We start from the raw sequence: 72,089 nt of genomic DNA, 5'->3' as shown, positions 1-72,089 counted from the left end.
TCAGATTATTCATGTTAAAAATCATCAAAAGTAAAAATATCATATTTACTCTTGGAAAAAAAAAAAACAACAAAACAAAACACAATAGAATCAAAGAAGAATACGAGTAAAAGAAAAATAACAGTAAGAAATTCATTCCAATAGTACAGCCTCCTACTCTAAATTCTAGTAGAGAAATCTGGAGCTGTAATTAAACTGACGACATTAGAAACCTCTAAATACCCTAGAGATGACCCACATAGATAGCCTGTACCCTCAACCTCCATGTGTACCTGCGTGAACGTGCTTCTGTCCTTTAAGTATGTGGCTGGAAAAAATTCTCCTCTCATTTTATTAGGTCTTTAAGACCTTCATCTTATTGAAAAGCATTTTAACTGCCTTTGATGTTTGATCACATAGAAAATTGAGCCTGTTGGTAGAACAATTGTATCCTCAGTGATGCAGATCACTGTTTTCCAGATGGACAATTGAAAAGATTCAGTCTTTAAAAACTCACTATTTAAGAAATGGTTGGTTGTGTCATATTTGTTTTTGTTGTTTATTGCGTCTCCCTCAAAAAAAAAAAAAAAGTGCAGTGTTGGTGTTTAGAACTTTGCATTTATTTGTAATATCAGAAACCTACAATTCTGACTGCCAAAAAAATCAGCTTCAGAGTTCAGAAGCCAACTCTAGGACAATCTACAGCAAAACTCAGGCACAATTTCATGTCAGGCACATGCCAAATCACACATATTGCCTGCACATTAATTGATCGTTACAGAAAACCCCTAACTACCAGTGGAAAGAAGCAATGTGACAAACCCAGACACTGTTACAGCTCCAAAGAATTCTCTGGAGCACTGACAGCTTTACCAGATGCCTATCTGTCCTCGTATTTTACAACTTGGCAAAAGAAAAAGTGCCTTTTATCATCAATTTTCAGGAGCAATAAAACACAACCCACCAAATAAAGCCAAAGTAAAAAATTCCTACTCAATTGAAACAATCTCATCTGCAGCAAAAAGTTCCTTCTATAAGGAAAATTATTTCATCAAAATTAGTACGTTAATGGTTTTGTCCTGGGAATTGAATTTTCACCAGTGCTAAAAATACTTTCACTTAAGATTTCAGGCCAAATACTTCTGTCTAGGTTTATTCAACTCAAAAAGTTCATTTCTTTTAGTAGACTCCTTCCATCTCCCATGGAATACATGCTAAACAACTCAGTTTACATTATGAAATTTAATTGTATTCTTGAAACAAAGAAACAGGTATTTCTAAAAAATGCTGGGAACAGATAAAGCAGTCAACAATCTTATCTGTTAATGACATATTGAGGGATGATGCAGTCTATCATAAACGTGAGGACTCCAGAATAGAAATGTAGAACTTTTCGCAAGAAGATTTCTTGATACTTTCAGTTTGCAGCACTACTTGTATGGTAGCCCAACTTTTTATCAAGATATTTAGAAAAAAGAATCAGCTCTCACAAGACATGTATTATTTGACCACTATTACTGCTTCTTTTTGGACTTCAAAGACATTTAACCTTCAACCCTACCGTTGGCACTTACCTTTCATGAGACATCTGTGTAACAGCTGATGTGTTAAATCACAGCTGTATCTGGAAAGTCACAGCCATAAACCATCTGAAAAAAGAGCTTCTCTATAAAATGCATATTTGAAATATGACAAGGTTACTGTCCTGATGCCAACAAGGAATCTCAGTGTCTTTGTACGTGAAAATAAGTATTTAAAACTTTAGAGAGAGTGAGAGAGATGGTGTTTTTTCTTCCACTGTATAGCTTCAAAGTAAACCTTTGCAGTCTAATAGTTCAAGGGTGTTATTTAAGCAATTTCTCTCATTTGAACAAAAAGAAGTGCTCTAACTCAACCCCTGTTTTTGCTACAAGAATATGATGTTTCATTTTAACTTAATAAAAGAAACGGTTCTCATGGGGTACAGAATTTATACACATGCTGCCTAAGGTACCATTTAAAGACAGAACTGAGAGAGATATGTTGCAGGGAGTTATTAGTGAGTCTAATAACACTATAAAGTATAGCACTGTAACTACCATAGTGACATTACCTATTTATTTAACAGGAGCATCAACAATTTTTTTTGCCCTTGTATCATTGTGTTATAGTCTACTTTCTGTCATTCGTTTATCTCATTTCCCACATAAAAATTGTTACTAGTCCATTTTGGTCTTCTTCCCAGTTTCAACATCCTGTCTTGATCACTGCTTGGGCCATCGACAGTAGCAATATTTTATATGAAAATGAAGCTCTCTTTCCTGCTTGTTCCAAGTGAGTTTCTTTTCCTTCACACTGATTTCAATTAATTTGGAAGAAAACACACTCATATGTTATCAGGAAACTCAGATTTTCCTGTTCATTTCAAGCTGACTTGTAAATTCCACCTCTTAGGAGCTTTGTTTTTGTTAATTCTTTAGTTTTCACTGAACATGCCATTTTTTGTCCTTAGTAGCATGCAGAGAGTGAAAGGAGGGAAACCCAGCAGCTGAAATGTATCAGGAAAAGAAAATCATTAGAATTCTGCCATTCTGAACACCAGTTTTATTGACACAAGTGACGAGAAGAGAACTGCATTATAAAATTGATACTATTTTTAAGAATTTTTTTTAAGGCAGGGAAAGAGTGAAACCCATATAAAGTCTTTCAGCAAATTTTTGAAATTTACAGAATGCAAATTTACACATACACACAGCTTCTCCAAAGTTTTACTGTCTTACCAGTACAACTGTAGGTTATCCTTGCTCAGACTACTTGCTTAGAGCAAATTTTCCCCATTAGCTGCTGCAGTTTTACTGGTATTGACTGAACTCTACTGCTATTAGAAAGATGGAGAGCAAGGAATTCTGACAGTAACAACTCTAAGAAAGTCTCATCTGTCTCCTGTAAGGACACACACCTCTTGCTGTGCAACAGTAATTCTAGGAAGCATGTTCTCCCAGTTCTTCCAGTCTTCTGTAAACATTGCTAACTTCTTCCCTAGGTGTTCACACAGTAGCAGTTGAGAACTTTCCTTCACTTGCAAAATCTAATATTTCAAAATCTTGCTAATTTATTTCTTTTCATCCTCTTTAAAATTGATCTTTGCTCTGTCTTTGCTTTGCAATGAGAAGTCAGAGGACAGAAGACATGGTTATTCAGCATGAAGAGCAGCTCTATCAAAGTCTCAACCTCAAAAGATGCACTTCCAGGGCCGCCCTACTGGAGGGGCTTGGCCCGTGCTTGGCATTTCCTTGCGGTTTCTTTCTGTACCCTTTCTGTTTCTCTATGAGATCCAACAATAACCAACACAGACATAAAAGAACAAGTTGGATGAATATAGGCCCTCTTCTCTTAATGCTGGAGGTATCAGTGTATTCAATGTGAATGTTGAGAGCAATAGGAAACTTTGGTTCTGTGGAAAAACAGTCATCCTTGCCCTTATTTAAGGAGAAAAGCAATTACGTTGTTGCCAAAAATCTTATAAGGCAGCAGATGGAGGGTTTGACTAAGTCCACAAAGCTGATTACTAAAGAGGAGCTCGTACTTTGCCCGCTGCTGAAGTTGTGGTAGATATGTCATAACATGTTTCAGCAGAGCATACAGTTTTTCCCCAGACTTAGTGCTCCTTGGAGCTGCTAGTTTTCCTTGTTGATTTCCATTCTTCCAGGAACTTCAGGACTTTATCAAGACCATGGCTTTAATTAAGCCTAAGAAAAACAAGAAAACTCATTCTCTGTTTCTTTCATTTTTACCCATTTCCTCCTGTTTCCCTTTCCATACAACCCTGTGCAGAATTCTTGAGAAGAGAGGCTAAACCTAGCCTTCCCAACACCTTTATTTTCACGTGACAGTTGGAGCAGTGCCCTCACTTCACCCTGGTTGGGGTTGGCAGAGCTGACACAAGATTTTGAGCGCCAAGCCCCACAGGTGCATTCCCATCTGCTCTGCTCGTGCCACCCCCGCTGAGATCCAGCATGCAAATTCCAGCCCCAGTTCAGCCCCTACAACTATACAGCTGCCCTTTTTAATAAGTATCTTACTTTCTGTGTGATATTAGGCACCATCCTTCAGTTTGATTTTATCCTATAATGCTTTTCTAGTGATTCAGGAGACTAACCCACACTATTACACCACCGCAGCAGAGGCTGATTTTCCTCCTATTGAAGTCAATAGCAGAATTCTTGCAATAAAGAGAGAAACTGACTGCAGATGAACATTAACCATATCCTTTCAACATTTTTCTCTGCCTAATGGAGTATATTAAAGCTTCTCTGCATAACTTCTGAATAATACTGTATGCAATTTCATTATTAAAGTTTCACTTAATTTAATACTGCTTTGAGGTTTCTAGTTAAAAATAAAATATGATTAATGCTTACAAAAGAGAATGAGAAATCTGAGTGTTAAGAATTCTGATAATGGCTACAGTTTCTGGGTAAATTGCTTTGGTAATTTTCATAGTAAAACACGCTAATGTTACCATTGCTTTTTGCAGTTGCCTACCCTAACAGTCACTGCTCTTCCCTATGATTCTTTTTAAAATTAATTAGTGTGGCATTTGGCTGCTTACTATAACACACTGAAAAAACAGTGGTTTCCCCTGAAGGTCATTAGTGGCTGCATACAACTGAAAGAATATTAACACCCAGTCGTAGGCGTTTATCCTGCCTGCATCATGAATGAATTTCAGTCTCAGAGCAAGGAGAATTCCCAGATGTCCCTCTGGTTGTCTGCTGAACATGAGTTTTGAAGAGAAGAAAGCTCATACAGGCTAGGAGGATGGGGGACAACTGCACTGTTCTCCAGGCCCAGTCTGAACAGGGCATCAGGATGCCAAATATTTAATGACACTGAGCATTTTGATTCCCAAAAGTGGTTCTAAAAATCGAATAGTGCTTTGAATAAAAATCCATAAAATTGGATAAAAGACAGTGCTTTTAGATAAAAATCTAACACTGCTTTGGACTAGATGTTTGGATAGGAGCAGAACAAAATCTAGGACTGTGTTTCAAAAAAATGAGTTTTAAAAATTCTTGATCTTGACCCATGCAGGTTCATATCCTGTCTTCCCAGTCCAGCCAGTGAAAGCCTATTAGGATAATCAAGGATTCATTAGAGAAAGAAATGTGAACAAATGGAGTAAAGAAAGGCTGAAGCTGAAGCTTTCCTATGCCCTTCAAGCCCTACTTTTTCATTCTGTGGATTTAGCTGGAACCTTTTTCACTTAAGTTGTACATGCTTTCAAAGTCTATCTACCTATTAACATGTGGTAAAACATAATACAGCAATTAAGCACAGTAGACATATTATTATAAAAATGGAAAAAATAACCATTAATCCAACAGAAGTGCCTTGGCTACATACCAAGCTACCCAGTCCATCTTCTTTATTAATTATTATTAATTGTTATTGTTATTTTAGGAGATCTATAATACCTTACCCAGTGGTAATATCTGTGTAGGACTTGAATGTAATGAGGTGATTTGGAATTCACAAAGAGAGGTCACCCTACAATTCAGGATGTAGATAAGCACATTTTTCAATGAGTTGTGTTAATTCACATTTGGCCAAGACATTAAAAGTAATTATAGCATTAAGCTGTTACGGGTTAAAAAGAGGATCTTTTAAGATAAATAAATGGGCATGAAAATAAATGCTTTTTAAAAACTGAAATTTATGTCACCGATGATCTCCAACAAAAATACTGAATTCCAAATGCTGGGGAAATTTGAATCTGCCTTCTAATCTAAACCTCACAGATAAATTTTACCTAAGACTTATTAACTAGAGAGAACTGAATAAATGTGGTCTTTCCCCTAAGAATTATGTGATACCAGCCCCTGTCCCAGAAAATACTCACCTTTGGGCATAATAAGTAGTTCTATTGAAATCAATAGAAATTACCATAAAAGTAAAATATTAACTTAAGAATGTGTTTAGATCTTGTGAATAATTTGGACCATATTTTTTACTTGAAACCTATCTTGAAAATTAACAAGCTATAATGATCTAGAGGAGGAAGTAAATCACAAAAAAATAAGAGAGTCAGCAAATAACTCACATTTCTTGCTGCAGCTGCAGGTTAACCAACCAAATCTAAACCAGTTATTGCCCTTTGACAACAGTGAAATCCAGGGTAAGATCTTAGTCATGGCTAGCAGAGCCAGAGGTACTACTATTGTACTTTACTCAATCTGTGTACCCTTCATTTATAGTCACATATAACTTGGCATAAAAGATTCTCCTTTTAAAGTCATGCATAAAAATTTAAATATTATTATTGACTAAAGAAGTATCAATAAGATTCCCAAATAATAGTGATGAGGTACCGAAAGCAAAACCTATAGATAAACAAACAGAACATGCATGACTAGATTTGTTTCCCAGCCTACATCCACTCCACTTGCGAAGACTTGTCATCCTTTCTGTAAATGTGGGGACAAAAAAAGGCACAGCTCATGGATACTGTATCTATCTCCTACCCACTCAACATATGCTTTCCTTTTATTTTTCAGCTATATCTGTCTCCTGAAATAGGTATTTTCCTCAAGAAAAAAAATTTCTTTCTTTAAAATAAGGAGGAAATGATAGATGGAAATGAAAGTTTTGAGGAGAGCTCCTACTGCTACTCATTAAATATTTTGGTTGGCACAGAACAGTTAATGAATACAAATTGTTCTCATTTTCAAATAATGTGGAGAAAGAGATATTTTGTTTCTTGATTAAGTATCAAACAATCATAATAAAACTTTTTGGAAAAACCAGACTTGCTTATAATTTGCAACCCTATGACTTGAGCCTTATCAGTGCAAGACTGGCCTTCTAAAAAAACCCCTAAACTGTGATAGAGAAAATTACAAAATCTTATACATTTCTCAAAGGCATGGAGCTATTTGTTAAAAAAAGTTAGCATCAATCATGGAGACATTGCTGCAGCCAGCTGCAAGCAGAGTTTCCAGAAAGGAGATAAATTCTGAGCAAAGAGGGCTGTGAAACCAACTACATACCACCTCCTCAAAGCTGAAAAGTTATGCTGCAAGGGGTTGCAGGATGCAGAAGTACTACTGAGAGTGGAAAGCAAGGACTGGAATCATTACCCATCCTTACTGTTTTAAGAAATCGCACCTTCCAGTAGGGAACAGAGCTAGTTCTAGAGCTCTGTCTGTTAAACATAATTTCTTTAATGATTGGTTCTATATAAACAATAATTTTCTATCCAAGTCAGGGGAAAAAAGGTACCTTGAGTAGTTTAACCTTGCTCTGAATATTTCTAACGGCCTGTAATCAAAATTCTCAGTTCAATAAAAAGATAAGTACATTATTCTTTGGCATCTTGATCTGAATTTAAGTGAAGAACACCAATATCATTTGAATAGTTGCTGACAGAGAAAAACATTGCCTTCCAATTATAAGGTTCAATACACAAAGAAGGGAAATAAAACCAAAGATATTTAAATAAGTTTACTTTCAGGCAAGCCTGCTCTTTCCCGGGGTCCTTCAATTTCCATCTCAGATGCATAAGTTATCTTACTTTTTCAGGAGGTCTCCCTGTCCTGATCTTGAGGCCTGCATCGTATCAGAAAGAAAATTTCAGACTTTTTCAATTCTGTGTAAATTGGGTTTGAACTATTGCAGTGGAACAAATGAGAAGTTATTCATTACTCTACTAACCCCACAACCCCATTTTAGAGAAACTAAATGCACAACAAGCCTGTTTTATGTGTCAGACTGGAAGCTTCTCAAAACTCTGACATAAGTATGTGGATTTTTACGAGTAATAAAAGGGACATGATACGAGACTTTGGTTCTTGGAATCTGTGTCATTTCAGCACAGAATATCTTTAGAACTACAGTCCTAATATTTTCTGCAAACACCTTCGGGGCATTGTTGGAACATCTGGGTATTAAATAGGAGTTTAAAATATGAACTGAATGAACTAGTCAAGTACTAACTATGCAATTTTGCTCTCTTTCTGTGCCAGAGCTCAAACTTGGGATGTAGACAGAAACTCATAAAAGCCTTTAGAGCAAATCCCAGTTTGCTGCCCACTGAACAGCACCCATGGGAAACATTCCTATCAGCTATAAAAACATCTACCAGTGATAAAATAGGCTTTACTGAAGCAATCTGAAGACAAAAAGGGATTTAGGTGTATTTGATTGAGCACTGAATGAAGGGAAAACCAGTTCTGAAGAGCAGTTCTCAGCTGACATGTAAAATAGGTACAGGACACAAATCTTACAAACATTTTCAAAAAAAATATGGGTTTAGAAATCCTAAAGCAGTAGCTTTCATATAACATATATGGCTATATTTCAGTAGTCATCTCTAGTAACCACTTTCATTTCTTTTCTTACCCTACTGCATAACATGACTGGTGAAAGGCTTCTTCCCATTAACTGGAACAGAATATACCTCTCTCAGTAGCTGATGTGCTCCAGCAGAATGTGAATCAGCCTTCACCTCTCTCACTTCAGTTTGCCTTTCCCTACTCATGAGTACAAACAGCTCATCCACTCTCAGAAACATCTGTTCATCCTCTAATGAGGAAAGAGGCAACAATCTCATTTTCTAGGTACACTTCTATTAAAAAATTGGTCTGTTCTCCAACCCACACACTTGCAGTAATTCAAACTACTAATCCTTTTCTTCCAGTTAGGATCTCCATTATCTTCTGGATTACCTTGCTTGCAAAGCTTCCCTACTGTACATCTCTGAAAACCAATATGATATTTTGAGTTGAGAAAGTTGAAAAAAGCAAGGATTCTCCTTGGAAATAAACTCTTCTCTTGCTTTTGGGTTGCTACCTGGAAATCTGAAAGCCTCTTGATACCAGAACTACCTTCTCCCCTTTCTTCCTTTTTAATATTATTGTCTCTCTTTTAATTATTGTGGCACCAGGAGACCCCAAATGCAATCAGTGACTCATTCTGCCAGTCTCTGTGAAGACATATGGTATGAGACAGTCCTTGCCCTGAAGAGCTTACAGTTTAAATAGGCAAGACAATAATGAGACACATTAGCATTGTTATCACCATCTCCCAGGTGGGAAATCGAGTCACAAAGATGGAGAGCAACACTCTCAAAATCACATGTCTACACTGTACAGTGAAGCATGGTTCAGTCCTTTTGGAGTTAACAAACATTAAACTGATAAATTGACACAGTGGAAAGAAACACTGATGTGCCAGTTTGTGTGCAGAAGCCCTACAGACCAGAAATGCCCCATTTTGGACAAGATGATGAGCTAGGAAAGAAGGCATTGCATTAGCACATTTCCAGTATGACCAAGTCAAATGTCCACAACACACTTTCTTTTCCATTCAGTCTGGGCAATCCAGGATGCACTGAAAAGGTGAAACGCAGGTAATGCAGAAGTATAAATTATTCAAGACTCAATCAAGCAGATTTCTTTAAAAGCCACCTACTGTTCCATATGGTGTTGCTTGTTCCCAGGATGGAAAGTGGACCTTGTTTACAGAGTTGTCTTCTCAGCAATCCTGTTGATCTGGACTCCAAAGCATGGGCAGAAAATCCCCATGTTTTCATAGTAAAGATCTGAAAGTGAAGCCAAATGGTATATTGTGCATCAGTTTGCTAATATCAGTTTGGGAAACCTGTTATGAATATCTTACATGTTTGAAAAATAATATGGTAAAGAGTAAGACAATTGCATACAGTTTTATTTCCTTTGAGGAAGAATATGTTTCTGAAATTACCTTGTTTATTACACCAGATATGAGAGATTTTTCCTGTCTCTTTGAAGTGATATTACATGCGGTGAGCTCATTGAATGAATAACATTCGGTGCTATTTATCAGTTGAAAGGTTACTGGATACTGAGCTGTGCTCTTTTGCTAGTCTATTATCCACTTTTTCTTTCATCTCATTAATGGAATATTAAATTTTGCTTCTTTTATCAGAAGGTTAATGATCCTGAGTTTTGTAAAATTTGTATATTTTTTCCAAAATCTAGTGGAAAAAAAATTCCATAGTGCTTTCTTGTACCTGATTCTTTTTTTGCTGATAGTCTCAGGAATTTTATTGGAGTAGTCCTCCATTATAATTTTGAAGTACAAAGTCATTTTCATAATACTACTAAGAGCTATGAAATAAATTCCTCTCCCCTCTCTGCCACCAAAAGTAAAAAAAAAAAAAAAAAAAGTTGACAGAAAAAGCAACCAAGAAACCAGCATGGACTGTTGTGAAAAATGCATTTATTGAATCACTTTTGGTCTACTTATTTTTGGCTGCATATTATATCCTTTTCTTGTTTTAAAAATACTTCAATACACTGTAGAGCATGCAGATAGTAATCTGCAATTATCTTCTATTATCAGACAAGTAGTTTGGAGGTACTACAGTAGTACTTGACATTGTTATTTATCTTGATCTTCTCTCTCAACTTTTTGATGAGAAAATATTGCATACCAAGCTGGTTCAGATAACTCAATACTTCTACCCTAATTATTTACTTCACAAACACGCATGCAGAGCTTTCACATATTAATAATCTATTACATAAAGAAAAGTACTGCACAACAAGTCTTCAAAAGGAAAGTGCAATCTATTTACCATCCTTTTGTGTTACTATTTTTGGTAGCATCTCCTGATTGTATAAAATGAATGGTAATTTGATTTTTTTTCCCAAGTAAAATCATACCACCTGTACTTCCTCATCTATAAAGTTAGGGGTTTATTTCCACAATTCTAAGGAGTATCACTGTGTAACATAAAGTCCATTTTATGTATCAATTGGCTACTTAGCACAGTGACTACATGTTAGCTCATTAATGAATCCCAAAAAGTAATCTGTGGGGGATCAAGAATGATATCCCATTTTCCAGATGGGAAGATCAAGGGGGAAAAATATAACTTCTAAACATAACAAAAATCAATCTAAAAGATTCCCATTTTGTTCTAAGCTTGACTGTATCTATTGATGTAGATCATCTGCAGACTGCAAGGAACAGTTACCATCTCCTGAGTTCTCTTACCACATACACTGGATTATCTATTCTAAGGTAATGTAGGAATGTGCAAGGGGACATAGGTGCTCTGAATCAATTAGAATTAGCCTTAAAAGACATGATATTCACACTAATCATTTATGATAAAGCCTTCTCTCAAATAAGAAGTTTCCCCATGCCCTCTTATATAGACTTTTACATTAATCAGCTACTCACATCATCTCTAGAATAATTTGCATAACTATCTAATATTTAAGGAGGTGTATGATGGCCTCTAGTGGTGCATAGCAGCATGAAAATGATGAACTGTTGCTCCAGTTCCTCAGAGTTTTAAAGACAGCATGGAAGGAAAACAAACGTACATTCAAATTGAATCTTCTGAGTTAGAGGAACAGCAAAATACAGCACACAGCAAAGAATGCGAATGTTTCATTACTTTTTGCTTGGTAAGAAGGAAAAACTTCCTGAAGCCAACATGATTACATTAGAATAATATAAAAAATATTCCAAATCCTTACTATTTTACATTTTTTTTCTCTCTCACAGGCTTTTAATCGTTCTGCATAGCTAAGCTTTGGCCTGCTGGTACTGTCACTCACTAACTCTTTGGGAATACTGAGTGAGAGAATACATCTGATTTTCCATAGAGAAGGTGTTTATAGAGTAGATATTCTTAAACCTGGATTAGTCCTTCATGTTAAAAGTACTTTCATCATTGTGTTTATGAAATATTTTTAAAAAGATAGTACTTGATAGGTCAATTCCTGACCAAAAAAACACCAAAATAAAATTTTACCATACCAATTTGACCTTATTCTAACAAATGGCACCTTGTAAGAAGGCTCACCCACAGGTGATGAGATTTACTATCATACTGCAAAGTACAGACATGTACATTCTTTAACAGGTTAAATATGAAACAGCTACCTCTCTATGCATGTTCTATTCAATCTTTTTACTTTGATATTTTTATTTCTGCATGGCTTCTTGATTTTGTCTTCCCAAATGTTTAGTAAAAATATCAACACTTATAGTTTGAAGTTTTAGGCTGTAATTCCATCTTGAGGTTTCATGTATTTTTGGAATTAAAGTTATGAGAATTCATAGATACTAATTTCTTTCTAAGCAGCAAGTCGCAATTACCTGTGAAGTTTCTATATCTTGCTTTTAAATGTTTGCTAACCAGAAATACACTTGTAAACATTTCTGTTTAACAGAATTTGAAAGCCAAAGCTACTGATCTCAGTCAGCGGCCTCTGCAGCTCTGCTTCAAGCAAATTTTCAGAAACTAAATCCTAAGACAGATAATTGCTGTAGCTCATTCCTAAGGAAAATGCAGAGATCAAAGGATATAGTAAGACCATTCAAGGGAGCTTCTGAATACGTCTTTCCCTCTGTTATATTAACATTTTGCAGCAGCATTCTTATCCGTCCTAGGCTATCTGCAGATCGAGTCCATACATACTGTGGACAGAAGGTTAGGGCAGAGAAGGATGTCACAATGATTATTTTTTTTCCTTATTCTGAAAGTAATTTCACAACTATTGTCAGAGAGATGGAAGCCTGTAACGTCACAGAAACGTCTCCTGTAATTTCTGCATTTTTGCAAGGAAGGTTGTTCAGTGCAATCATGGTTCTTTTCACAGAGTTTTGAAATCTCGGCGATGTAAATGTTGTGAGATTCCTGTGAACTGCTTAGACTGACAGCAAGCAAAACTTTTTCACATCAGAACAGAAGACTATAGCAAAGGAAATGCCTAATCAAATGGTAGGTAACTGATTAGGCCTTTACTGTCCATTAGTTTCCTCTAAGTGCAAAAGGTAAAATTTGAATGATTTTCTTAAATACTTCTGATAAATTTTCAAGTATATGTGGTTTTTCAGCTGTACATTTTCCCTGGCTGTTTCTCAGGGTCTCATGAATTTTCAGTATCTTAGTACCTCTTTAGCTACATTGAGCTCTTTCTGTTACACAGCCCTCCCCTAAGCACTGTATCCCCAGTCTCAGGGTTAGCAAACCACAATTCCCTGACCCAAAGTGATTCTCCTAGATGAAAACCATGATCCTTTCACAGGGGGATTTTCTCTCTCACACTCTTTCCTCCTCTGCCTCACAGGCCCCTGCTCCCAGCATCTCATCTCTACTCTCCTGCTCTCCCTCTCTAGGATCTGGATGCCCAAGACAGTGTGAAATATTAACTAGCTAATGATTTTTATTTCCCTTGCCGTAGATCAGAGGAGGTACTAAGAAAACCACCGCTATGAAGCAGAATGCAGAGAGAGCTGTCATCTCAGGAGCTGCCTGTGCAGCAGTGATGTTAATGTACAATGCTATATCTTAATAGCCATCTCAATTGGCTATTAAAATGCAGCACTGCACATTAAAATCACTACCCCACTGCTGCAGGAACACTTACCAAACATGCAGTCTCTGAAAATTACCTTTTGGCTCAATGGAATGCTGCCATGCCAAATGAACTGTCTCAGCTCCTCTAATTTTCTGCTAAAGAAATAAAACTCTTAATTTTTAATTTTAAATACACATGATTAGGCTGAATGGCACATTCAGCCAATACAACACACAGATAACACAGGTGAACTGCATGCAGTATCTCAGAATTCAACAGCAGAAATACTCTGATTCTCCTCAAGAAAACTGTGCTAACTTCCAGAGGAGTTATTATCCTCAATTTCTTTAAAGAATGCCTTTTAAAATAATCTGCTTTCAGGTACTGAAGAGGGGAGAAGAGGAAAATGTAGCTCATAGGAATTTGTTTCTGGAAACTTACAGGTTATAAGCAAGTGAATTCTGAAAAGGCTGGATAACAGAGATGATGAAGGCTACAGGATGAATGTGGGGGCAAAAGACATGAATGGAGTACAGTCAAAAAGAGGAACTGGTGAGGCTGGTAGGCTGTATAATACAGGGGGAGGATGAGGCTTAAAAAAGATTTGATTCCTTTGATCCAGGCAGATGGTTTGTGGGACAACTTTGTCTCAACTTCTGAGTGCATAGATTCAGGTGAGAATAAGGAAAACCACAGAGGCAGAGGTAAAAGACAGAATGATGTAATGAGCTCATGTTGCCCTCCCTGAGTCATAGTAGAAAGATGATAAAAAGTCAAGACAAGACAAAAAGATCTCTAAAATATAGGAAAAAATATGTTTCAATTGCATAAGCTTCAAAAGGTAGACAGGGTCTCTGTGTTTCAAATACCTACCATACTGCATTATCTGATTTGAAAAGTAGAAATATATCTGTTTGATAGGCTAGAGCATCTTCTCTTTAGCTACACACAGCTACTACACATCTTGTGCTACACAGTACATACCAGACATGTCTGACCTGGTTTGAAAGGTAGAACTAGTCAGGCACAACCATATGAAGCCAAGTTTCTTCAAAGAAAAGTTGATGCATAAACATTAGGTTTCAAATACAATGGATATCACCAGCTTTGCTTAACCTTTTACCTGAATTCCTGGTGTACCAGCCCAAGGGCCAGAGAAAACTGCACCTTTTAGCTGAAGTCAGACTTCATTCATTAGTCTGCATCAGAGCCAGGGACTCCTGAAGCTGCAGGGCAATAGCCCCAGGGAGTCTGCCAGCAGGGCTGTCCTGAATCTTGAGTCCTTGAAGGAAACGGGCAGCTAGCCCAATGGAGTTGACAGTGTTGGCAGTTTCATTACTGGTATCATCTGGGATGCTGACAGGAACATCAGTTTCAACAAAAAATCTAAAGGGACAGAAAGTTCTTATTTGTCAGAGAATTGAGATGTGTGATTTCTCAGATTTCGTCTGAAACCAGCACTCCTTGGTCCTCAAAATCCACAGATGTGCAACCTAGAAACTACAGTTTTGACAGTTCTACTGCAAAATTGATCCTTATTTTCCTTTTTAAGTCTTTTTATAAGAACATAAAACTGATGAAGCTGTAAAAAAAAGAAAACCCAAAAAAACCCTACCCAAACAAAAACATATTCTGAGCTACAAAGAGATAGGATGGTGGTTTATATAATTTCTTGCTCAAATTTGCAAATTTGAGTTCAGTAAAATTTGGAAAGTGTTATATAATAACTCTTGAAATCAAAAAAGCAAAAACACTGCTCTGCAGCAGAGATCACTCTCCTCTTTTTAGTCTGACATTCTACATCAGTCTCCAAAAACAGACTAACAGATCACACTAAAGAGTGACATTTGAGCCTACACAAGAGTGTGGGAGCAAGTGAAGAGTAAGCAGCTCACTATGTTCAAATGGCAGAAAAATATTTGGTCACCAAAAGAAAAAGCAAAAACCAAAACCAAAAACCTTTGGTCCTTTGGGATTTTGAACTTCACAGAACGGTAGAGGTTTGATGGGATGTCTGGATGTTGTCTGGTCTAAATCCCCTGATCAAGCAGGACCACCTACTGCTGGTTGTCAACAACCTTTCTCTGAGAGGTACTATTTGTTCCTATAACTTGGTTATCCTTTTCAATCTCAGTTCAAAAAAGGCAATTACTTCTGAATTTAAGCTCAGGGGGGAAAAATAAAATACTACTTTAAATAGTTTAATAGAAGCTGGGCTGGATTCCACATTGCCCAGCACTAAAGCCTGCATGACTTCAGGAAAGGGTGACAATTACCATGTGTAACAGTGCCCAGCTGTCAAATGAGAGATCAAATGAGCATCTGCCTTAAAAATAAAATAAGTCTTATCTAAAAAACAGAGTCTCTGCAAAAAAAAAACAACACTGTGCTGCATCATGTCCTCCCCTCCACCTTCCCCTTCTCCCCTCCTTCCAATTGTACTGTAAATAATCTGAGCCACCGCTTTATGCAACACCAATAGTAAGCACCAGGAAGATACTGCACTGGTGACCTTGGATTTTCCAGCCCATTACTCCTGACTGGTCTCTGCAAGACTGCTACATTGCCACCTGCCACATAACACCTCCTCCAATGTCGAGAGGAAGTCAAACTCTGTTCGCGCTTCCCCCGGTCCTGCCCGCGCTGTGTCACCGAGCTTTTGCTGTTGATCTGCGAACAGAGGGTGATCCTGGGCTGTCAGTGGGCTAAGGATCCTTCCTCCCTCCCATGCCTGCCTTTGTCACTTATCTGATAAGAGGTGCAGAGGAAGAGAAAGGAATAGGAGTGGAAACATTTCCATTTTCAGCCTGGCTAAAGGAGTATTTCAAAGCAAGGGATGCTGCGAGCTTTATAAAGTAATCAAAAGCCCCGTACATATTATGATTTTAATAATTTCTTTTTAAAGAAACATTGATACTTCCAAGGCATAAAGATGCATATGCAGTCTGATTATGTCCAGAAAAAAAGGGTCAAAACAATGTTTTCGACACTTGTAGTAATTTTTACATGAGGACCATATTTGAAGTAATTAGCATAGTTGTTTCCCTTTTTATTTCTACAAAAGCTGATGACGGACTATCCAGAGACCCTAAAGAAAATTGCCTCAGGGGAAGACAAAAGCTGTCAACATCAAGCTGCAAAGATCTCTTTGAGGAAGAAAACAAATTCCCAGTAAGAGAATTGATATGCCTGCTGATGAGCTGTTCAAATATGAAACACAGACACTGGGAGGGAGCCTGCTGCAGACACATCCATAGAAGAAACAGAACATTTGGCAAAAGATTTGGCACAGGAAAAAATGAAAACTGAAAGCAAGCATAAGGATGTGATGGAACTAAGAAATGCTGGCATGCCATACAGAGGAGAAGAGCTGAAGGAAAAGCAAATATGCCTAGCAAGCTAAATACAAAAACATGTGCTTGCTGGCAACACCAGCAAGTAGTGATGCTACTTGATTCGAGTGTTAAGGAAGCATTTTATGTCACACAGAAAAATGTCCTAGACGTGTTGATATTACTGTATTTTTATTGAACTAATACAACAGCAACAGTAAGAAAGGTTTAACAGCCTACCTCAGAGAGTTAAAAAAGGATTTTCTGTTTCCAAAGTTTTTCAATTCCTCAAAAAAAAATCCCACAAAAACATTTCCCACAGGTATTTTTAATTTTTTTCATCTAAATGCCTCCATTATCTGTTAGATGGTAAAACATAAATCACTTGACCAATTCAGGCTTTTTTCTCCTTTTGGTTGAAATTCTTGTCTGAAGATGACATTTCATGAGAGCTTCATTATTTGAGGTATTTGAAAGTAACATGATGAACTATACATGCTCTTAAGATCATAATTGTAACCTGTCACCACCTGGTGGCATCTTTGGCGGAGTCCCTGAGTATTCTTATTTGTTCAGGGAGACTTTGTCATCATATTTATTCCCATGTCCTAATGAAGAAAGATAATCTTGGAATCCTTCAGAAGAGTGTCCTTGAGGAGCCAATCATCTAAGAAAGGAGAAAGTTTCAGTTTCTCTTTTGGAATCTTAAGTTTTCTCTACATTCACATGGTCCACTGAAAAATGGGGAATCAGCAGAATCCTCAAATAGAAACTTCTATTTGAATGTAGACATCCAGCATGTACTTAAAAAAAAAATAAAAATACACCTCCTCTACTTCTACAAACATTAGGGAAGCCACATTTAAAAAAAAAACAAAACAAAACAAAACAAAAAACAACCAACAAAAAAACCCAAATCAACTGCAACTCACATAAGCGATTAATGAAAGCAACCAGGTGCAAAAATACTTAATCTATGTAATTTGATCCCTTTTAGCTGTTTTATAAAATAAGTCAGGCAGAGCTAAGATAATAATTCCACTACAGACAATAAGGCAGTCATAAAACAGGGCAGGTAAAGCTATGACAATAATGAAATGATCTAAGTAAAGCCTATTATCTTCATTAATTTTCACTCACTTTCCACCACAGTGGGAAGATATTAACATGCTAATATCTTCTATCCTATTCAAAAGGAAATGCATCCCTTGAGTAAATAAGCTAAATTATCAATTTCTTTTTATTAGGATTTATTAATAATAATAATAATAATAATAATAATAATAATAATAATAATAATAATAATAATGAATTAAATGTGTGCACAAAGTTCCTGGTTGAAGCCTTCAGATGCAAAATGTGACTAATTGCTGTTTAAGAGAGTATGCCTGTCTTTAGAAACTCCAAAGTAAGCACCTTGAAAAAGCCAGATGGTTTTATAAAATACATCAGTAAAAAAGCTTGACTCATTTTACTAAACTTGTCTTACTATAAACCTTTAGATATCCTTTCAATTTTTGTAGTAAAACATGTCATACATGTAGAATTGTCACTACCAGTTTATTCTGTTAAACAAACTGAATAATAACTGTTGTACCTAAAGGTACAAGAAATGACTCATGGTTATGCTAAGAAATGTTGTCAAACAGTTGTGACTGGGGCTCGAAAACCAGTTTCTAAAATTAAATAGTCAGAAGTCATGCTCCTTCTGTGGAAGCTCCAATACCCTCATCTGAGAATACAACATGAGGAACTTGATTGAAGCTATTCATTTCAGGTTTCAAAACATGAATTAATGAATAAATAAATGGAAAATTTCAGGAGTTAATAAGCACAAATCAAAGACCTAAATCAATGTCCTTTTATACACAGTTAGATTAAAAGTGTTGCATACATGGGATTTTAGTGTTCACAGAGGAAAATTATTTCTTTCGGTAAGATTCCTTGGGCCTTGTAAACCTCTTGTTACATTTATGCTTGAGAAAATCTACAGTTTTCTAAATACATGCAAAGCTACAGACAAGCATTTAGTTTTGCAGGCTTTTTTTTTTTCACCTGCTTTTAAAATTGTTATTTTAAAAGAAACAAAGTTCTCAGGTTGTTATGAAAATATTTAGAATCCCAATCTCTTTCATCCTTGTTTCATTATTATTCACAACTCTCACTCATTATACTTTTAGTGACTTTCAAAAGGAGTGTGTATCCACTCAAGTCAGGTATGTAAAAGAAAACAAGCCCAATTTTACTCAGAAGATCACTCAGCAAATTAAAGTTTCCCTATACATTCTAAAACCTGTAATATTACCGTAAAAGCTGTTAAATTCCCACAGTACTTACAAGACCTGTTTTAGGACAGCACAAAAAAACTTACTATTTTTATGAACACAAGAGAAAAGAAATAGCAAAAAAGCCCATTAAGAACTCATTGTCTTTTCCATAACTTGCTAAGCAAAATGCACAATGTAATCCTCAAAAATCTCTGTTGAATAACTTGTCCAGCACCAAAAGGGGACACCAAAACCTGTAGAGTTAGGAATCAACAGTATTCAAGGATCATATGCAATACCTGCAAACCAATGATACCATGACAGAAACTACAATGACTTCAACTAAGATGTCTGTGTTAACAAGAAATGTAACTATAGGAAGGTAAAGTCTCTCATAAGATCTGACTGCAGTAAATGATTACAAAAGTTTATCAAACTCTATATTTGATATACAAGAAAAAATATCACCAGAGAGTTCTCCTGGTTGTAAAATTTTATTTCTATTGCAGAATCCACTAAAACATGAGAGACTAGAATCAAGATAAATTTCAACTTCAATAACTGTAAAAAGGTTTAAGTCTGTCACTCTGAAGCCATACAAAATAATGAACAGGATCACAGAAGGCATGCAAATTACAGTGTGGATCCCAACTGACTAAAGTAGTTTTAAATGAATAACAATATAAACTCAAACCAGAAAATTAGACATGTCCCAACATATTTTAAATTCATGCTAACAATGCTGTTATTGCTGATTAATTCAAAAATGTCTCAATTTCAGCATCTTTAAAAACAAAAATAGACAACTGAAAGGACATTTTACAACTGTCTGTAATGTACTGAAACTTCCCACAGCAATATTAGGGATCAAGACTTAATTTTGTCTAGAATCTTACTCAGAAAGATTGGCAGAGAAAAGACAGCAGGCAATGGAAATAACTACTGTGATGTATCAGAAGTTGATTTAAATTCACTCTAAGCTACATGCATTGCAATTCAAAGCCACACATACCAGTGATTATATTTTTCAAAAGCTAAACCACATCAGAATGGTGACCTTGTTTTTTTGCATCGAGGGAAACAAAGCACAGTAAATGCTCCAAAGATATTCTTGATACCAAGAAAATCAAATGCATCAAGTCCTTACTAGAACTTCCAAAGCCATAAATTTTGCATGGCTACAAAGCCCAGATGAATAGATCTAGTTTTTCTCATAGGTTTTGCTACTTTAAACAGTAAAGGTTTGGATCTCATGTCAAGAGCATTAGACACAGTGACTTTAGGAGTGGACTAAGGAAATGGAATAAAAACAATTATCACTTTTGAAAATCTAGTGCCGTGTCCTCATGTAGGATCAAGAGTTTGATTTCTTTGTCCCAGGGGCTGGTATTTCCCAAACAGTTAAGACAGGAAGAAATGTAGAAGGCAAATATGGAATCAAACCACAGTTTAAAATATAAAATAAGCTTAATTTATTAATAACCGAGACTTGATTGAGAACAAACCATCTGCAGCTAACTTATTTCTTGAAGCAATTCTCTATTATGTCCCAAGTATAATGGGCTGGAGGTTTTTACTGTTGGTAGTTGGTCTAGTGAACGAGAACTCTTCAAATGCTGACTGTCTAATACAAAGTTAAAAACAAGAAAAAACTACAACCCAACATCAAACCACTAAAAGTGTGCAAGTAGCAAAAAAGCTAACAAAATAACTACATACCCCCTCCCCCCAAAAAAACAACCAAACAACAACAGCTGCCAAAACATCCCAAAAAAATCACACCTAAAAGGCTGATGCATAGTCTTGGAATCATTTTGTCCCCAAGATTCCATATTTTTCATTAGACCTTCCAAGTACCTACTTAGAAGAAGCCCTTACATTACCTCCTTTCTCCTTTACATTGCACAGGTCATAACCCTGACAAACTCCTGCTTATTCATTTATTTTCTATATTGGTTATCACTAAAGCATGGACCTACATGGTCAGCTAGCTAAATGAGCCTTCTGAATACACAGTGATAAAACATATCATAATTCCTGAATTCTGAAAAGCAAGTACAAGTTATTTAACGCTAGTGCATGATAAAATAATTTCCACAAAGCTATTAACTTGATATTATATAGATCTGCACTTTAAATCCTTGCATAAGGGCTGGTTGGAAACAGTTGTAGATAGAGATGAAACTGAATAGATGAGAACTCCAACAAGGAATGAGACAGACCTTTGACAAATTACCATATAAAGATAACAGAAAAAGAAACCGAAATACTTTAACCTCATGTATTTGAGTTTTATTTTAAAGTGAACAATGTCAAAAATACAAGGAGAGGTTTTTGCCTGTTTAATAAAACTCCATGAAAATCAAGGACTCTAAGAGCTGGGGTCAGGAAAGACCACAAACCCAAACTAAACCAAACCAAACAACCTAGCAAAAGCTCACCAGAACACGAGGAACATCACATCTATTTTAAATTAAGAAGGTAAAAGTTAAAGAAGAAAAGATAATTCCAACAGCTCTATCTGTACAATGCCTCTAGGATCATACATGATCCAAACAGCCAGGAAAGGATTTTGGGCTCTGTGGTGCAATTCTGTTCCTGTTTACTGAGGTGCAACTCTCCCTCAAGTCACCAGAAGCAAAGTCTGAGAAACAGAGGGCAAACTAACTCCCTAATGACATCACAGACTGCTCCTACCATTGATCTTTAAGAAATGCAGAATCAGGGAACTGTTACTGAGGATAAGTCTTGGAGCACAAGTTGGTAGCTGAAATTTTCTAAAATTGCCACAAAATACACATATTAAAAAAAAACCCCTAAAAACTTCTTCACCAGCTGAAAGGATGAATGGGAAATTACATGGGGAAAGCTGCTGTTTCTGAATTGCAGTAAACGTGACCACATATGTAATATCATGGGACAATACACATAAAGCTCCTTCTAGAAAGTGGGAGGAAAGAAAATGAAAGAATTCATCATTTTGAACAAACATAGAAGTTCTTTTATCAAAACTTCAATGGAAGTAAAGTGATGAATTTCAAAAAGGAGTTTTGCTTGGCTAAGGAGAATTTAAATAAGAAATGAATAGTGGGTCAACACCTCCAGTTCTTATTAGGTACTTCACTGCCAAAAAAAATCCTGTCTTCCTTTGTTTGTACATTCTGCATTCTGAACACACATTCTGCACTCTGAACAGAATGAGAACCTGCATGAAAATTATAAATTCTTTTAGTGCTGCTATTTTGAATTAATATATTATGTTAGCCTTAAATTATCATAGTGGACAAACTAGCTGAGCTGTCTTTCTTTCGATACTGGTGTTCCCAAGGGGAAAATGCTGCTTGTTAAAGCTAAAATCTCTTAATGTTTCCTTGAATGAGATGTAGAGAGCATTTTTAAAGCCTTAACAATGTTCTTATTATCCCAATATAGTGTTTACACAGGGTAATGAGTTACCATACACTAACATAATACACACACTAATAAGAATGTATTATCTGCTAAGAAACTCAGAATATTGCTCACACTACATTTCCAATGCAAGCATACTGTCCAAAGACCGTTTATTCTCTTGTGAGCTCATGAATTGTTCAAACTCTGCTGTTTACTTGACACTTTTTGATACCTGGAAAGCAAAACCTTGGAAGGGAATATTTGCTAAGTGGGATTCAAGAGGAACTAAGCAGTGCTGTTGGCTTTGGCATGCCCTGTGCCTCACTGCAGGAGTGGTAGAACTGCTGATGCAGAACAGTAGCATGGGAAGGAAGCGAGGGAGAACGCCCACACACAGCTCTCAAAACCTGGAATTTGCCTTTTTAGGTGCTGTCTAGATCTGCACTGATTCAATGAATATATTTTAAAAATAAATATTGCCTTCAGCTTCCTGGACGCCCATCAATAAGAAGTCGCTAACACTCTGTGGGAGGAAAGATTAAAAAAAAAAATAATAATAAAGTAACTAAAATGGAACTAGAACAGAATGTGGGTGTTTAGCATAACAAGTATGCTCTGACAGGAATGTAAGCAGTTTGCAGAAAGTATTTAACTTGATTGGCAGAAATCTCTTAGAAGCAAATTAGTGATGCAAACTATTTAAAGGAAAATTAGAAATACAATTTAAGCATATTGGATACCCATTAAGGATTGAATTATGTAAAACCCATCGTACAGTATGATCCAGCAGTCCTGAAATCTACTAATTTTACTTGGATCATTTATTTCCATCACAATTTAATCTAAGAACAGTAGTTAAAGAGCAGGTTTGATGTGTCTGTATAAATCATATTATGAATTAATGGCCAAACAACAATAGTAAGCGTTCATTGGTCTGTATAAAGTGACTTTTTTGTCTTCTGGAGTTTGACTTAAGATTTTGCCCTATACCAGAATATCTTCATTGGCCTGAGAACTTTCCACCTTGATATTTCAACAGTCTTTTTATTATATGTCAAACAATGTTAATTATAATGATGAGAGCAACATGGGGTTAACATCAGTACTCTAAAAACCAATTTTTTTCCTGAATAAGATCTCTTTTTATTTCTTCTTTATCATTACAGAGAAATAACCCAAAGAGATTGCCAACCTCCATTTACAGGCTATCCATTTTTATTTTCTCAACAAATTCTGTATCAAATATTCCCATTTTTCTGGGTAGGAAAAACACCTGCATAATAGCCATGAAAACCTAACTGGATATCGGAATATTTGACCACTTCCTTTTAATTTTTCTAGTAAAAAAAATTAAAATTTTTTCCTATGTTTTGAAGAATTACTAATTCTAGTAGCATTGCCTAATTTAGCACTGGAAAGGTTTTATTTTTTTGTTATTTTGTTGTTTACTTGAGGTATATTTATTAAAAAAAACAAAACAAATGAAAAACAACCAAAAAACCCAAAACAACCCCAAACAAACCCAAATCTGCTCCATAAAATTCAGAGAATTTTCAATGAGTAAGAAAACACACAGATCTCAAATCTGAATGTATGAAAAAAATATAATAAAAATCTAATAAATTTTTTTGCTGATGGATTAAAAGATGTTATAGATTCAAAAATGTTTCTGAAAATTGTTCTTTATAGATGTCGTAAGTGCAACATCAAAGAAATTCACCCAGCCAAAGGTGGGAAAAAAGGAGGAAAAAAGAAGACAAGCCAGTAGCATCATTAATCTTTGTTGATTGAATTTCTGATAAAAAATAATAAAATACTAACTCTCAAAACACAGATGGAAGACATCTCTAGGGAAGGATCCAGGTTAAGTAAGGACCAAAACATTTACAGGAATGGTCATGAGGTGATTTGTCTCCTACCCACAGAACTGGTAAATCTGAAGCAGTCTCTCATTAGCAATCCCATCAGATTACTGCTGATGAATCCCTGAACTGAAATATGTTGACTAAGAAACATGTTATTTTACTGCTTCACTGATTCTAAATGTTTGGAATGCCAGATTAAAGTAATGTGATATTGTATTTAATATTCTTAATTGATAACCATGGTTTACCTGCTGTTCCAAATAAGAAATTCTTTATGACAAGCCATAATACATCAGAAATTATATTAATTTTTTCTTCTTCAAGCAGCAGAAGAATAACAGCTACCTGTACTTTTTATATAGCATTATGTATATGTTCATTTCAATACTACAAAATAAATTGGGCAATATATGCAATTCCTGACTTGTCATGCCATGCACCCATCTATAAACATATATTTATTATGTTTAATTAACAAACTGGGAACATGTATTTCATACAAACTCTTATTTATAGAAGTGCTTTTATAATTTGGGTATATAATTTAAGTCAGAAAGGCAGAAACAAGTCAATCAAAGGAGAACTGAATGAGGTAAAATTCCCAGAGGATGTAGTAAATTTTAAGTCTTTGTATTCTTTCCTTTTTCAAAAAGTTGTCTGAAATAACTCCTTTAAATACATAGTTTCATATTGAATTCTATTTCCTTGTTCCATAAAGTTGCTGCAAACAGCAACTCTGCACATACACAAAGGGATCATCCCCTTCTTGTCTAATACTTCTGTCTTTTTGTATCTGGTGAAAAATCACTACAAGAAAGTGGCATCTAATGCTAACATTTTTTCCTGTTTTAAAAAAAAATAATTAAAAAAAGAGAGAGAGAGATAAAGGCAATACAAGTCAAGAAGTTTTCAGAAGAAACAATTACTTTTTGATTCCTATATGAGGCATGGGTAGAGATTAGGCTACAAAGGTCAAGCTAGGTAGGAGTCTCTGATAAAAGGAGGAATCTATGATTTTCAATCTTGCACAGCTCCTAAATACTTCTCTAATTCATGTGTTAAACTTTTCCACACAAAAATATTTTTCAAGCACAACAGGCATTTGAAATAATTGCAGACAAATTCTAGATATACTAGGTATACTAATATACTATTAGTAATATATTAATTATTCCACTTTCTGTAATATTAAAAAATGAAGATACTAGAATAAAACATGTCATTTTAAACATTGAAGCATTTTAACATGCTTTAAAGAGAGAGTGACCCCATATGAACAGATGCACTAAGGACACAAAAATGAACACCTACATACCATTTGTAATTCCTATGGTTCCCAAGCTGCCAAATACAAAAGCTCCTACTGCACTTCAAGTCAGCAGACTATTCTCTAAAAACACACGTTATCAGCACATTACTGAAAAGGCCCTTCTGTAATATACATTAATATGTTAATATTCTCAATTTTATTTTTTAACTTCTGTCAGAATTCAAACAATTTTTTGACGAAGAAAAATGTAGAAAAGAAGAAAAAGGACAAAAATTGTGAACTGGAACGAGATAAATGCACAGTCTTGACAAATCTTCAGCTTTTTCTTGTTTAGCATGTCTGGGGCCACTTAGCAATTTAATGTAATCTCAAAGCTAGGCTTTTTAGTTCTACTTGTGAATACAACCATCAGAACACAAACTGAATCAATTATCCTGGAAAATCTATGACTCATACTACCATGTCCAGTTATTTTAACAGGTTTGTAAGCTCATTTAAACATTTCTGCACTTAGTTGTAACTGTTCTTAATTTTTGAGTTAAGTTGGTAACCTTCTCTTATCCATACAAAGATGGATTTTCTAAAGCTGTTGACCACACACACTGTGACTCAAGGATAACTTTATTAGTTTTACCTGGGACCTTAGCAGAAAGCAAGTGTTGGTCAGTTTGACAATCATATGCCTGTTGTGATTTTTTGTGAATTTACTATGAAAAAAGTGAGGTGATTTCTAACTTTCTTGAAAATGGATATAGACTAACTTAGTCAATGAATATGTAAAGGGATGCAAAAGTGTTTTTATTCTTAGGGCAGACACTGCCTCAGCATCCCAGTTTAAGCCCATTTTAGCTAACAGATGCACATGTAGTGTAATGCAGTATATACACACAGAATTACAGTAAACACACTGTAGTTCAAGGACTAACACTGACTAACAAGCCCTTTCAAAAACCCAAAAATCAGAAGCTGACCATATTTTTGTCACGTGAAATTTTTAAAGAGCCTCAAGATCCACAACTGAAAATAAATAAAAATAATGAGATTACCAAAAGTCTTACTAATAATCTGTTTTAGAAGGTTATGTAAATTAAGGAATAATTCTTCTTTTCAAAATAAGGGATTTTTTTTAAACAGACTATTGCCAATAATCAAAATTCAGTAGTTATCAACACAACTGAAGGGAGTACCACCCCCTTCATAAACCACCCCTAATTCTAATTTACCTGGGGTTTGGGTTTTTCAGTGTTGCTTTTAACACACACATGACTACACATCTGACTGCTTCCATTCTCAGTATTTACATAAGTGAAAATGAGAAAAATAGAGATTTTGCCACAAACGCAGTTGTACCAGGTAATGACCATTTCATTTACACCAATTATTGTATCTTCTCAAATGTAATGACATCAATCCCTTTATCTTGTCCATTGCCACAGCTCGTGAGAAACTTCAACAGGAAGAATGGAATTACACATGCATAATATTGATGGGAACATAGGATCAAGTGCAGCACAAAGGTGAGATCAATAGTCTGTGTCCAGATACTCAATTAAGAAACCGTCAGAACAAATAATTGAAAAAGTATATCCTAACCAATGTAAGATATTCTTCCCCAAACCACAAACACTTTAAGCACTTAACATCACGAGTTAGTTTTCCCAGTAACACAAAAAAGAAATGTTCAAATACGAGGAAACTTCATCTCAGAAAATTTTATTGCGTTTGAACATCAGGTTCCTACTTTCAAAAGACATCCTACAGCCCAAGTATAGCACCAGAATGTCCTGTTCTCTCACTAGCATCCAATTCTTTGTTCTTTTCATGCCTATTTGTCCTGCAAAAACATTTCTTAAGTTCCAGCTGGTGTTAAGAGGACCATGTAGGTCAAAGGACATGAACCTTTTGAAGTTAAATAAAACCTTGAAATTAAATAACTGAATGCCTAGGGTATGGAGAAGAAAAAAAAAACCTTGCTCCCTATATTTTGTATTTTCTGTATTTGCCTACTCCCCCAAGGATACATATCTCACTAATTGTACTAATTGTTACTAATACAGTACCAGCAAATTTATTCTGTGCTGGGAAAAGTTTTAAACACCTTTAATTTTTTTTTTAAATACTTGTTCATCTTTTTTTCCTTCATTTCTTATTATAGCACAACCCTCTCAAATTTTAGTTTAAGACAGGAATGAATTTACAAATTTACAATTAAAAAACTCAGCTTCTAATTCTGCAAACATTAACACCCATGTGCAGTGCTAAGGACAGGGTAAGCCCATAGACACCACAGAGTTGCTCACTTGAGGCCAAATATTTCCTATAGCAAATCTCCTGAGTGGGAAAATGTAAGTCAAACATTTTATATTGCAATTATTTATATGCATGAATATCTAAGGGGAATAACTACTCACACATATAAAACTACTTCAAGTTAGGGAAAAAATAACCTAATCACAATTAATGCCCCCATTATTTATAAAATACTTATCTTCAATACATAGCATTTTATTAAATTTATAAATATGTATTCAAATTTAAAGACAGTACAAAATAGAAATTGTATTTTAATTAAAATATTTTTATTAAAATAGTTAAAACTACACAATAAATACATAGATCATAATTTGATTTAGATTATTGTGCTGGAAAATATTTTGAATAAATGAAATATGTATATGTGAAAGACTACTCAAATACTAACTAAAAATAGATATTGGAAGGAACCAACTCGTTTTAAAAAAAAGGTTCTTTAACATAGTTTAGGGCTTTTTTCTAATTATCTTTTTCTGAAGTTTGCCTTTGAAAATAACATGATTACCCAGTCATATCACTTTGTAAAGAACTCAATCTCTAATAACACAAATACCAAGACTAGTCCTGACAAAATTAAAAATCAATCAATATCAATATATGTAACAAAATAGTCTCTTTGCTGTGACATTTCTTTCAAAAATTGCTGCTTCTTCCTCTATATGGTATTTTTGGGAATGAAGAACCAAACTCAAAGAAGTCATATGCATAAAGAACAACTAAAAAACGGGCACGTTAATTTAGGGAAAGCAACATTAGAGACTGGCATCATTGTTCAGATAAGCAGCACAACACGACAGCAACTAAAAATCTAGAAAAGAGGGGGAGAGGAAGAAAATAAGAAAAAAAAGAGAAGCCCTGAGGATATGGGATTCAAATAGAAGTCTGAAGAAAATGAGTAAAAAGCCCAAATGGAAAGTTGAGAGGAAAAAATTCCTAGGACAGCCAGAAAGCAAGGACTGTATCCTGGGAGCAAAGAAGTGAAATGATGCATGCAAATAAAAACTAATTGCTCGAAGACCTAGAAAGGACAATATGAACAAACATATAGAAAAGAGTATCTGAAAATCTGGCACAAGCCTAGCATAAAGGCTTGGCCTTTGCAGCAAAATGAATGGTGTTCCATTAGGTTCCTGTAGAAGATAGTCCTCCAGTTTTAAGTCATATAGTGGGTTTTCCTTTCAGAAGTTTAGACTGAAAATAATTGTATCCTATAAACTCAGAAAAGGGACAAAGTATATAAAATAGGGGCTTTTGAGGAGAAATATTCTGTGTTGGTGAAATCCAGCAAAAATATAAAGTCTGCAGAATGTCTTAGGCTAAGTAGTAATAGGGAGAGGAGGGAAAAAGGAGTTTCAAGCTCTTTAGGTCAGAAATATTTTACTTGGGCTTTTGGTCCATTTCTGTTTCTCTGCCCCTCCAATGTTACTAAATTACAGGTACTGTAAGTAAAATAGGTTTAGCTGGTGATAAATGAGCAGGTAAAAAAAGGGAGTTTAATTCCTGTAGGATGCAGAGACAGGAAATGAAATTCAGTCTCAGAAACCTTAAGTCATTTCTTTGTAATAACTTTGGAAGTATTGCTAGTAACCATTTTTCAAATTCATCAGTGATGGTAACTTAAAATGATTTAACCCACAGAGCAAGAGGTTTGGCTTTCTGTCAGAAGCTTTGTCTTGAATTGGGAAGAAAAAAACAAACAAAAAAAAATCAGTATATACTCATGATGTACAACATGATTGCCATAGAATATACTCACATTCTGGATTCATGATATTGTCTCCAATGAAATCAAGGTTGACATATGGTAAACTTTCTCTCTTTCTCTTAACATAGTTCAATCTTCTATCCCTAAAAAAGTCAACCTAGATATATCTTCAAATTTGGAACAGAAAAGAAAAAGGATAAAAAATAAATTAACAAACAAACAAACAAAAAACAAACCCACCCAAAACCCACCAGAAAAGCCCAAATTAAAACAAACCAACTGATTCTGTCCACAGCTTAGTGTTGTGGAAAACGTGGAAGGCAAAAATCCTAATTAGCCAGCCCAACCACACATTGATAAATTAATGTTGAACATCCAAGAGCAACTCGCAGTCACTGTCCGAGGCAATGATTCATAGAAGATTATTCCCACAGAAGAAACACTTTCAGAAATGTGAGGTATATGTTGGTTTTTTGAACTAGGAATTGCATGTAAAATGAATTATGAGTCACTAAAAAACCCCAACTTAGCAACTAAAAAGAATATTAATTTCTCCCTTACCACATTTGGAATAGAGTTTGACATAAAATAAAAATCTTTTTGTACATCAAATATTTTGTGACTATACTTCTTGCTTTTTTACTGTAGAGATTCCTACCAAGCATAAGCATCTTAGATCTCTTTGGTATCAGTAGATAAATCTATCAACATTTATGCAGAAACTTCCCCTTCACTCCATCAGTCCCATCATTTTATTTCAGATAAAATCTGAGATTGGAAAAATAAACACAGGAGAAATTCAAAAGCAACTAAAGCTCTACTTCTTGTTTAATCACAGAGGCAGAAACATAGGAATTTCTCCAAGGACTGGGTTCAGGTCTTTTCCTTGAGGCAAAACAACATTTTTACTGGGTTAAAGTACTCTGTTTATGTACCTGAAGAATGATAAATTAGAAACCAGATCTACTGCGGAGTTTGTAAATACTCACTTAAGTTTTACTGCCATGAAAGAGAGTAAATGATAAAGCTGTTGACTTGACCTCTGTGCATAGAAGCATTTCTCCAACTATCAAAACGCAAACTGAGAATAGTTTGGATGACAGCATAGTGGCACCTACAATGACTTGCCTGTAAACACTTGTAGGAAACACAAACAGGTAAGTTTTTTGGGGTTTTTTTGTGATCCATCATATCACCTTTATTCTGAAATTAGCAGCAAAGTCCCGATCACGCTTTAACACTTAAAAAGTTTCACAGGTTACATCAGATTCAAAACTCCTGAAAAGTGTCAGAAAGGGTTAATCCCACTTATTAAAGATGCCTCAACACACAGAGGCAATACTTGCAGGATTTTATTTTTTCAAATGACTGTAATGCTTTTAACTTCATACCATCAATTAACTGTTACCCTTTCAGCCACAGGAAATTTGTTTGACCCACAATGATGGATTGATTTACTTCAGACACTGTGTGGCTTATGAGGGTACCAATGTGTGTTTTACATGAGGTAAACTTTGTTTTTCCTCAATCCCCTACCCCTCCTCAAGCTCATTTATAAAACAGCAATCACCACACATACACATGAAATTCAGACCAGGTCAGCAAGGCATTTACTCTTTGTTGTCCATTTTTGTCATCAAAACAAATGATGCATGTGGTGGTGCTCATAGCATGAAAAATGAAAATAAAGAACTTACAATAGAATATGGAATAGAATGGAAACAAGGGGGGGGGGAAAGTCTATACCTGCATCTTGATGTATCTGAAATCATGGCAAGGAAAGAGAATTCATTTTGGTAAAGGGCAACTGGTAACACCTGTTTTAAAAATACATTTTATTATTTTTTCCACATATCATAGGGAAACACCCAAATATTCAAAAACTGTATGTTTGACTCTGTGCTCACAGGTAAGAGATTTTTTGATGTTTCAAGGAGAAATCACAACATTCAGTCAGGGTAATAATGACTTAATTACTCTAGTAGCATTTAATCAAGGGGTGCTGGTACCTCTTCTGCATAACAAGTTTAAATTTTCAAGCAACGTTGTTTCTTTTTTTTCTCAGCCTGAAGCAAAACTGAAAGCAGATAGAAATTTTATACTTTGAAAAATATTTACTTAAGTTAGAGAAAAAGGAGTTTCTTGTGGCTTTTGTATTCAATTTCAGACATGTTAGTGATTGTAACCAAGAAAACATAGATCGTCCTGCTTCTTCAGTCTAGAGGTGCTATTGAACAACAACAACAAAAAACATCCCTGAATTGCCAAAAATGTATTTTGGCTTTCTGATTTTATTGAGTTGTCAAGAAACTGCAAGAACCTGAGAGCAGCTCTCTTAGAGGATAACAACACTTGACAGCAAATACTTGTCTTTCTTCAAATTGTTTTCCTCTTGCTGACAGCTTTCCAATCTTCTCCAGAATTAGATTGAATTGGTTTTCTTTCCTTACAGTTCCAGTTTTCTTCAGGCTTCTGCTTAGCTGAAAGATAGTATTGTCTATGGTAAACTACCCTAATGACTGCCACAGGAAAAGCTGACATGACATTTGTAGTATCCCACAGTCCATGGATGTGGCATTTGATTGACCTGACCCCTCTGTTCAGCCCATGAGAGGAACTGAGAAGCTGGGAGTGATACTTCTGGTGGTCACTGCAACTTTAGGCAATGTTTTGGGCCCTCCATGGCTCAGGCATCAGCCCTGCTGTTCCGTGGGGCTGGGTAACAAGGGCTGGCAGCTCCACGTAACAACCAAAGAACTGAAAAGAAGGGCTCATCAGTTCCCAGGTCTCCACTACACTCTCCACAGGCCTAGGAAACAAGGCAGATATTTGCCTCCACCCAAAGAGCAGTATAATCAAAAGGGCCAGACTTCAGGGACACAAGCATCTGACCTGCAGGCGTGTCATTAGGGACATAGTTTAGTGGTGAACTTGACAGTGTTAGCTTAATGCTTGGACTCAGTGACCTCAGTGGTCCTTTACAACCTAAATGAATCTATGATTTCATGGTCTGCTAGGAAATTGTAACTAGAAAGACATTTTTCAGAATTACAACTGTACTTGAGGTAAAATGGAAAAAAAAATCCATTGTAAATAGATTTATTAAAATTTATGCATAAAGGAAGCTGCAAAAGTCAAATAGATAATGTACTATGCTAAAGTAACAATGTAGAAACATCAAAGCAAAATACAACACGAAAGATAAACTGAATATTTATCAAATATTCAGTAACTAAAGGGTGAAATTGTAGAACCACACTCTGAAGCAAGCCTGAGAGTACCCTTGGTTTTGGTGGAAACGAAACCCTTCACTGCAGCTGGGGAATCTAGTTAGTAACATTTGCTGGACACTTTAAATTAATTCATATCACTGGAAATAAAGATCAAGCTCATTGATAACCTTACTCATAATCAGCCCTCTAAAACTGCAGTAAAAATTCAAAACATGAGGTAAGTGTCCACAAAAGGGTACTTTATTCAAATTGTGATAGAGATTCTCTTGTAGTCTTAACAAGCATGAAATATGCCCCCTATATTTTAGAAGGGAACATAAGAAAATATTCAGCGTTCCAGAAATAAAAGGAGAAAAGCACTTTCTTCTACACATTTTCTAAAAATAAAAGGATAAAACTGTTTGTAATACAATTCTATTTCATTATCCTGAAAACTTTATTACATTATATCAAAGATATTAATGTTAATTGATCCTTAGCTGAAAGGAGGTAGTGTGACTAGATAAAACTTCCTGGGGTTTTTCAGTAGTTTGTGTTTTTTTAATGTGGTAGACAAGATAAAGAGTAGCTCCAAAAAAGGAAAGCTTTGAAATAGCTTTTTTTTTTAAAGGAAGAAAAAAAGTACATTTTTTTCTGTGAAAAAAACCCCAAGCTGATTAATAATAATTCAATCTTATTTTGTAAAGAGAATCTCTGACATGCAGAATTTCAGCACGAATCTTACTTGGTTCTGTTCGGCCTTTTATTTTGAAGCTTCTGGTTTCTTATTAAAGAAAATGTAAATTGCTCTGAAAGTGTTCTCTCAGTACATGAACAGGCAAATCTCCCAGGGAACAACCTACATCTCTCAGGATGTGACCAATCGTTTAGCTCTTGAAATTAAAAGATACTACAAAGCCTCAACTTTATAGAAAATGACAAGCTCAACTTCAGAAATATAAATCACCAAATAGTTGCTGTTTATTTACCATGGAGGAAAACGAATTCTTTCCTGTTTGTTTTTTTTTTTTAATTTTATTTTATTTCCTTCATACCCCAAAGGATCTCTGGCGTTTCTGGATGCATTGTATGCAGTGCCCTGAGGGTACTTCTATTTGTATTATTATAGGTGGCTTTGAGAGCACAAAGGGAAGCTGAGCAGTTCTATCCCCGGTGAACTGCAAATGAGACGCCCTGTAATACAAACAGAGGCACCCTGAGGGCACCACTGAATCTGTGTGTGTGTGCCTATGTATCCTCGTGTGTGCTTGCTTTAAAACATAACCAGGACAGAACCCTTTCAGATGAACTGATCTCTAAAGGTTGAAGCCTTGCAAGAACTTTTTTCTCTTTTTTTTTTCCCGTATGTGCCTTGGCTTGCTTTCAGCATTACCAGTTTCTCTGATAACAAAACTACCTTTGTTTTTTTAATGTATTCAAGGCCTTATGGTTTGAAACATCTTCCCTTACAGTGACTGATTGTCAAACTTGTCATAAAATGCAACCTCAAGAAAAGTGATTAGATTCAAATGAATTAGAAAATAGCTCTTCCATTAAAATTCAAAAGGGTCTCTAAAATACTTGTATTGAAAGCAAGCTTTTATATTTTATATTAACTATTTCCTTTCCTTTAAAGGGCAAGACTTAACATTTACATTGTTTGATAATATTAATGTAGACTCAACTTTTCCCATTGGACAAATTTTCTGCCCTCATTATAGGTATTAGCTAAATAATATTTGCCCTCATTATAGGTATTCATTAATAACATTTGTTCTGCCCAAACAAATAGAAAAACAAAACACGAATACCTATACTGAAATCAAAAGTTACAATTATTTTGTTTAAAGGAAGGCTTATTTATCATTTACATTACTAGACTGTTAAACAAAATTCAACTGAAAACACATGGCTTGTATGTTCTTTGTAACACTACAAAATAACAGGGTTAGAAACAAACAAAAAAAAAAAGGTGAATTTGATCTTGCATATGTCTGTACTAATAGGAGCCTGACTCCTTCAAAAAAATTCAATATGAGTGAAACAAATGATCCCCTGCAGCACACGCAGTTTGGACCCCAGGAGGTGTTCTTCACATCTTTGATCTAGCCAACAAACATGGACTTCCACTTTATTACCAGCATAAGTGGATGCTTTTAATCTATCAATAAAGAAAAATAATAAATCTCATATTTTTCTTTTTTACCATGACCCAGTCAGCTTTGTAGCTCCAGCATTGTCTTACTGTGGAATTGGACAAAACTGTGTGTCTCTACCAAATAATAATTTCCATGCCTTAGGTATTTGTGATCTTGTTTCCTTAAACAACCAAGGCAAGATCATTTGTAAGTTTTCCATTTGCCCAGAAGTCCTAGTAATGCATCCTCTGTGAACAGAAACACATTAATGAAGCACATTGTGCCCTCCAGCTGAAAAAGGCCATGGAAGGCGGAGCTGTTATCAACAGTGGCTAATGGGGGCATGCTGATTATAAGGTACCTCAAAACGTCTAATAGTCATTTAAAAATGGAACAATTTTAGGACTATGCAATTAACCTTCCTTGTAGGTTTATTTACATCATACATCACAAAACTATTAGTAAAAGAATCTGGGTAAAAAACCTTATGCTGAATTCAGGAACAACCACCGTCAATGTAACTCAATTACTTGTAGGTGAAAAAGGAAGACGTGAATGGGGATTCTTATAGGAACAACTGATTGTTCCTATAAGAATGCTCAAGAGTTTCTAGGACACCTGAATAATGACAACAAAAGTAAAAAGCCCATTCTATGCTTTGTGGTTTTATATTAAAAAAATTAATAAATGAGCATGAGAAGTTTGGTCAATAATCCCTGATTTTAACATTTATTCATTCAAAATAGCACCCTTTGCTTTGAGTTACAACATGCAGAGGTCAAAAACAAAACAGACATAAGTTTTTCCTTTCATTTTTCTTTGTTGAAAGTGCTGCATTGTTCAATTTTCAGAGTTTGACACAACGATTATACATCCATTAACAAGGATGGGCTTCAGTAGCATAGGACAATCACACTGCTTACAGTCAGACCTACTTAGTTATTGTTCGCCCTCATAAGAAAGGTTTGCTAAAAGGCTATAGAAATTTATTCAGAAACTCAAAGACTACGGGTTTTTTTCTTTTCTTTGACTGATTTTTTTATTGTCAATTAATGAAGAAAATAAGTGTTTAAAGACTGAATTTTTCTTTTAAGATAAAAGATCAGCAACCTTCAATTCCATAAACGTTAGGAATAATAACACTTCATTTTATTTTATCTGATAGAAAACACACTCAAACCCAACATTCAGTATATTTTCAGGTCTTTTTTAAAAACAGTCTGAAACTTTAATTCACAATACGACTTTTTAAAATATAGAGAGAAAGGTTTTGCTCATCTGTGTTGAAATTCATTCCGTGCAGAGTACTCATTTGTATCTCTCCGAAAATTTAAACTGAGCTTCTCCCTCTCCCCTTAAGGAATATAATTATTATCTTTCATTTTTTGTAATTTCCATGATGTGCCTGTCTTCCAAATAGAGAATAATGCATTATCTGTGCCCCAGGGAATTTATATTAGAGGATAAACCATATTATTGTCTGTAAAATGAATTATTTTAAATAAAAAAAAAAGCTAAGATGCAATTACTATGTTCAAGAGGACACATTTAGTTCTGTTTAAATTGATGTTCAAAAATTCTGCTTGCCTAATGGCACAACTTGACTAATAATATGCTACAATAGGAACTATGTTCATAAAGTCAAATGTAATTTGCATACAGATAAAATGTCTACTTTATCTACTGCCAATATTCTAAAATAGAAACTATAGATTGATATTTGCTTCCAGTGTGACACAACTGCGGATAAAGACTTAAACCTTTCCTTGATACTCACCAATCATATGTTAAAAATCTATGGGGTTTTGTGCATCCTAAAACTCAAATAGAATTTTCAGAACACTAATGCTATCACACATGATTGCAAAAAACAAACTGACCTTTCCCCCCCAAAAACCAAACCAAACCCAAACAAAACCAACCAAAACAACAAAAAAACTCCCAACTAAACAAACAAAACAACAACAACAAAACCAAACCACAAAAAGGATCCCAATGACATTCCAAAACAAACCCCAACCAAACACCAAAACAAATATTTAGGGTAATTTTACAATATTTTTAAAACCTCAACTATAAAAATTTAAGTACAAAACTGTAATAATCACATGCAATTTCTGCATTACAATAGAGGAAAAATAGAAGATAATGTAATATATTGGCATAGACCCATACAGATCTGTGTAATTTTTTAAATAATATGTTTTAATTATTTAAGCTTGCTGTCCCGTCTCATAATATATACATTTTACACATCTAGTTAATGTTTCTAGCTGCCTGTATTTATTTGATAAAGCAATATATTTCTCCATTTTCCTCCTAAGCCCCTTCTTCTCTTTGTATACAGTGGTTAGGAAGTAAGATGTAAAAATGGATCTCCATGCCCAGGTAAAAACTTATTTTTAAATAGGAGGATGGAAGATAGAAACATGAGGAGAAAAGGATGCAAAATGCTAAAAGTTATCTAGGAGGTGGTTGAAGACTCCTTCAGCAGCAGCTATTATGAACAACTTAATTATATCCAGCAGGTATTAGTTGCACCTGATTCTGTACTGAGGCAGATGGATGACCAGGGTGACTGCTGGAAGCTGTAGGCAGCTTGCCCTTTTTCATCAGTATAAGTTTCTGAATAGATTCTACCTTCTTAAAGTAAGATATGGCTCCAAATGAACAAATACAGCAACACTTAAGACTAAATCCCACTTAAAATGGTCTTTTATAATAGCAGTGTGCATATTTGGAGCAGTACAAAACCTCAGAGATCTTATTTACAATTTTGTTTGGTTTTATTTAGCCTACCCTATGTGTCATAGCTGGAAATCCTTGATTACTCATGCAAATCCTCGACTTGAAATTCTTCATTTTCAGGAAGCATTGATGTGCTGTTTTTTCTCATATACTAGAAAAATGTTAAATGAATTGACCTGTACAGGTTTCATTTGAGTGGACCTATGACAGCTACAGTTGCAGTACAGTTTCAAGCCTGACAACACATCTGTATATATTCCAAATGTTGTAATATAAGGAGCATCAGCATATTTTTTCCACTTTCTTTCAGACTCCAATTAACCATTTACCTCTTTCTTCCACAGTTAATACAATTGAACCAGAATTAGCTGAACAGTCTTCACAAAAAAAGGTGTTAAATTTTTTGTATTAGAATGAGCGATGCTTTTAAACTGAGTATAGTTTTTCTATTGTGCATAAAACAAGACCACATTTCAGAATAATTCTGTGTATTTTACATGCCTTCATGTTTCAAATTTATAATAGGGGCAAACTCCTTCCAGAAACTGCTGCTGCTGCTGCTGAATGGATGAGAAACAAGATGACAGTAGCAAGAATGGTTGAATCAAAACTTCTACTCAACTCTTTTAGGAGAAAAAGAGAGGTTTTGGCCTTACATACATAGAGTGCCAAAAATTCAGTTTTGCCTACACTGCTGGAAAGCCTTTAGCTGCCTCTAATACAAAATAAAATATATAAAAATAGAAAAAAAACAAAACAAACAAACATGTAAAAGAAGTAAATGCTCTCCAGATAGGAAACCGAAGCAGAATGCCAAATTGTTTTCTCGTACTAGATGAAGCAAGATATTTGCCAAGCTCCAAGGCATGTGTCGTGTGACACCAAACTCCTCAGATCACAGCAAAAGCTTATTCAGGCTTCTATTTGACCTATTTGACCAGTGCAGGGTTTAAATGCAGTTGAAATAAAATTGCAGTCAGCCATTTAATCTATGTTCCAATTTAATCCATCTTCCCAGTTTCAGAGTCAGTGGTGCTTATGATCTTATCAGAACTGCAAAGTCATACAGGCAGACTGCCTCTCACATTTCTGTAGAAAAAGATTAGTTAATGCTAAAAAAACAGTTTTTCCAAGTCTTAAGTTAAAGTTTCCAAGCACAAATGTAATCTATATATTTATGAACATATATACATAAATGTGTACATAAAAGTATATATATGTTTGTGAAGAGTACTAGTTTGTCACATTCATTTTTCAATATAAGGATTAATCTATATTCCCTTCAAAGGTTTAGCAGGATCTAATGTCTTTTGATCAGAGACGAGTGCAATACTCCTACTTTATAAAAACAAAGATATTTTATGGACAGTTACAGTAAGGTCACTTGACACACTTCAAACAAGTAACTCAGTTGAGAGAATGATTTAAACTTAGAGATTTTTGTTTTATTTCTGAGATTAATTAATTATCATTCAGAATTTTATAAATATCCTTTTAATATTGTTGGACAATAGCAAAGCTAAACAGCCTTCAAGAAGGGATTAAGTCCCAGGATTCTCTGTCAGAGTGACTTAATTAAAAAGGTTTAAGAGAAGAAAAGCTTTAATACAGGAAATGAGAACTATTTGACCCCCAGAGGTTGACTGAAAGTCATCACTTTCTTGAAAATGAGTGATCAATAAGAAATCAAAAGAGGAATTATCTTTAAAGGTGGTTAAGGAGTTGTTACTGCTAGAAAATAAGGGAAATAACTGGTTTTATACGAGCCACAGAAAGTACCCACAGAAGTGCTGAGATGCTGCATTCAACAGCAGCTCTACACTGAGCCTACACAATTTTTTCAGTCTTCTGAGGGCTACAAAGAAATAAATGCAAGATCTCTTAAAAATTATAGGTCTTCTCTCTGTCATTAGTTTGTCATTGCTTCCTTATGACAGATTCAGCTGCACACCTAGCTCTTAATTCCCAAAAATGTTGGTCAATACCCATATCAACTCATGGGATTCATCCTATCTCAATGAGACTAGCAAGGAAACCAGAGCCAGCATGGGCTTTCTGGTCCAGCACTGCAATGGTTCTGCAACAAATGATAAGGTTTGGATGTCAGTAAGTCAGAGAATTCATATCAAAGCCAAAGGAAAACCCCAGACCTCTAAGAAATCATCTAGAATATATAAAACCTTAGAAATAAAGAAAAGAGGAAAACCAAAGGCAGCCAGTAGTAATTCATGGAACTGAACAATCCATGTTATTCTGTTCTAGCTAAAGAAAGTTTACTAAAACTGCTACAGATGCTGGTGAAAGCGCTGAATGAGAGAGAAAGAAGGGGACTGAGAGGGAGCACTATGGGATTAAATTAAGCCAATTTAAACAGAATAAAGCAAATGGCTAAAAAGCAGCTAGAAATAATGAGACTTGTGTTGGAACCAGCCTGACGATGGAAAGCTACCAGGAAATACCACATTAATGAACTATAACAGCGCTAGTTTAACGGATATATCCCAAGCACAGTAAGGGAAAAAAATGTACAACTACAGATACAAATCTACTACATCAATAACAACCACGACCTGAGTGTCAGTCATATGAAAATACAGGAAAGCTACTTGTTATAAAGATTTCAGGGAAAACTCCGCATATGTGACCTGGGAGAAACATTAGCTCAACGTGTATTTAATCTTATTTTGGAAGTGTTATCCACTGCCTTCCTGGTACACCTGGATGGGGAAAAAACCCAACTCCAAATGAGTTGGGCAGATCAACCTCAGGCAAAAATATAACCCAACTCCCTTGCTAGAAATAGACCCTGATTCTGTGAATCACACAGAGACATTTGCATAGCAAGCACAGAGTCTTGAACATTCAGACCTTTGAGAACAGCTTATAGTCATGTGGAGATCAGCTGCCACTGCTTGTCACCTGTATTTCTGAGAAATGTCACATACGCAGTCTGTCTATGTGCTGTAAATCGTTTCAAGGAATTAGTCCCCTGCAGCTTGAAGCGAATCTGTTTTGTAGCAAGCTGACTTAGCATTGCAACGGCCAGTTTGGGAACTGGTTCTTTCCACAAAGGTGGCTTTTTTGTGTGCCCAAGCACAGGAGAATGAGCAGGGTCCGTACCCGAGCTGCAGTGTTTCCTAACAACAAAACCCAGAAACATGCTTGTAAATATACCACATTAGAGTATTCCCTGCTTTATTTTAAAGCCAGGTATGGTCCTGAAGGGACAGAAAAATCTTTTACCCCACTCTAAATCCAGATTTAATAAAAAGAAAGAGAGTCTGGTCTGCTCTTCTAAGGTTTTTATCCCTCTTTCCCAAGGTTTCCCCAAGAGCAGGGGTGGGTGCTGGTAACCCCGGGGGCTGGGAGGAGGAAGTGAATGTATTTCACTGTACTTAGAGAATAGTAACTTCTTAGGACTTAGTTGTAGATCAGTGGTTAGAAAGTTTAGATTTTACTAATACTTTGCAAGTGCCCAAAACTTCATCTTTCTTGTTGCTGCTGTTGATCCCGAGCTTATAGTTCACCAATTGCCACTTGATTTCCAGTCATTAATAAATTTATAAACCACTTTGATCCTGATTTTGGTTTGAGCTATTTGAACTGAGTAGTTTTTCTCTGTGCCCAAGGCTGCTGCCCAGTCAGTAGATACTACACTGCCTGTTCCAAGGTACTGGCTCATCTCAAACACTTTGCCCAGCTACTTTGGGCTGTTTTTTTCAGGGCAGTAGTTACATAAGTGTTTGGCTGACTGAATGCAACACAGCCACACTTTGCATTTTATTACACAACATAATAATCATTCTATAGGCACTATTTATTCATTCAAACCAGAGAACACCAAGTTCTCTTGACTGTACACCTTTTTATCACATTTTAGATGCAGATACAGCCTCAAAAGTTACAACAGTCAGTTTAACTTCTATTCCAATTTTGTTTTTCCTGCCTATAACCTTCAAACAATATTTTTAGTTTTCATTAAAAACACATTTATTAGTACCAAACATATTTTCAAAGCTTTGGAAAAGGGCCTCTTCCTCCCAGCATTTAACATGAAAATAAAATGAAGTAGAATAAAAAGCTCATCATATATTTGGTAAAGTAAGGCTTCTTTTACTTCTCATGCTTCATTTGAGAACTGAAAGTTACATGTATACATTTCTACTCACAGAACAAAACTGTTACAGAACTAGAAATACTTGACAGCAGAACGTTCTGGTTGCCAGAAATGTGACAAACTGTAGAAGTCAGAAGCAGCTCTGGTTGTTTCTACACAGTCATGGATGGCATCTTGTCATCTGGTAACACAGGAGCTGCCGCTATTTTAATGGCATTTCAACACAGACTTGTCCTAGCAAAGAATTTAAGCTTGTCCTTTTTCTCACTTTCATACATCTTCTGTTATTTCTTAGAATATTTCTTAGATTCTTAGAACTGGTCCTGGCATTTTTTAGGATTTTGTGTTGTTTCGTATTAGGGGCACATAAAAAAGGAGTAATTCCAAACAGTCCTAAATGAAGACAAAATTATTGTTCTTCCCAAAACCAACAAATAAGGCATGTGAGGGACAAATAATATTGGGTGTTTCATTTAGAGGAATTTGTTTCTAATGGCGGAAGATCTGTGCTAGGTTTGATATGTGCATGATATGTGCACTGGATAGGAAAGTCTCCTTGTGAAACAAGTGAGATCAAACTTCTTCCATCCCGTTTCAGTTTTTCACAGTCTGAGCCATTAGGTAGAACATCTACAGCACAATTTCCATAATTTCTAACAGATACATTAACTTAGGCATGTGTTTCTTTGACACAAAGATTGCGCTTCCAGGCTTTTTCTTCTAAAGTAGAAACTTCTCTAAGCGTATCTTTTGAACTTTTTCAAAAATACTGTCACATCCCCTTGCTGAAAATAGATTTTCATTCATCAAATAGGCATCTATCCATAGGGTTTGTCAATTTTTGTAATATTTGTATTTAATTTTTTTAAAGCTGTTTAAATTTAGGGCTTTTAGTCTGATACATATAAGGTTGTCACAAATCAGCTTATGAGATTACTCTTTAAATTCCTTTAGGAGAAGTTAACGAGATTGATTTGACACATGATCCACTCCATTGACAGAAAGGTGTGGCCTTTCCTACCAAAACAGCTGCACCTGAACAGTATTTTTGCTCAAAGTTTAAAAAAAAAAAAAAGAAAAGTTGAACATCTGATTGCTGGGATATTTAGACTTCACAAATAAAGATTCACATACTTCCACTAGGTATCTAATTGTGCCAGAGTAACATGTGGAACAACATGAAATATAGTTAATCAGCTCTAATTTAATTTAAGGCTTTTAACTTAGAGGTTTTCTTAAAAAAACTAACAAACAAAAAAAACCCAACCAAACAAAAACCCCAAAAATACACCACCACTAAAAAAGTTGCCTTTTCTCACCACCAAAAATGTAGCTATATTTTATACTAAAACATTGAATATAAGAAGAAGAATTAGAATTAAAAAAAAAAAAAACCAAAAACAAAACAAAAGAAAAAAACCCAGAAAGATAAAAGAGATAGAAGCACCTGGAAGAAGAAAATCTCTATCTTTCTTGTATAGGAATAAGTATTTGCTCCAAGCAGCACTGTAGAGATTTATTTTTTGTTTCTCTTGGAAAACTAACATTTTCAGAGAATTGCACTCTGGATTGGACTAGCAGAGAACAGGCTGTGAGAAGAAAATTATTAATTGAAAAGGGTATTCTTAGCTGGAGTGAGATTACATACACAACCTCTGTGCCAGTTTTTTTCTCTGCAGCAAAGAAAGACTTGGCTCGACGATATAATGTTTTCTCCTAAAACAAATCAAACAAATTTTATGGGGAAAGAGAAGACTTAAGTGTTTCTTACATACCCCAAATTGCACAATTTTTCTCTTGGAACTAACAAGTTTAGATTGAAAATAAAGGGAAATTAATCTGAAACAGAATGACAAAATCATCAGTGTGCATACAGCCTTCTTCAGAATCAGCTTGTAATGATTTTTCCAGGGATCTTTCTTTCCCATGTTGATTTCCCCTCCTTATACATCACTCAAGGTGTCCAGGCAGACCTTCACTACTAGTTCATTGGTCCATCCCTGGTCACCCTTAACACACTGCCTCTCTCTTTTAGTTCTCAGGTACTTAAGAAGATTCATTCAATTCAGATGGAATGGTTTTGGATCTATTTTAATGTCAGAGACTAAAAATAGTAGTTATGAGGAAAAGAGAAGGGAAGTCTTCAACTTTCTAGCATATTCTTTCTCTGCTGTCTGCAAGCCACAAAATTCTCTTAAATCAAGAAAGACCAGTTGTGTCTTGAAAATCACCAGTGACCAGAACCCCACAGAGACGCTGAAGAGGTGTGAAAGTCTTCATGCTCTTCACCTGTATTATACAGGTGGACACAATAAAGATTAAAGTCATAATTAAATCCTTACTCGGCATAAATTAAATATACTACTGTTGTCCAAAGAGGCACATAGTAACAATATTTCATCACACAAGGAAGAAAGTCTTAAATTAGGCAAAGCAAATTATACCAAGAAGTCACTGCATTTCTTGTTCTAATTTGTCATTAGGTGTAGACAAGCAATTCCTTTTCCTCTAGAGATGACTACACAGAGAGGTTATAATATGTAATATTAAGGTAATCAGATCAGCTGAGTACAAGTAACCAGCAGTCATCCAGAAAATTAACATCTGTCTATTACTTCCAAAAGTAAAATTGGATCTAGTATTTTTTAACTATGCAAACACGGATGATCCACTTTACATGGTTTTACCTCAGTCTCCTCCACTATGAAAACTAAGAAATCGACAATTTATTTTCTCTGGGAAGTACCAGGATACCCAAATATGTTCTCCCCCTTAACTGGTAAGTAGTATCAGTGACTTTAGCATATTTAGTGTTCTTTTCCAGAGGAGAAAAACAGTAGTACAAGTTTCTTGGGGAAAAATTTTGAAAAAAAAAACCAAAAAAGTAAAATCATTTGTTGCCTGCAATCAAACATATGGTAAGAAAACCTGAGATATGAAATTTCATCTAAATTTTTGGAGCTACTTGGTGGTAATGAGGTGCATGTCCTTCAATAAACAACACATTATCACACTGTGTTTTGGAGTTAAAAAAACCCCTTACTTCTATTACTTTATGGCCTTAAAAAGAAAAAAAAAAAAGAAATCAACCAGTCAACCAAAAAAACACCCCCAAAATGCTCACAAACACACAAAACAACCAACCAGGAATATTTCAAGAGTACCTTTGTCCAATTACCTTAACTGTCATCTCTTTGGAAGAATCAAGATTTCTGTCACCCTTTCTACAGAAAAATAAGAACTATTTCAGTGAGACCATTTGTGGATCTACTGCATATAATTACTGAACCTTATTTATGTGGTTTGGTTGCTTTTTTAAATAAGAAAAAACATTTATTTATATTTTCAGTGGAAAAAAAAAATACACACATTAAAACGTGTCCACAAAAGTTTTATTTCTCATGCCTTCTCTGAAAGTTTGGAAATATAATAATATGCTTTTCACTGTAAAATTAATTACCAGAGATAATAAAGACCCTCTGGTTGAACTTCAGTATTCTTTTCATTAGGCAAAAGGGAAAGAAGGGAAAATAGCAAAGCACCATTCAGGAAGATTACAGCATGATGTCTGCCAGAGAAATGAACTCCAGTAAGCAATTGTCTTCAAGATGGTGAGATCCCAGCTGTTCACCCATTTGGATCAAACTGATGAGTGCATAGAAAATCGTACAACTGAGCTGCCAAACATTTCTCACTGCTCCAAGCAGAGAGCCAAGTGAGCTGCTGAAACCATAAGGTGATGCTCAAAATGAGCTCATTCACAATGTGCTCCTCTCTCCTCCTTGGTGTGTGTGAGAGAGCATATATTTCAGCACTGAGAGACTTGGAGACACACTGAAACAGAGATAAAGAAAAACTAATTAAGCTCTCTGTGTGCTTGCAAGCATTGCTAGTCATTGTAAACAGCAAAATATCTTGCTCACCAGCCTCATTTCAAAGAATCCCAGAGGGCTACTGCTATCACCCAGGTAGAAGAAAGGAAGGAAGATTGGAAGTGTGACCAGCTGCATTCCCTATTTGCAGTGGAGAGATGGGATGCGAGGAAGAAGGAGGTGAAGGGAAACACTGCATTAGATTTCACAGAAGAAGAACTGCTAGAACAAACTGTTAATAAGAGCAGTTTGCTTAGTGCTATAACCAGAAGTGATGCTAATAGACATTATTTTCTATAACCTTCGTGTGATCTTCTCTAATTTTCTCCCCTTTAGTGTTACTTAAAACAGTTATTTAAACATCTTCTTGTAATTTCTGGTTATCTGATTGTATGCATAGCCTTCAACAGGAAAAAGCTATCATTTTACTAGACTGTAGGCATCATCTTTTCATTATTTCCTAACCTTTAAACTCTTGTCTTTATGTAGATTTCAGAGGCCATCTGTGCAGCTGGTTAGAATGGTAATGAGTAGAGAAAATCACCTCCAGACAGTAGCTGAAACTCATCATTTAACTCAGACAAGGCCTTATGTCTTTTGTCCTTTCCTTATTTATAGTGGTTCCTTTGCTTCAAATTATTCTGTGCTTCTACTTTTCTAACACTGGGAAAGTTTAAGAGAATGGATTAATGAGACAGTATAAAGTTTTTATTTTTTTAAATTGTACTTGAATGATTGGTGCTTTCTGCTTATGTGCCAGAGAAAACTGACAATTATTCTACACTGCTTGCAAGGGAGACAAACAGAATCACTTAGAGCTTTGCTACAGAGGGGCAGAGAAACAGGCCATTATAAAGGAATTTTGGATATTACAAGAATGTATCTCCAGCTGTATCTATCTTACCTCACTGCTCATAAAAGAGATACATACATATATATATATATATATATATGGGTACATGTAGGTACCAAAGCTGTTCTCATAGCCTGAAAAAAACCCAAACGAACCCACAAAGATCCTTATGAAAGAATCCCATATGAAGTTATGCTCTACAATAAGAGGGAAAATAGGGGTAATTGGGAGAGTTTTCAACTTTTGCTCAGAAATTGCCTGGGTGTTTACCCATGGGATGTGGTGATTGCCATCACATCACTTGTTTTGGTTTCATTTGTCTCTCTTTCTATTATTTGTATTTTCATTACAATTTATTATTATGTGATTTTATTACAATTATGAAACTGTTCTTAACCCACAAATTTTCTTAATTTTACCCTTCCAGTTCTCTCCTCCATCCCACAAGGGGAGAATGAGCAAGTGGTTGTGTGGGACTTAGTTGCCAGTTGGGGTTAAACCATGACATCAGTGAAAAACAGCTACAACAATTTCTCTATAAAATAATTTAAACTGGATGGAAAGACAGAAGTGTTTGATACATGTACATGAAAAGACACCCTGCTCAAATGGCAAAATGAGTAGCTACTAAGGAAGGGAAAGAAATGACGAATGACAGATTTTGAAGAAAAAAACTGCTGCTCCAAAGAGAGAAACATGCATGGACTTAAGATTTTATTTCACTGAAGACTGCAGCATTTGTTTCTACAAACATTACTGAGAGGCTGTTGAGAAGCAGCAGTGGGGAATGTTTGAAAACAGGTTAGAGCAAATCTTATTTTCATTAGTGAAACTACCTCTACTGGCCGTGAGGTTGAATGACCACATTCCCAGTAACTGAAATAAACAGCCCTTTAAGGTTTTGGAGTTTTGATTTTTCACTTGTTTTAATCTGAGCAGCCCCATCTCTTGACTCTGTGTTGCAAAACACCAGAAATAGGAGTTGTCTCATTATATTCCTGCAGCACCAATGCAATTTTCCCACATATTCTGAAAATTAAATGACAGCAAATTTTCTCTAAAGCCAGAACAAATAACAGAGTTAAGCATTCTTTTCTAATATGAGTACTGGTATGGAAAAACAATGTAGAAACAAAAGACAAGACAGAGAAATGTGCAATTAAGATGACACAGTTCAAAGAATATGTTGTAGCCAAAACACAAAAAAGTTTACTATGAAAACTTTCTAGTCTAACATGCAGAATGAAATTTAGAACACCTGAAAAAATGGTTGATTGAAATATTTGATAATTGTGTCTGTTGCATTCATTCTGTGAATATTTAACCATTTACTCTCTAGTCATCAAATTTCTTTTTCACCAAATAAATGCTTTCCAAGTTTCTTTTAAGGGGGTTTCTTATCACCTTCCATTGTCATAATATTTTTCCCTTTCGGTATCCTATATATCTTAGGCTGCAACACAATTCATTCTTTTCTATAATCGAATGCCTCACCGTCAGATTTAATTCACCTGAAAGGAAACTGTCTTTGCACTAAGCTCATAATCCCATTTGACTTCTACAATGCATTTCAGCTGATGTTTTATTTGCATAGAGGGGAAATATCTTTTTGTCATCCAAGAGCCTTCCTCTCCCTCCTTCCTATATGGCAGCTGCTATCCAGTAATTTATATGCGTGTCCTGGTTGCAAATACTTTGCAAGGCAACATCCTGCAGTTACATGGCAAATGCTGTTACCACAACATTAAGGAGAATAACTTTAACATGAGGACTGAACCTGTTTACTCACTGTTCTGAGGGGAAGGTACATTTAAACTAATGTGATTATTCTCTTTCTTATGTCCACTAAGAGAATAGATTATTTAATTTACTAATATTTGTAATCATCTGATTGATTGATGTACATATTTAGCCCTATAAAGTATATGATCTCAGATGATTCTGCTATTTAGCTTGCTTTCTTTTGTCTCTCCAATTTTAATAGCAACAGTATACTAAACTCAGCTGTCCTTACAGCACAAAAATATTAAAGAACAAGAAACAAACTTCATTTTATGTCTGAGAATACTATAAAACACTGAAATATAAGGGAATAGTGGCAATTCTCCTTGAAGCCACAACTCAAGTGAAATTTCCTTGGATAGAGGGTTCACCTTGTAATTTCAATTTTTCATCACGGCTGCACAATTTTGAGAAAAGTAACTCCTCAGACTACGTAAAAGTGCTCTACAGAGGACAGTCTGAGAGTAATCAACCTAGATTACTGGCAAATGACAAATCCATATAATCTGAGAATTCTATTTCCTTAGAGAACTTTCTGCTTTCTCTTCATCTTTCTTAATTTGTGTTTTTACCCCTAAACTGCTTCTTTTTACATCTACAATTCAGGGTATTCTTACTTTCAGTTCTAGAGATCCATTCCCAAATAGAGTCTATACTGAGCAAAAAACATACCAGAAACTTGCACACACATAAAAAAGTTTATATTGCAGTTATATATTGCAGAACTAAAATCAAGAACTTACAGTTTTCTAAATCCTTGTGCTTTTTAACATAGAGCAAGTTTGATGAAGGCCCAACCTGCACATTAGTACTTAGGAGAACAGTGTAAGTAGCAACAGACAAAGGAAAATAGAGCATGACCTTTTAAATAATAATAATAAAGAAGCATTTGGAATATGATGACACCAGAGTGAAACGAGAAAGAAAATTAAGTAAAATAGCCTAATCAGAATCATGTCAATATATTTGGGAACAGCAGTGCAGAAATTGTTCAGGTCCCCAAACTCCCACCAAGAAAAAAAAAAAGTTAAGAGAATCCGAACTCTGGAAATGTTCACCCCTCATTATGTATCACACAGCTCTGGTCAACCACACAACCAAATTGCAGTCCTATCTGTCATGAAGTGATCATTTCTCCTGACCTCTGAAAAGTTTTCTCTCCTATGAAATGTTCATATTAGTTAAAGGAAGACAGAATGAAGCGGGATCTTGGATTCCCTCTCAAAAAAAACCCAAAAAAAACAAAACAACCCCCAAAAAAATCCAATCCAGAAAACATTAAACAGTCACACAGTGGGGGAATACACCTTTCTGAATCCCATAATTTAGAGATACAGTGATGGAATAATTTCAGCATATGAAGGAGGCAGTTTTGCTTCTTTTAGAGTCAATTCAAGAAAGATCAACATTCATATCTCTCTAGAACTGCTGACACTAAATAAATACCTAATCCTGAAACTCAAACCTTGTTATATTTCTCTCTAGATTAGTGTTTTGTTTCATTTAAAAGTCCAAAAAGGGGATATTATATTTTTATGTTTTATAAATTTGAAAGAAAAAATACCAAAATAAATCATCAATAAAAGAATAAAATAAAATATTAAATATGTCTTTATCCTGCTACTCTTGTAAGTACCACTTCTCAAGGTCTATTTTCATCATGATAGTTAAGCTGAACTAACTGCACAGTAAAATAGATTGGAATATTAGTAGATTACTTGGAACTAGTTGTTTAGAACACAAAGTTATGAAATTACATTTTTGCTTCATTATTCTTGTTCTTTCTTCCAATTCCATCATATTTATTTCATACTTTTTTTTTTTTTTTCCCAGACAAGACCACAACATCATCCTGTTTTGGTCAGCAAAAGTCTGATTTAAAACCAAGACTGTACAAACCAAAATTACACTAATCACCTCAAAGTTAAAAGCAATATTTCCTCTTCTTCAAACCTATTGCCCTAACTCTATTCCTTAATTAAAAGAATTCTTACAACACCAACAGAAACTGCAAAGGCAGAAAAAGATGATAGCTAAGAATGCAAGAAATGACTTTCTTCTTTTTTATTATTATTTACAAAAATCACAGCAACACATGCTCCCCAGAACAATAAAAAGGTGCAAGATGAAAGTATAAGAGGAGATAATCATAGAACAAAAGGCATAGCTAGCATTATGGATAATATTTGCTTATAGGGAAAATATTTCATGGTGAGCAAAATAACTAAAAGTGTCTACATTGGTGCCACAGCTCCTTTAATCTTATTCCAAAAGAGTTATGGAAAAAAAAAAGGCATCTTTAGGAGGAGAATGCTTGAACTTTCTGTTGAGGTCAGGTTTTCTCCTTTGGTAAGAAACTTTATATTCTGAACTGTCAGTCTGGCTGGGAATAGATAAAACAGAGTACTTAGAGCAGACTAGTAGTTCAGCATGATACTACTTAAAGTATCCATTAGCCTCTTGCTTTGCATTTTGATAGGTTAGAATTAAAAATAGATCAGAAACCAGATATCTTTTTCAGAATGAAATTTGGCAATAACAGGAGTCCAGAATATATTTATATATATAAACTTTATTTCCTCCTTGCCATTAGTATTAAAATAGTACAGATTCACATCTCTTGTTGGAAGACATAATTTTCAGAAACATTTAGAAACACATGGCTTCATGCTTTCGAAAAAAGTTTTAAACCTTTCAAGAGTAATTTTACTACAAAATATCAGACTCTTTGTAAGAAAGTACAGCCATTAATAATGCTTTGTTATTACACATTATATGATTTACACTCCACCCTAATGGCTTGGAATATTTTTTTTTTTTTTCAGTATGAACAAATTAGCTCTGTTTTCCTGGCATAATTAGTTGCAAGTTCTTCATTTTCATTCTGCTGAAAACTGAAGGACAAATCAGTGACAACAGAATCACTGGGTAGCACTTGGGTAGTCAGCTAAGATTGTTGTCTAGGAGCAATTTATCATGTAAATGGCGTCCGCTTTGTTTTATGGAAATCTGAAAACAGCTTTCTGCATGATTGAAGCCTTTGTCAATGAAAACCCCTTCAAAAATGTGACAAATGCTTTTTATCTCTGGGAGATGCTCAAAGGACTTAAGTGATAAAAACTATATATACACTTACTATTTTTATCCAGGTCAGACACATCTGTAGCATTCTGAGGATTTAGCAGCCCTGATTTTCTTTATATTGAACCAATTCTATTCTAGGGGGAATCAATCCCATTCCAGAGGAGTCAAAAAAGATTGTTTGCTTTAGCCACGCTATGTATAAATATTAATTATTATAACCATAAATAAACAAAGCACAGTATGAAGTGGTTTCTCAGAGCATATTACAGATGATTTCCAAGCCCTCTTGGAATGTGAACTGCATGCTTATTAATTGTCATACACCTCTGTGTGTCAAAAGCCACTCTCCAGGTCTCATTATCTCACAAATCTCCTCCTTCCTGCTTTGCCAATCTGTAGACATTTTCCACTGAATGTCACGGCTACACTTCACCTCCCACAGGTGAATTAATATAAATTCCCCTCTGAATAAATGACATAATTATGGAACCTTACATCTCTTTTAAGACAGACTTATGGTATTTTTTAAATGAAATTTAGAAGTCTGCTTCACAAAGTCCCTACAAACACATTTAGCTGGTGGGTCATTTAAAGAAATATTATTAAACTATCTGGGATGAAAAACAAGTTATACATAAGCTGAGTACGAGTGCAACATGAAAAACAGTTTTCAGGAACAGTAGTATCCAGTATAAACCTAAATTCAGCAAGTGATGCTCTGGAATTAACAGGAATTTCCCACCTTCTAAAATATAGAAGATGCAAAGCATTTGTTTTCAACACAAGCCATAGTATTTTAAAACTCCAGTGAGTTCCACCAGTAGACAAAATACGGCTTTATGTATCCCTTTCACATTTACTTGAAGAATCAAAAGATTGACAAAAAGACCTATCTCTTATTTTGTGTGTATTTACTCAACATATGCAAAAGTCTTATCAACCTCAAAAATGAGGATAAATTCCAAAAGAAATCAGAATTCATTCTTTTTTTATTAACAGCTTTCCTGAATTTTTTCTATGTCTCAGTTTTCTAAGAAAATTTTGGCATTCAAGGAGCTTTGTTTTGTTTTAGAATGCATACTGTATGTACATACACAGATATAGATACCTTCTACTCACAGAGAAAGAGAAAACAGTCATAAGATTTTTTTTTATTTTAGTGGATGAAACTTCATATTCTTCATGGTATAACAGGCAAAGCATTCTGGTTGCTTATATCTGTTCCTGTCATCATTTACTTCCTAAATCTACTCCTTTGAAAGATTCTTCAATAACTTTTTGGAGTGGAGGTTGGGAGGGTGGTAGGAATAGTCTTTGGCACTTCTTTTGAACCACAAAAAACCCCAGCAAAATTGTTAGAGCAGCAAGGAAAATGCTCATTATGTCTTTTATTTATCTGGAATCTCAGACACAGAAGCCATCGGCCCAAGCCATAGACATTACCAGCATAAATTTAGACAAACTCTGGAAGTGGGCCCATGGGATTGTCCTGAGGTTTAACAAGACCAAGTGCAAGGTGCTGCACCTGGGCTGGGGCAAGCCCTGGTATCAATCCAGGCTGGGGGATGAACAGATCAAGAGCAGCCCTGCTGGGAAGGACTTGGGGGTGCTGGTGGGTGAGAGGCTGGACAGGAGCTGCAATGTGCATTTGCAGCCCAGAAACCAAATGTGTCCTGGGCTGCATCCAAAGCATCGTGGGCAGCAGGTGGAGGGAGGTGATTCTGCCCCTCTGCTCCCCTCTGATGAGACCCCCCTGCAGTGCTGCATCCAGCAATGGGGCCACCAGCAAAAGAAAGGACATGGACATGGTGGAGTGAGTCCAGATTAGGCCACCAAGACATCCAAAGGGATGGAGCACCTTTCCTGTAAGAAAAGGCTGAGAGAATTCTATTTGTTCAGCCTGCAAAAGAGAAGGCTTCAGGTGACCTAATTGTGGCCTTCCAGTGCCTGAAGGGAGCCCACAAGAAAGGTGGAGAAAGACTGTTTGCAAAGACACATAGTGACAGGACAAGCAGGAATGGTTTCAATCAGAGTAGGTTTAGACTAGATATAAGGAAAAAATCTTTCTGTGAGGGTCATTAGGCATTGAAACAGATTGCCCAGAGAAGTTGGGTTTGGAATGAGATGGTCTCTAAGGTCCCTTCTAAGCCATTCTATGATTCCATGATAAAGACCTTGCCTCTCAGGAAGATCCCTAGACAGCCCTAAGTTACCCATATGAATGGCATAACAGATGCCATCATTGCATTTTCCCCCTTCCAAGAAAGAAATCAGAATGAATTCAGCTGTTCCTACCCACTCATTCCTAAAAAACAAAATGAAACCTCCACCAAGCCCCAGCAAACTTTTCCTGTCAGAAACAATGACGTACAATAAACTGATAATATCTTTTGATAATTGACATTTCTGAACTTGCAATAGGAAAATGACAACCTCAAACTAGTTGGGCAGGAAAGTAATTTAAAGTTTCTTCATCAGCAATATGCAAAATTCCAGGAAACCAGATTACTTGCACCTGGAATAGCTTGGAGACAGTTGTCCTGACACTGATACTTCTACTTGAGCAAGAAGGAGAGCATAGAGGAAGTAAGTGAAACAGAGGAAAAAGTAAGAGAAGAAAAAAATCTGAACTACTACTTTAAAAAGTCATTGCAAAATTCTTCCTGTAGCACTGATAAAATCCAAGATATTTCAGAATTCTGTGTTGTCCCATCAGGCAAAACATGGGTTGGGTGGGGAAGATTTCCGTGCTATAGTCCCATTCTCACACTCCACCTGGGATGACTCAATCTGGCTGACCAGACTCCAGCTGTTTTGCTTATGATATTTAGTACCTTGAATTTCTTAGCCAGTCTTATCCACAATGCTCATCATATCCCATCATCATTTCTACACAGCCTCTGGTTCATCTGAAGTCTACTTAACAGAAGTATTTGTTTACTGACACTCCAGGGTGAACTGACAAGTCATGTGCTTCTTGAAATATTTACATTTATTGGTCACAGGTGTCCTGGAATGAGTACATGCTATGAGCCAAAGCAACAAGTGAAACAAACCACACCGAGAAGTTATTCCTGATTGGATATCTGCTTTCCTTTGCTTCCAAGATTTGCTATTTCACCTATGAAGAAGCACGATACAGGTGGTAGATATTAATAATGTGAAATCACTTAAGGTAATTTCAAGCCCTACCATCTTTACCACTTAATCATTTTCCTTCAAATCATTTTCTAACCTTAAACCATTTTTAATTTGGTTCTGGAACACAAAACTTTTATACAGGCTCATCTTGGCTGCCATTTTTCATACACTATCTCAGTGTTAGGCTTCATTTTAAAATTCACTTTTTTCCTTAGCTTCCAATATATTCAAGTTTGATAAAACCTAATAAGCTCAAAGGCAGTCAGATTAAAGTGCACATTTTTTGACACAAGCAATCTTCTTTAATAGAAGGTCCTTTTATTACCAACTTTGCATTTGCTTTCTGTGCAGGAGGAGAAAGTAATTTTAATTTCAATGGATATGGATTTTAATGGCACTCTCTAAAGCTTTACCAAATCTCCATCGGTCTGATAAATTTGGTCAAAAGGTTCATAGCAGTGAAGTCTCAGCAGAGGGAGAAAATTTTCCTGGATTACATTCAAGTCAGAAAGAATATTTTTGTATTTTCTTTAACTTTTCAGCAGAGATTTGATTTCCACCCTCAGGTCAGTATGACTAAAGACTCTGGGTGATGGGTTATGAGTTATCAGGGACAGGGTTTCTAGCTCAAATTGAAAATAATGGTGGAAAAAGGCTGCGCAGGTAATTGGCTGTTTTTGCCTGCAGCTGTATTCTGTTCAGCCTTCATCAGACTTATAGTATCTCCAGATAAACCTTCTTAGTAAACCATTTTCATAATTTGAACCCATCTGTGCTAAGAAGAGATTGGTAGCCAATTGAAATGTTTTTCGGTAACCTGAATGCTCTTTTTCTGGTAAAATTTTGAGGTATGAGAGAAGGAAAAGCACTCCTGAACAATTCAGTTACAAAATATTCCTTAATAATGCCAAAGAACAGACTTATATCATCAAGTTGCTGCCGGGAGAATACCACCACAGAACAATTTGTTCCTAATTTCAAAGAAAATCAGAGTTAATTAAACCTTTAAGGATCAAATATAACTGAGTTTGATCAAAAATGTAAACAGTATTTTTTTCAGTTTTTATTATTCTTCCATCTAGCTTTATCCCAAACATTACTTAGCTGTTGGAAGCTCCAGGGGAAAGTGAAGATATATAGATACAGACATATATAGCTGAAACCTTTCTGTATCAAACACTACAGCAACACTGCTTATTTGAAATGCTCTGTTGTTCTTTACATGAGCAGATAAAGCCACAGAAGCTGCCTGAAGCAAATTTTAAGTGAACATTAAATACTTCCACACTTCTAAGCAGTAAAAACAAAGCTTGGAGAGCCTGATTTATTTAAAGAGAAAGACAAAGGGGTGTTGCTATAGTCTCTCATTTATAAATTTAGAGTAAACTACTACTAATAAAAACATTTCAGTGACCTGTAGCCTGTTTAAAATGTTATTTTCCTTTTATTAAATGAAAAATATTAGCACCTGCCCCCTCCAAACAAATAAGCAAACAAACCAGCCCCTGAGTCCTAATATACCCCAGCACCATTAAAAGGGAAAATAACTCCCCCAAAAAATCATGTCTTTTCCCCTGATAATTTTTTTTATTTTTTTGCAAGTGGGATGGTTGAAGCAGGAAGATAAAACTTACGAAGTAAGAAAGAAAACACTATTGTGTTATTTCATAATAACACAAAGATTACACTTGACAAATTTTGTTGGGTTGAAACTGCACAAGAGGAGAATAAATTCCAACTCTTCCACCTGGAAACTGATTACTTTGCACAGTAAGTGTACTGGAAGGAAAACAAACAAACAGAAAATTCTTGTTTTTAAAGTTTCCTATATTTTAAACGCACTAGAAACCTTTTAATACTTCATTTCAAAAATGAGGGATCATAAAGTGATGTTTCTTTGAGCACAAAAGGAGATTTAATCAGCTTGGTGACTCAATTTTTAAAATCAGAATATAACATTACAACCTAGTCTAACCTCCACTCTAATGGTGATCGCATTTCAGCCCACAATTCCTCCATCATATACATGACTTCTGTTTTCTTTACTATGAAGCATCTCTATCTTTAGTGTATAGATCCCAGAAAAGACACACATAAATATAAATGTATGACAGGCTTAAAATCTGAACTCTGGATTTCTTTCTAAGTACAAAGTAGAACTGGAATGTTGGGGATGACTGCTTTTCCACTGCATAAAATTGCCATTTTTAATCATGAACAGAAGTACACTGTGGTAGACACTCAATTATCAGTAACTATAAAATTTACTGTTCAGCTATTTATTTCTGCTTATGAATGTTAGAAAAAGTTTGCATTGCACTATCAAAGCCAAAAATTAAACCTGCAGGATATTTGCTTCTTTCTTTAAAAATTGTGATGGCTGCAAGACCTTTAAACTGCCTAGTGCAAACTTTAAGGACACAAAATCTGGGGCTACAGGGAAAGAGAAGTATCATGAGTACACAGGGAATTGGTATCAGTATCCTATACAAGTTTTTCATATTTATACATAGTATTTATTATTTTCTACCATATTTCTAAAAGATACCAAGATTAGGACCCCAAGGTGGTTGAAATCTTATAAACAGGTTGAAAGTACAACTGTAGAGTCCACTGAAACTATAGAAAAGAGTCAAAATAAAATGAGGGTGTAGGTCATGTTAGAGAGCAGTGAAAAGGTGTAAGAAATAGAGACTGAATATTCTAAGCCACAATCCAGTGCCCTATACATTGAGCCTGCTTAAATTGAAAACAATTAGTCTTCCCTAATTTCAAAGCATTTTTCAGCTGCTTAAAACACACAGAAATATGCAGAACTGAGCACCATTAAACTGCTCTGAACCCATTAAAATTAAAATATTAGTCTTTAGTCTTAGTTCTCTGACAATTAATGCTGTGCAGCTTTAGAATTTCATCACAGTGTATTAATCAAGCTGTAAAAATACAAATTATATCTTTAGTATAGAAAAATGCTTTCTAAAATTATTTTAATACTAATAAATTTCCTGTCTATGGTGTTTTAATTACATCTCTTAAATTACATTAATCTGTCTTATTCAACCTTCACGCTTGTGTTTATTTATATTTAATTATTAAATAAAGGTCCTGAATACATAGAAATGGCACACATGGAATAACAATATTCTTCATAGAATGTACATTGTCCTATCGAGGAGTCAGGACAATGCTTTATATTTATTGTGATGAATAGGACAACATATTTATCATTATAAAGGTCATAGTTTTTGCCAAGCAATCTTTATCCCTCATCCTGACAGATTGGCTAGTGAAGACTATAACTTTAGGCAGCATTGCACTTTCCAAACGGTGCTCAACGCTGAGATAATAAAGTGATATGTGAGCAGGACACAGGCAGGTCTGTGAGGCAGCAGCAAGGTAAAAGGTAATCCAGGAAAAATCCAAACAGGCTGTGGAAACAGAAGTACATAATCAGAAAAGGTGAGAGTGTTGCAAGAGGTGCAAAAGGTAGAGACATGACAGCCAACACCAGCACAACAACCCATCCACACACTGTAGATGTTGGTGAGGGCAGAACTGGGAGCTACCACTGAGGGAATTACTTACTATGAGGCCATGAATCACAGTCTGCATTGAGAAAAATTTTATTTATGTGATGTTTGGAGAATAAGATATTTATCCAGATCCTGGGGCAATACATTCAGAAGAGATCTTTAATGACAGCTCTGGCATGGACTTATCCTTACCTGTATATTTTCATTCAAATATCATGAATAATAAATGTTACCAAGGCATTTGAAATGGTCAAAATTAGAGACATCATCAAAATATCCATAAAATATGACGTATTAAACTTTTAACCTCTTAAGTATATTGCACACATCAAATGAAGTAGAGAAAGGATTAAGCTGAGCAAGCACTAATTTGCTGAAATAAAATAGCACTTCAGTTAAACCGCCCCTTAGCTACATCATAAGTACATGTCTGAAAGACTTACCCTAAGACAGAAGATAATAAGCAACAGTGAGCACTCCTAGCACATCTTATAAAAGGTAAAAATTCCTGCCAGCCCTACGTTAATTTAACAGAGTTCTCACACGGTTATCAGGTTTCAGTAAAGGAGCAGTATTTAATAGCTGAGGTGTAGCAGCTATCAAAAATGCTTAAATATTTTAAGAACTCAACTGTTATATTTTAAATGCTATGACAATGAATGGTTTTGTTGCCTTGCCTCTGTTTCACTGCTGCATTTCTACCTCTTTCCTCTTGGGTGACCGCAGGTACTGAACACCTCTTTTCAATTTCAGGTATCCTAATCACCTTAATGTACAAGAGGAAAGGGATTTTTTTGGGATTAGTTAGGATAATGCTACAGGATCCACTACTGGGAGAAATCCACTCTTTCCAAATACAGTGCTCAAACTCTGTCCAGTTAGTACTTCAATATTTTTCTACGGGTTAATAGACAGAAGGTGGAGCCTGGTGAAACTTCTAAGAAAACCAAACCCCCCAAAATCTAAAAAAGCCACACTGTGATACAGAGAGTAGGAGCTACTTTATTTGTTAGCAAACATAAGCCATGCAAGCACAACACTGTCCTTGAATCAAGGGTGGTTTTTTTGTTTATTTTTACAAGCTCTGAGTTTGGTCAGGTTAAGCATTCAAGTGAATTTCCATCAGCTCTTCATACACCCAGGAGACACCCTCTTCAACATTTTGTTGTTCAGCTCACATGCATCATGCACTGCAGTCTTGGCAAGAGATTCAGTTCTGCTGTAAAGTCACCATTAACACACAAACTTCAAAAATATTTATTCATAGACACACCCCATATAAGTAACACTCTCAGACATGGACAATTCCCTAGTTAAATAAAACTACTTCATGGCTTGCTGAGCCTGCCAGTGCATCAGTCATGTGTATCTGTGTCAATCAAAGAAGGTCAAGGACCTGAGCACAGTTTGGGGATCTGCCTTCCCACTTCACTGTGGCTGATAACGGATTTGAAAAGTACATTTTGCCTCTCCTGTGTATCAGAATTACAAGGTACATTACAGAGTAAGTGGAATGGGTTTATGATTTGGCCACTACAAAGTAAAAAAAGGCAAATTTGGTAGGATGAGCACAATTATGACTTTCCTCCCAGGTCCACTAGTATCCTAGGGGGCATCGCGAAGAGTGCGGCCAGCAGGTCGAGGTTGGTGATCCTCCCCCTGTACCTGACCCTAGGGAGGCCACACCTGGAGTGTTGTGTCCAGTTCTGGGCTCTTCAGTACAAGAAATACAAGGAGCTACTGGAAAGGGTCTAGCAGAGGCCACAGAGGGGTCTGGAGCATCTCTCTTGTGAGAAGAAACTGCTGGAGCTGGGCCTGTGTAGTCTAGAGAAGAGAAGACAGAGGAGATTTCATTAATGCATGTAAATATCTCAGTCAGGTGCCAAGGGGATGGTGCCAGACTCCTCAGTGTTGCCCAGCAACAGGATGAGGAGCATTGACCATAAACAAAAACACAAGAAGTTTCCTCGCAATGTGAGGAAGAACTTTATGCTGAGGGTGGCAGAGCACTGGAACAGGCTGCCCAGGGAGATCATGGAGTCTCCCTCTCTGGAGACGTTCCAAACCCACCTGGAGGCATTCCTGTGTCAACTACCTCCAGAGATCCCTTCCAGCCCTAAGGATTCTGTGATTTCTTCTACTTGAAGGGAGAGATTGTCCGAGGATATTTAATAGAAAAAAAAATCATAAATGAATGAGAAATGGCTAGTTTTATACAAAATAGTTATAGAATTCTGCTGCTAGAAGTATTTAAAGCACTTTATTTTTATGTTGTAATGACAAAAGGATAAGGAATTTTGTTTTAAAAGATTCCTTTTTAGATAAGTTAGTTCACCAGAGCTTTGGACTGTAGAGTTTGGTCGTCTAGTGATTTCCCTGTGAAAAGTGCCCAATAATAAATATAAATAGTAAATTTAAACCATCAGCTAAAGGTGGGTTCAGCCCAAACACAGATGAAACTTCTAGCAAGCATCAGAAGATGGACCTTCCTGTTTTCCATACTCAGTTAGAAACTCCCTCCCCTGTCTGTAGAGAAACATTTTCCATTTTTATACTTGTTTACTCTCACCTGTCAGCATGACTCAGACGGAGCCTTGCAGGTTCTAACACTTCAGATTAGTGTTTCTTCTGAAAAACTCAAGTCTTTTTTACAAGCAAACAAAAATGGAAAGGAGCTGCTGAATTTATATGGTGGGTCTACCTTGCTTCAAATGTCATGATGAAAAAATCTCACTTTCTCCTGTAATTTATGTAGTCATTTATGCCATTATAGAACTGATGTAAAAGAAGACCATTCTGATTTAAATAGCATTTTACTTGTCTTTTCACTTATTTTGTACCAGCTAAGTTACTGTGTAAGGCAATGACAGGCAGGCCCACTGGGCACTGATGAATTTGTATAATCTGAGGAAAAAGATTAAGCAATTGACCTTGTAGAGAAAGAAAGGGATGTTCTTTCTGGTTTATTTATACTTTTTTTTTTTAAATACTTATTATTTAGGCATAGTCTAGTCCACCTAGAAGTTCTTCTGCTTCTCAGAAATGAATGAGAGGTTTACATTTAGCCAGAATAAGATAGCAATGCCTGGCAGATAGACACAAACACAAGTAAAAAAAAAAAAAAACAAACAAAAAAAAACCACAAGAAAAAACCCAACGCATCCTCAGAATTTTAACAAGTTGCTTCTGGAGTGATGCAAGAGAAAAATAGAAAGAAATTATTACAAACAACTATTTATGAAATTCGCTCTATATTTCATAGTGTTCTTTTCTTGAAAGGTTTTATTTAATGTAGGAGTTACTCTCATGCATGAGTAAAACACGCATGGTGGAATATTTCAGATTAGATCTGCAAACACTCTATTTACATAAAACCAAACATGATGTACAAACAAATCAAATGACAGTGTGGACTTCTCTGCTTATTTTGGCTGGGGTGGAGTTACCTTTCTTCCCAGTGGCTGGTATGGGGCAGTGTTTTGGATTTGTGCTGAACACAGGGTTGATAATACAGAGATGTTTTTGTTGTTGCTGAGCAGGGCTCACACAGAGCCAAGGACTTTTCTGCTTTTCACACTGACACGCTGGTGAGGAAGTTGGGGGTGCAGGGGAGGTTGGGAGGAGACACAGCTGGGACAGGTGACCCCAGTTGACCAAAGGGATATTCCAGACCATATGACATCATGCTCAGTATATAAAGTGGGGGGAAGTAGGTGGAAAGGAGGAACATTTGGAGTGATGGCATTTGTCTTCTCAAGTAATCATTACATGTGATGGGTCCCTGCTCTCCTATAGATGGCTGAACACCTGCCTGACCATGGGAAGGAGGGAATGAATTCCTTGTTTTGCTTTGTGTGTGTGGCTTTTGCTTTCCCTATTAAACTGTCTTTATCTCAGCCCACCAGTTTTCTGGCTTTTACCCTTCAGATTCTCTCCCTGATCCTCCTAGTGGTGGAGAGAGTGAGTAGTTGTGTGGGATTTGGTTCCTGGCTGCGATTAAACCCTGAAACTTTATTGGAAAGAAATATAGAATTTCACAAGGAAGTGATTATTTTTGTCTTTCCTCACAGAACTCACAATTGAAGTACATTTATTGAAAGATCTGTTAATTGTATAAACAAAATAACTCAGAATTTTTCATAACATGGTTCTGACATGTTTCACAATAGTTAAGAGTCATGTTTTACCTAAAGGTTAGTTAACTATCAGTAGACATATTCTAGAGAAAGCAATTAAAGAGAGAATACAGTTCTCTCACATATACTAATAACTCCTCCCCTTTTTTATCTACTCTATCTCTGACCCCCTTCAAATCCAGATAAAAAGCAAATCAAGTGAATAAATCCAGCAAAATGTTTCCAAACAAAAAGAGAGATTAAAACTAAAAAAAAAAAAAGAAAAAAAAAAGAAAAGAAGAAAGAAAAGAAAACCTTATAGAGTATGTGAATTGGTACCAGCAGAATTAAAATGCACTGTATGTTTCCCAGTAACTCCCAATTTGAAAAAAGCTACATGATTGCAAGAGGCATAAATTACCAATCTCCTATAGACACAAGAGCATGCAAGGCATTTTTATCTTAATCTCTCAGTCATGGCTCTATTTAGTGAATATTAATTATGTTAAAATAACAATTAATTTGATCAAACCACTTTTGATTGCATGGTTCTGAGCTAATATAGTTTACAACACTCCAACAGATAACTGGAAATAAGAAAGCCAGAGAAAAGACAGGGAAGGAAATAAGAAGTAAAATACAAAGTCTTTTGTTTGAAATGCATTCTTGACACAATCACAACTTACATTGTTTTTCATTGTCTTTGATATTGCTGCCAAGTTATTAAAGATGCTAGTACATCACCTTTTCAAAATTTTTTCCCCTCACCCTAATGCACATATTCTATTTATAACCCACTGTGACAGGCAGAAATTGGTGGCATTCCAGGGTGATTATTGTCCACAGCTGTGGGACCTACATAAGGTAGGTTTTAAAAGTTCATCACCCAGATTGACTATTTAAAGTTCTTTCATGGAACACACACCCCCCCAAAAAATCTTAGTACCCTCCAAAAAACATGAATCATAAGACAGAACTTTACAGATTTCCTAAGAATCACAAAGTATTCTCATAAATATCCATTTGCCTAAATTTTTTAGCTGCATCTGCCCTCATCTTCTTCTCAAAAACAATACACAAGAAAAAACAAAAGTGAATGTAAAGTAGTATCTATTAATCACAAACTGTTTGTGCAAGAGGACTGAGAATAGGAAGGTGGAAGACACAGAGAGGTCTGTAGATCTCTCTACTTACTAAATTTTGAAACTTCTAAATGACACTATCTTGAATCCTGATATTTTTCTCTCTCCCTTTCAGAACCTGGACAAGAAGTAAGCCTTCAGAATAAGCATTTGAGTTCTAGCAAAGGGAAAGCAATTAAGAGAGAAAACAAATCCAAACAGCAGCATATAAACTTGCAAGAAGACAACACTAGCACCCCAGAGAACATCAACCGTGTACCTGACCATCAGCAAAAATTAACACATCTTTATCTCCTCTATTCCACTGGTTCTTGTCTCACTTCTTTATCACAGAACTGGCAAATTATTATTTTCACATCCTGGAGACAAGGAATGAGACAGTCAATGTATAGCAGCGACAAAGAAACAGATCCATGAGCAAGATAAATCTCACCTTCCTCCCAAAACTGACTGGAAAAAAAAAAAAAAAAAGAGAGAGCAGCTGCTTCACCTTTTCTCCACTTCATCTGTTTTTCATTCACACTCACTGTTCAGCTGCCCCTTGAAAGCCTTCTCTTACTATCTCACATGCACTTGAAGATTTCCAAGTGCCATGCTTTGTGGGGTTTTAAGCATTTCTTTCAGTCCTCTCCCCCCCCTAAGTTACATCCCTCTTGGATGTTGGTGTCTAGTTTCTAAGAAATACAGCTCATGTCTGGGTTGATTTGCTACCCCGAGGAAGAGCTTAAATTAACTTTTAGGTTAGGTAGGAATGTAATACTCTCTGGTCTCGCCCAGTAACTAATCAAATTAATGTTAACCACTCCTGATAAGTACATTGGTGTCCAGGTGCTCCTGTCATTGAATTCAACATTAATCTATGCAGTATGCAAGGAGCAACAGGTTAACCTTCAAATTAATAAGAATTTCTCTGCTGCATCTCTAATCTTTTACCCAAAGTACTCACTTCCCTCCCTTTCTCATCTGCTATGTCTTTTAGGTATTTTTTCAGACAGACTCAATGATTTGCTAGCTGCATGCAGTTTATGAAGCCAAAGGAGGACTTGCAGAACTGGATATGCTCTGCGCTTTCAAAAAACTTTAAAATTCTATTTTCTCCAAGACTGCTAACTGTAGTCTATGAGTTATTGACTATAACTATGAGTTATTGACTAATAACTCCTCTAAGAATATCATAACAAATGTATTGCATCAGCAGTGCCCCTTACCTGATTAATTTGAAATGTGCAAGTACAAAAATTCTGGTCAAAATATTAGTATAAATAAAAAGCCAAAGATAACAGTACTGCACTAATGCAGTGACCTGTGAACATTTATAAATATCCACACATGGTGCAGATGCAACAGGGAATCAGCAGCACCCTTCCTTCTCTACAACACCACAGGTCAGCATAAAGAGCATGAGAGTAGTGGTTGGAAAGAACTTAAAAGGGGTGAAGGTGTTTTGTAGGACCAGCGAAGGAACCAGTTGAGAACTGATATATTCAGTTCAGGTAGTAAAATGTTCTCTACTGCTAAATTTGTGGACATTAATGGTGGCTACACTTACAATTTATTTTCCAAACGCAGAAAATTTACAGATACAGTCTGACAAGTTTTGATATAACAAAATGATTTCTCAGTCCTGCGAGAGAAATGTAGGAATATCTTTAGTGGAAAAGTTTTCTGCATAGATGCACGAAGAACTACAGGGAGGGAACTTCATTTTTTGAGCACATTTCTGAAGCCCACAGGAGTCTCTCCTGCTACAAGCATCAGAAATAAATATAAGTGATGCATTACACGAGCCTTACTAGCCTACTGATTCTTTTCCTCTGGTTCTCCAATGATTAGGGAATTTCTTATTAACAGAGATTGTCACAAGCAAGTATGTGGCAGACATATTTTCAATATAAATTTCGCAGCTTATATCAAATGCCAGAGATTCTCAAACCTTCACGTTGAATTGAGAGTAAATCCACACAACCTGATAGTCCAATAAGAGACTCAAGTGGATTTGTGACAAAAAGATACCTGAATTAACTTGACTATGGACAGAGGACTGAAAAGTAAGATTTTGGGCTATTCCAGTCTCAGCTGTGATACCTCAGTAGCATTTCAGAATTTCATAATTGTAATTAAGAAATAAATATGAGGAAACCTGCGCATGACTGAACCCATAGTAGAATCCCACCTAGTTTACAAAAAAAGATAAAATAAATTAGACATTTATTATAGGTGACTTTTCTATCAATAAACATCTATCAATATCATGTCTATCAATATCTTCTGGTGCCAGCAGCTTGGAGAAAAACAGAAAAGTATTAAAAACAACTTTCAAGACTGTCTTTCTTTGTTTCTTGGAAAAACATTGCACACTTATCTAGTTGTATATGAATATAACACAGTATCTATTTGAGGGCAATGCTCTATCATGCTTATAGATACTTATACTCTCATAAATTAATTATTTAACCATATTCTGCCTATGACAATGTTGAATTAAATAAAAAAGTTACTTTTCTCTTACTACCTCCAAAAAGTCTTGCAGTTTTTGAACTGACCTTAAAACAAATTACTGGAACAGGGGGTTTAGGGTTTTGAGGGTTTGGGGGAAAGGTGTCTGTGTTTGTTTTCTTATACATCTGATTTATGACTTCTAATAAATTAGATGCATCTAGTTTATGAATTTTTCTGGAGTGTCAAATATTTTGCCATTACATCTAGAACAGAGAGAGACATATCAACAACCTAGAAACAAAATCGAATTGCTTTCAAGTCCATGAAAAGCTGCTACCTGAATTATTAGTATGTCTATAGCAATAAATACCACTTGCTCAATGAAAACTGAAATCGTACAGTTTCAGGTAATAAAAAACCTGTTTAAATCAGATTAAAAAAAAAAGAGAAATCTAACATTTGGATTCTTTTACAGATCACCTATTGTTGATTGTGGGACCCTGTAATCCTGGCAAAGAGAATTATTCAACTCTTTCAGTGCTGAAGCATTCCATGCTACAAAACTTTCCCTTGGCAAAACAGTAAACATTTTAACAGTCCCTAATAGCTCTTCATTCTGCCTAAAAAGAGATGCTGCAGCTGAACAAGAATATGAACTTTGTGCAGAAATTACCCAATAATGCTTTAAATCAGCTAGATGACTGTAATGGTACCTTATGTATATGCATGCATTTAATACATTTTGCTTTTTGCTATAAATTTGCAATAGTATTCTTTATTTTAAACTTACAATTCAAATTATTTTACTGTTATACTGTGATAAATAGGTTCAGCTAAAACTCAGTTTGCTTGTCTTGCATCACTCCCATTGTTGTCAGTGGACTAGGGAAATATTTCAAATTTTGTCCACTTAAAACAAGCAGAAATAAACCACCTTATCTAACAGTATTTTGTGCCTTGCATCTAATTATAATTCTACTTATTTTACTGTTGAAACTTCAATGGCTACTAGGAATAAGAAAAGACTTTCTTGAAATATGTCATCAACTATATGCTTAATTTGCCCAATATTTTATATCTGGAAGGAAACACATGAATTGAATAAATAAGTTAATCTAAACATATCAGAACTGAATTTTTTGGGCCTTCCTAAGAAAGCTTCCAGGAAGCATAAGAACATAGGAAAAATGTTCTAAGTAGTTTACAACTCCTGCATCTTCAGCAAAATCTCACAGCTAAAAAGCATTCCTGAGTTGTAATGTGGTGGTAAACAAGGGTAGGAGATAAAATATCAACTGGACTTTGTTAATCTCTTATTGTGATACTATTAGAATAATTCACTTTCTACTTCACAGTGGTGATGTGAAGTATTTAATTAAGAGCAAGAAAACCAAACAAAACATGGTGAACAAAAGCAATACTAATTCATTGTGAACGTTATCTTTGCCAGAGGGCTAGAAATCATCATGCAAGCTCCAGATTATTTTTCTCTTATATTTTCCTTTAAAATCACTAAAAATAGATTTTTTACAATAGCTTAGGAGCCTAAATATAAAAGTACATGCTGGGAACTCTGTGTCTCAAAGTACTCTTTAAAAATTCTGTGTATGTTTTCAGAGGGTCCCAAGAAAGTGGAGATTTTTTTGTAATGTCCTGAACACTCTTTTATTAGTATGCAATCTGAAACATACTGATACACTTATTCTTAATTATGATTTGAAACAATAGTCAAAGATTCTAAAAGAAATACGACCAATAACAATTACAAGGTAATAATCTAGACTAGAATCTTGCAATGAACCTGAAGTAACGTTTGCTTTTCTGCAAATATATGTTGTTCTAGTTATATCATTGTATTCACACATAGAGCTTTGTATAACAAGTGAAAGATAAAATATTTGCAAAAATGTTTGATGCAGTTAACTCACTTTAGGAGAAGAATCACTTAAAATGGAGGCTTTTAGACAGCAAATGCCTAGGGCTAATATCATAAAAGAGATAGTAAAGAATTCCCCAGAATTTTCCTTCTTCCTTGTTTTAAAAAATTGACAGTACAATTTACAACACTCGTACTTTTAAGATGTATGCTCTATTGTCATCATCTATAGGAGATGACTTCACTTACCAGAATCACAGTTCCTATGCTTTCATCTGTGATGTTCCTTACTATTACTCAGGCAAATGTAAACACTGTAATATAATGCCAAATTAATCAACAATATACTGAGTTTATTTCCAACTTTTTAAGATGATATCAATATTCTAAAACATGTTCTCTGCCAGAGACTCAGAATAACAAATAATAAGCACATAAAAAAAAGTTCTATACAAATTTAGAAGATATTTAAAAGATTTTTAGTAGCAATGCAGCATCTCAGCCTCTGCTGTGGTGGTGCTAAATGAAAATTTAAATTTCTGAAAGAGAATTATGTAAATAACATGTTTTGAAATACTCCCAAATTCTCACCCTCAGTAATACACTCTAAATCTATAGAGAAAAATCATGGGCAAACACAAAATCACCGTTTTCCATCCCATTGGTTTCACTTCTTTCTACATCTGGACTCTCTTTACAGATCTGCTGTTTGCTGTACTGATTTATTGAGTCACAATTGACAGTATTGTCCAGGTTACAGCTGAAGTAACACAAACAGCAATAAATCCATGAGATAGCCAGAAGATAAAACATGTGAGGAAGTGACAGTCTGAGACCCCTTCTGGACAACCTGCCTAATAAGAGCAAACATTAAGTACAAGATAAAGTTTACATATGTGGAATATTTTTTTCTTCTGCCTATAAGAATGATTCAGCCTTGTCTCTGGAAAAAGATTTTACCAAAGAAGACTAGGTGATCTAATTTTTATAAAAAAGAATAGGCAAGTCACATATGTTTTCATTATCACATGATATAAACCTGAGAAAACTATCTATCAGATTACATAAACTTCCCCCTCTAAAAACCATAAAAATACAAATTTGCAATTTTCTTCTAGAAATGGAGAATTAATATTGTCTAAATGTTTCTTTCATCTTAAAGTAACTTTAAAAGTGTTTTTAATGACAAGCACAATGGAGCCTTCTGTAAATAGCGTTGGAGATATATCCCTTCTTTGCATTGTCAGGAGGCTCTCAGGAATTCAACTTTTCGTTGTGAGGGCCTTGGTCTAAGAAAACCAGGTAGCACTGAACAGCTTTATGATTTGTGATGTTTTTTCCCTTGGAAATCACTACAGAGGAATATAGTGTTCAAATCTTGACTTACCATTCTGATATATTATCTATCTAGTTTCTGAAATATATTGCCAAGTGACCAGGAAAAAAAGAAAAAAGCTAAAGCAAATTAATGAATTTTTTATACCTACAAGTAGACACAGACTGAGATTTGGGAGATTTGTAGCATTACTGACCCTGTAATTCTATTCTTAGTTGGCAGAACATTTCATGTGTCTGCAGGAGGTGCCTCTTTAATGCCAACTTAAATGTTAAAACAAGTAACAAAATGAAACAAACTTAGTTATAAATTTCCTCCAAATTTTTGGACGATGACAGAATAGAATCTAGACTGCAAGTAATCTAAAATAAAAGAAAACTGAATTAGCTAAATATTTTATCATGTTAGTTGAAAGCCTAAGACAGTTATTTGCAGGTCCTGTTTCTCATTCCTGTCATTTCCAGTAATGTCTGGAAGAAATATAGAAAAAAACACTTTAATGTTTCTTCCTTTGTTTTATTTTGTTTCACTTTAGATCCATAAAACACCAGAAATCTTGTATTTGAGGTTTTACTGTGTTTGGTGAGAAATTCAGGTAAATTGATAAATAATTTACATTCAAAAGTTTTTTTTTTAAAGATATTAAAGTCATTGATCTGCTTTACAGAGAGAGAGAAGAGACAAGCTGTTTAGGGAGGCCACTGCATGCAATCCATTCCCACTTTATCCCTTAGAATTCACGCTGAATTAGGGACATAAATGATACAAGCTTGCCTGCTCCTGCTAGGACTATCCATGTCTAACCCTGCCTCGAATCCACTGATCGTGTTTACTCTGCAACATGCTGTGGGCACAAATTGTAGAAGTTTGCTGCCCACTGAGAAAAAATGGGTTTCTTGTCTAATGTAATCATTTTTCTTAGTAGTTTCAGTGATTACCCTCTACTTTTAGTTCTGTGAAATTCGGTGAACAACAGTTCTCCATTTACCGTCTTCCCAATTTTGTAAGTCTTGATGGTACCCTTTTTCAGCTTTCTTTTTCTCAACCAAAAACTTCCCCCAGAGTACCTTAACCAAGCCAGAACAGAAAGAGTGTTGAACTAAGACACTGTTGCATAAAAATATCTTTAAGTGCTAGGAATACGGATTTAAAAAGAAAAAAAAAGCACATAAAACTATGAAAGTAGTTTAGCTAATACAGTAACATGTAGTGTCCAAAAGATTTAAAAACAAAACTCAGCTTAATTCAGCATTTCCAAACTCATATATTCTAAAATTGCAGAAAGAAAGGAAATGAGCAAAGATTATTAAAAGTTTGGTTCTGTTTGCTGTAATTTGATTATACTTAATTCAGGGCTAGAGATGTCTTTTGGCTCACAGGACTGCAGAAGCTTCCTGAACAGGTTTCCACAGTTGAAGCTGGAATGTTTTGCAATGCTCCCAAAATTCTGGTTCCAGGGATGCAGTATGTGGGGGCTGCTGCTTCATATTTCATTCAGACTTTTAATTTTGGCTCTACATTTGATCTACCCACTGAATTTTCCTCGGTTAATTTTCCTCTATTCAATTTTCTCTTCCTTTCCCCTTTCATTTCAGTTCTCTGCAGTGTCTCTTTAAAAATCCCTAAATTGAATTTTCTTTTTATATTAGAATGCATCTGAAATTTAACAGAATTAGCAGTTTGTATAGTTTAAAAAATTAGTAATGCACAAGAAGCTGATGACAACTCTATGAGTACACACCTATTGTAGACTAATGAGTTTCATTTGGAGCTCTAGCAGATAGCTACATTCTCTTTGGAAAAAATGAAACTATGGAAGACTAAAATCCATGATATCAGATAAGACAAGAAGTCTCCCACACATTTAGCTGGTATGCCACAGAGTTTGGACCCAAAGAAAGGAATATTCTTTGATGGAATTGATCCCTATCCCTCCTGACTGTTTGGCTGGGATGTATTTTCCTCATTTTGGTTCCTGCCACATAGGAGTCGTTAGAGTGCTTCTGAGAAATTACTCAAGACTTAGGAGAGAACCCCAGCAATGTGCAATTCATAGAAACAAAAAATGGAATTGAAACCAGCCTAAGGACAAAAAAGAAAATCAAGACAAAAGAGCAAGGAAGGACAAAGAAAAAATCTTTATCCTCTTCTCCTCCTTGCTGCTACGATCAGGCTGCTGGATGAGCAGGAATAAAAAGGCTGAAATCAGCCCCCAGGGTTATTCTATAGCCAAGGACCAAAATACAGATTATACATATCTGGCAGCTTTCAGCCCCCATTTCTTCAACACAGATACAGAAAGAGCATATGTTTTGTTCTAAGATTAAACTGAACATTTTTGGGTTTAATTCAATTTTTTTTTTTCATTTCCAATCCAAAACTTAATTAATTGCAAAAGCTCTAACAATCCCCATTAAAACTGTTCCTCTCAGCCTGAGCTAGAATTTCCGTTGCTGCATTTTATTTTTTTTTAAATCCATAACAAAAGTTTGACTTTTTCCTCTAAAAGATCTGCATGAAAAATAAAACACAAGGAGGAATCCTATGGTTCATGATATTCAGGACCTCTGAATTGATCATTGTGACTACTCTAGTTTCATAAATAAGGACTTTCTGATTTATACATTGTGCCTTAATTAGCGTCCACTACCACTCAACAAACAGATCTATAAAGCCTAATTGTTTCATATTATCTCCTACATCTGAACAGACTCTTCTAGCTCTGAATAGAATGAATACATGAAAACATGAGAAATGGGTAAATTGTCCTTATACTGTTCAAGAAATGAAACCATTAGGAAAAACAATGCTGAGTCTTCTTAGTTACTTGCTATTTTATTTTTTTCATTTATTACTGATTTTCTTTCCTAGAACTGGATGTATCTCCTCTCGTACACTTATTAAATATTTGGTCCTATTGTTTCTCCTTATTTTAATCTATTTGTTAAAATGGTAGATGACCAGTTATCTTATTTTTTGAGTTTATTTTTATGGCTTGGGTTTACTCTGTGCAGATGTCATTTTAAACAAATATAGATTTGCTGTTTTTATTGAGAGACAGCTTTGCTGTTCTTACTGACAGATATTTCCTAACAGAGGCAACATAGGTTACATCTAAGATACTATATTTATGTGCAATAATGTAGTTCAAACACTTCATTTTATTCATTCAGTTTCCAATCAAGGTCCTTGGAAAAGCACTAGCAATCACAAACCCACAGATGTTTATGGGAACAT

The sequence above is a fragment of the Manacus vitellinus genome, unplaced genomic scaffold (assembly GCF_001715985.3).
Source record: "Manacus vitellinus isolate BGI_N305 unplaced genomic scaffold, ASM171598v3 scaffold_0_pilon, whole genome shotgun sequence".
Lineage (NCBI taxonomy): Eukaryota > Metazoa > Chordata > Aves > Passeriformes > Pipridae > Manacus > Manacus vitellinus.
The sequence above is the reverse complement of the archived record's forward strand: the minus strand, read 5'-3'. Positions refer to the sequence as shown.